Below are 72,089 nucleotides of genomic sequence, written 5' to 3'. Positions count from 1 at the left end.
ACCGTGATACAGTCCATGGGGGACACACCGTGATACAGTCCATGGGGGACACACCGTGATACAGTCCATGGGGGACACACTGTGATACAGTCCTTGGAGAACACACCGTGATACAGTCCATGGGGGACACACCGTGATACAGTCCATGGGGGACACACCGTGATAAAGTCCAGGGGGGACACACCGTGATACAGTCCTTGGGGAACACACTGTGATACAGTCCATGGGGGACACACCGTGATACAGTGCTTGGGGAACACACCGTGATACAGTGCTTGGGGAACACACCGTGATACAGTCCATGGGGAGCACACTGTGATACAGTCCATGGGGGACACACCGTGATACAGTCCATGGGGGACACACTGTGATGAAGTCCATGGGGGACACACCGTGATACAGTCCATGGGGGACACACCGTGATACAGTCCATGGGGGACACACTGTGATTAAGTCGATGGGGGACACACTGTGATACAGTCTATGGGGGACACACCGTGATACAGTCCATGGGGGACACACCGTGATGAAGTCAATGGGGGACACACCGTGATACAGTCCATGGGGGACACACCGTGATAAAGTCCATGGGGGACACACCGTGATACAGTCCATGGGGGACACACCGTGATACAGTCCATGGGGGACACACTGTGATTAAGTCGATGGGGGACACACCGTGATACAGTCCATGGGGGACACACTGTGATTAAGTCGATGGGGGACACACCGTGATACAGTCCATGGGGGACACACCGTGATACAGTCCATGGGGGACACACCGTGATACAGTCCATGGGGGACACACCGTGATAAAGTCTATGGGGGACACACCGTGTTACAGTCCATGGGGGACACACCGTGATACAGTCGATGGGGAACACACCGTGATACAGTCCATGGGGGACACACCGTGATAAAGTCCATGGGGGACACACCGTGATACAGTCCATGGGGGACACACCGTGATACAGTCCATGGGGGACACACCGTGATACAGTCCATGGGGGACACACCGTGATACAGTCCATGGGGGACACACTGTGATACAGTCCTTGGAGAACACACCGTGATACAGTCCATGGGGGACACACCGTGATACAGTCCATGGGGGACACACCGTGATAAAGTCCATGGGGGACACACCGTGATACAGTCCATGGGGGACACAGCGTGATAAAGTCCATGGGGGACACACCGTGATAAAGTCCAGGGGGAACACAATGTGATACAGTCCTTGGGGAACACACTGTGATACAGTCCATGGGGATCACACCGTGATGAAGTCAATGGGGGACACACCGTGATAAAGTCCAGGGGACACACCGTGATACAGTCCATGGGGGACACACCGTGATACAGTCCATGGGGGACACACCGTGATACAGTCCATGGGGGACACACCGTGATACAGTCCATGGGGGACACACCGTGACACAGTCCATGGGGGACACACCATGATACAGTCCATGGGGGACACACCATGATACAGTCCATGGGGGACACACCATGATACAGTCCATGGGGGCACACCATGATACAGTCCATGGGGGACACACCATGATACAGTCCATGGGGGACACACCATGATACAGTCCATGGGGGACACACCATGATACAGTCCATGGGGGACACACCATGATACAGTCCATGGGGGACACACCGTGATACAGTCCATGGCTGACACACCGTGATACAGTCCATGGGGGACACACCGTGATACAGTCCATGGGGGACACACCGTGATACAGTCCATGGGGGACACAGCGTGATAAAGTCTATGGGGGACACACCGTGATAAAGTCCAGGGGGGACACACCGTGATACAGTCCTTGGGGAACACAATGTGATACAGTCCTTGGGGAACACACTGTGATACAGTCCATGGGGGACACACCGTGATACAGTGCTTGGGGAACACACCGTGATACAGTGCTTGGGGAACACACCGTGATACAGTCCATGGGGAGCACACTGTGATACAGTCCATGGGGGACACACCGTGATACAGTCCATGGGGGACACACCGTGATACAGTCCATGGGGGACACACTGTGATTAAGTCGATGGGGGACACACTGTGATACAGTCTATGGGGGACACACCGTGATACAGTCCATGGGGGACACACCGTGATGAAGTCAATGGGGGACACACCGTGATACAGTCCATGGGGGACACACCGTGATACAGTCCATGGGGGACACACCGTGATACAGTCCATGGGGGACACACCGTGATACAGTCCATGGGGGACACACCGTGATACAGTCGATGGGGGACACACCGTGATACAGTCCATGGGGGACACACTGTGATTAAGTCGATGGGGGACACACCGTGATACAGTCCATGGGGGACACACCGTGATACAGTCCATGGGGGACACACCGTGATACAGTCCATGGGGGACACACCGTGATAAAGTCTATGGGGAACACACCGTGTTACAGTCCATGGGGGACACACCGTGATACAGTCTATGGGGAACACACCGTGATACAGTCCATGGGGGACACACCGTGATAAAGTCCATGGGGGACACACCGTGATACAGTCCATGGGGGACACACCGTGATACAGTCCATGGGGGACACACCGTGATACAGTCCATGGGGGACACACCGTGATACAGTCCATGGGGGACACACTGTGATACAGTCCTTGGAGAACACACCGTGATACAGTCCATGGGGGACACACCGTGATACAGTCCATGGGGGACACACCGTGATAAAGTCCATGGGGGACACACTGTGATACAGTCCTTGGAGAACACACCGTGATACAGTCCATGGGGGACACACCGTGATAAAGTCCATGGGGGACACACCGTGATAAAGTCCAGGGGGAACACAATGTGATACAGTCCTTGGGGAACACACTGTGATACAGTCCATGGGGATCACACCGTGATGAAGTCAATGGGGGACACACCGTGATAAAGTCCAGGGGACACACCGTGATACAGTCCATGGGGGACACACCGTGATACAGTCCATGGGGGACACACCGTGATACAGTCCATGGGGGACACACCGTGATACAGTCCATGGGGGACACACCGTGACACAGTCCATGGGGGACACACCATGATACAGTCCATGGGGGACACACCATGATACAGTCCATGGGGGACACACCATGATACAGTCCATGGGGGACACACCATGATACAGTCCACGGGGGACACACCATGATACAGTCCATGGGGGACACACCATGATACAGTCCATGGGGGACACACCATGATACAGTCCATGGGGGACACACCATGATACAGTCCATGGGGGACACACCATGATACAGTCCATGGCTGAAACACCGTGATACAGTCCATGGGGGACACACCGCGATACAGTCTGTGGGGAACACACTGTGATCCAGTCCTTGGGGAACACACCATGATACAGTCCTTGGGGAAGCAACTATGATGCAGTCCATGGGGGACACTCCGTGATACAGTCCATGGGGGACACACCGTGATACAGTCCATGGGGGACACACCGTGATAAAGTCTATGGGGGACACACCGTGATACAGTCCATGGGGGACACACTGTGATACAGTCCATGGGGGACACACCGTGATACAGTCCATGGGGGACACACCGTGATAAAGTCTATGGGGGACACACCGTGATACAGTCCATGGGGGACACACCGTGATACAGTCTATGGGGAACACACCGTGAAGCAGTCCATGGGGGACACACCGTGATGCAGTCCATGGGGGACACACCGTGATGCAGTCCATGGGGGACACACCGTGATGCAGTCCATGGGGGACACACCGTGATGCAGTCCATGGGGGACACACCGTGATGCAGTCCATGGGGGACACACCGTGATACAGTCCATGGGGGATACACCGTGATAAAGTCCAGGGGACACACCGTGATACAGTCCATGGGGGACACACCGTGATACAGTCCATGGGTGACACACCGTCATAAAGGCTATGGGGGACACACCGTCATAAAGTCCATGGGGGGCACACCATGATACAGTCCATGGGGGACACACCGTGATACAGTCCATGGGGGTCACACCGTGATACAGTCCATGGGGGACACACCGTGATACAGTCCATGGGGGACACACCATGATACAGTCCATGGGGGACACACCGTGATACAGTCCATGGGGGACACACCATGATACAGTCCATGGGGGTCACACCGTGATACAGGCTATGGGGGACACACCGTGACACAGTCCATGGGGGACACACCATGATACAGTCCATGGGGGACACACCATGATACAGTCCATGGGGGTCACACCGTGACACAGTCCATGGGGGACACACCGTGACACAGTCCATGGGGGACACACCGTGATACAGTCCATGGGGGACACACCGTGATACAGTCCATGGGGGACACACCGTGATAAAGTCTATGGGGGACACACCGTGATACAGTCCATGGGGGACACACCGTGATACAGTCCATGGGGGACACACCGTGACACAGTCCATGGGGGACACAGCGTGATAAAGTCTATGGGGGACACACCGTGATAAAGTCCAGGGGGGACACACCGTGATACAGTCCTTGGGGAACACAATGTGATACAGTCCTTGGGGAACACACTGTGATACAGTCCATGGGGGACACACCGTGATACAGTGCTTGGGGAACACACCGTGATACAGTGCTTGGGGAACACACCGTGATACAGTCCATGGGGAGCACACTGTGATACAGTCCATGGGGGACACACCGTGATACAGTCCATGGGGGACACACTGTGATACAGTCCATGGGGGACACACCGTGATACAGTCCATGGGGGACACACCGTGATACAGTCCATGGGGGACACACTGTGATTAAGTCGATGGGGGACACACTGTGATACAGTCTATGGGGGACACACCGTGATACAGTCCATGGGGGACACACCATGATACAGTCCATGGGGGACACACCGTGATAAAGTCCATGGGGGACACACTGTGATACAGTCCTTGGAGAACACACCGTGATACAGTCCATGGGGGACACACCGTGATACAGTCCATGGGGGACACACCGTGATAAAGTCCATGGGGGACACACCGTGATAAAGTCCAGGGGGAACACAATGTGATACAGTCCTTGGGGAACACACTGTGATACAGTCCATGGGGATCACACCGTGATGAAGTCAATGGGGGACACACCGTGATAAAGTCCAGGGGACACACCGTGACACAGTCCATGGGGGACACACCGTGATACAGTCCATGGGGGACACACCGTGATACAGTCCATGGGGGACACACCGTGATACAGTCCATGGGGGACACACCGTGATACAGTCCATGGGGGACACACCGTGATACAGTCCATGGGGAACACACCGTGACACAGTCCATGGGGGACACACCATGATACAGTCCATGCTGGACACACCATGATACAGTCCATGGGGGACACACCATGATACAGTCCATGGGGGCACACCATGATACAGTCCATGGGGGACACACCATGATACAGTCCATGGGGGACACACCATGATACAGTCCATGGGGGACACACCATGATACAGTCCATGGGGGACACACCATGATACAGTCCATGGGGGACACACCATGATACAGTCCATGGCTGACACACCGTGATACAGTCCATGGGGGACACACCGTGATACAGTCCATGCGGGACACACCGTGATAAAGTCTATGGGGGACACACCATGATACAGTCCAATGGGGACACACCGTGATACAGTCCATGGGGGACACACCGTGATACAGTCCATGGGGGACACACCGTGATACAGTCCATGGGGGACACAACGTGATACAGTCCATGGGGGACACACCGTGATACAGTCCGTGGGGGACACACCGTGATACAGTCCATGGGGGACACACCATGATACAGTCCGTGGGGGACACACCGTGATACAGTCCGTGGGGGACACACCGTGATACAGTCCGTGGGGGACACACCGTGATACAGTCCGTGGGGGACACACCGTGATACAGTCCGTGGGGGACACACCGTGATACAGTCCGTGGGGGACACACCGTGATCCAGTCAGTGGGGGACACACCGTGATCCAGTCCGTGGGGGACACACCGTGATACAGTCCAGGGGGACACACCGTGATACAGTCCAGGGGGACACACCGTGATACAGTCCAGGGGGGACACACCGTGATACAGTCCATGGGGGACACACCGTGATACAGACCATGGGGGACACACCGTGAAACAGTCCATGGGGGACACACCGTGATACAGTCCATGGGGGACACACCGTGATACAGTCCATGGGGGACACACCGTGATACAGTCCATGGGGGACACACCGTGATACAGTCCATGGGGAACACACCGTGACACAGTCCATGGGGGACACACCATGATACAGTCCATGGGGGACACACCATGATACAGTCCATGGGGGACACACCATGATACAGTCCATGGGGGCACACCATGATACAGTCCATGGGGGACACACCATGATACAGTCCATGGGGGACACACCGTGATACATTCCATGGGGAACACACCGTGATACAGTGTATGGGGAACACACTGTGATACAGTCCATGGGGGACACACCGTGATACAGTCCATGGGGAACACACCGTGATACAGTCCATGGGGAACACACCGTGACACAGTCCATGGGGGACACACCATGATACAGTCCATGGGGGACACACCATGATACAGTCCATGGGGGACACACCATGATACAGTCCATGGGGGACACACTGTGATACAGTCCATGGGGGACACACCGTGATACAGTCCATGGGGAACACACTGTGATACAGTCCATTGGGGACACACTGTGATACAGTCCATGGGGGACACACCGTGATACAGTCCATGGGGAACACACTGTGATACAGTCCATTGGGGACACACTGTGATACAGTCCATGGGGACACACCGTGATACAGTCCATGGGGGACACACCGTGACACAGTCCATGGGGGACACACCGTGATACAGTCCATGGGGGACACACCGTGATACAGTCCATGGGGGACACACCGTGATACAGTCCATGGGGGACACACCGTGATACAGTCCATGGGGGACACACCGTGATACAGTCCATGGGGAACACACCGTGACACAGTCCATGGGGGACACACCATGATACAGTCCATGGGGGACACACCGTGATACAGTCTATGGGGAACACACCGTGATGCAGTCCATGCGGGACACACCGTGATGCAGTCCATGGGGGACACACCGTGATGCAGTCCATGGGGGACACACCGTGATGCAGTCCATGGGGGACACACCGTGATACAGTCCATGGGGGACACACCGTGATAAAGTCCAGGGGACACACCGTGATACAGTCCATGGGGGACACACCGTGATACAGTCCATGGGGGACACACTGTGATTAAGTCGATGGGGGACACACCGTGATACAGTCCATGGGGGACACACCGTGATACAGTCCATGGGGGACACACCGTGATACAGTCCATGGGGGACACACCGTGATAAAGTCTATGGGGGACACACCGTGTTACAGTCCATGGGGGACACACCGTGATACAGTCTATGGGGAACACACCGTGATACAGTCCATGGGGGACACACCGTGATAAAGTCCATGGGGGACACACCGTGATACAGTCCATGGGGGACACACCGTGATACAGTCCATGGGGGACACACCGTGATACAGTCCATGGGGGACACACCGTGATACAGTCCATGGGGGACACACTGTGATACAGTCCTTGGAGAACACACCGTGATACAGTCCATGGGGGACACACCGTGATACAGTCCATGGGGGACACACCGTGATAAAGTCCATGGGGGACACACTGTGATACAGTCCTTGGAGAACACACCGTGATACAGTCCATGGGGGACACACCGTGATACAGTCCATGGGGGACACACCGTGATAAAGTCCATGGGGGACACAACGTGATAAAGTCCAGGGGGAACACAATGTGATACAGTCCTTGGGGAACACACTGTGATACAGTCCATGGGGATCACACCGTGATGAAGTCAATGGGGGACACACCGTGATAAAGTCCAGGGGACACACCGTGATACAGTCCATGGGGGACACACCGTGATACAGTCCATGGGGGACACACCGTGATACAGTCCATGGGGGACACACCGTGATACAGTCCATGGGGGACACACCGTGACACAGTCCATGGGGGACACACCATGATACAGTCCATGGGGGACACACCATGATACAGTCCATGGGGGACACACCATGATACAGTCCATGGGGGACACACCATGATACAGTCCATGGGGGACACACCATGATACAGTCCATGGGGGACACACCATGATACAGTCCATGGGGAACACACCATGATACAGTCCATGGGGGACACACCATGTTACAGTCCATGGGGGACACACAATGATACAGTCCATGGGGGACACACCATGATACAGTCCATGGGGGACACACCATGATACAGTCCATGGGGGACACACCATGATACAGTCCATGGGGGACACACCATGATACAGTCCATGGGGGACACACCATGATACAGTCCATGGGGGACACACCATGATACAGTCCATGGGGGACACACCATGATACAGTCCATGGCTGACACACCGTGATACAGTCCATGGGGGACACACCGTGATACAGTCCATGCGGGACACACCGTGATAAAGTCTATGGGGGCACACCATGATACAGTCCAATGGGGACACACCGTGATACAGTCCATGGGGGACACACCGTGATACAGTCCATGGGGGACACACCGTGATACAGTCCATGGGGGACACAACGTGATACAGTCCGTGGGGGACACACCGTGATACAGTCCGTGGGGGACACACCGTGATACAGTCCGTGGGGGACACACCGTGATACAGTCCGTGGGGGACACACCGTGATACAGTCCGTGGGGGACACACCGTGATACAGTCCGTGGGGGACACACCGTGATACAGTCCGTGGGGGACACACCGTGATACAGTCCGTGGGGGACACACCGTGATACAGTCCGTGGGGGACACACCGTGATCCAGTCCGTGGGGGACACACCGTGATCCAGTCCGTGGGGGACACACCTTGATACAGTCCAGGGGGACACACCGTGATACAGTCCAGGGGGACACACCGTGATACAGTCCAGGGGGGACACACCGTGATACAGTCCATGGGGGACACACCGCGATACAGACCATGGGGGACACACCGTGATAGAGTCCATGGGGGACACACCGTGATACAGTCCATGGGGGACAAACCGTGATACAGTCCATGGGGAACACACTGTGATACAGTCCATGGGGGACACACTGTGATACAGTCCATGGGGGACACACCGTGATACAGTCCATGGGGGACACACCGTGATACAGTCCATGGGGAACACACCGTGATACAGTCCATGGGGAACACACTGTGATACAGTCCATGGGGGACACACCGTGATACAGTCCATGGGGAACACACTGTGATACAGTCCATGGGGGACACACTGTGATACAGTCCATGGGGGACACACCGTGATACAGTCCATGGGGAACACACTGTGATACAGTCCATGGGGGACACACTGTGATACAGTCCATGGGGGACACACCGTGATACAGTCCATGGGGAACACACTGTGATACAGTCCATGGGGACACACCGTGATACAATCCATGGGGGACACACCGTGATACAGTCCATGGGGGACACACCGTGATACAGTCCATCGGGTCACACCGTGATACAGTCCATGGGGGACACACTGTGATACAGTCCATGGGGGACACACTGTGATACAGTCCATGGGGGACACACCGTGATACAGTCCATGGGGGACACACCGTGATAAAGTCGATGGGGGACACACCGTGATACAGTCCATGGGGGACACACTCTGATACAGTCCATGGGGGACACACCGTGATACAGTCCATGGGGGACACACCATGATACAGTCCATGGGGGACACACCATGTTACAGTCCATGGGGGACACACAATGATACAGTCCATGGGGGACACACCATGATACAGTCCATGGGGGACACACCATGATACAGTCCATGGGGGACACACCATGATACAGTCCATGGGGGACACACCATGATACAGTCCATGGGGGACACACCATGATACAGTCCATGGGGGACACACCATGATACAGTCCATGGCTGACACACCGTGATACAGTCCATGGGGGACACACCGTGATACAGTCCATGCGGGACACACCGTGATAAAGTCTATGGGGGACACACCATGATACAGTCCAATGGGGACACACCGTGATACAGTCCATGGGGGACACACCGTGATACAGTCCATGGGGGACACACCGTGATACAGTCCGTGGGGGACACAACGTGATACAGTCCGTGGGGGACACACCGTGATACAGTCCGTGGGGGACACACCGTGATACAGTCCGTGGGGGACACACCGTGATACAGTCCGTGGGGGACACACCGTGATACAGTCCGTGGGGGACACACCGTGATACAGTCCGTGGGGGACACACCGTGATACAGTCCGTGGGGGACACACCGTGATACAGTCCGTGGGGGACACACCGTGATACAGTCCGTGGGGGACACACCGTGATCCAGTCCGTGGGGGACACACCGTGATCCAGTCCGTGGGGGACACACCTTGATACAGTCCAGGGGGACACACCATGATACAGTCCAGGGGGACACACCGTGATACAGTCCAGGGGGGACACACCGTGATACAGTCCATGGGGGACACACCGCGATACAGACCATGGGGGACACACCGTGATAGAGTCCATGGGGGACACACCGTGATACAGTCCATGGGGGACAAACCGTGATACAGTCCATGGGGAACACACTGTGATACAGTCCATGGGGGACACACTGTGATACAGTCCATGGGGGACACACCGTGATACAGTCCATGGGGGACACACCGTGATACAGTCCATGGGGAACACACCGTGATACAGTCCATGGGGAACACACTGTGATACAGTCCATGGGGGACACACCGTGATACAGTCCATGGGGAACACACTGTGATACAGTCCATGGGGGACACACTGTGATACAGTCCATGGGGGACACACCGTGATACAGTCCATGGGGAACACACTGTGATACAGTCCATGGGGGACACACTGTGATACAGTCCATGGGGGACACACCGTGATACAGTCCATGGGGAACACACTGTGATACAGTCCATGGGGACACACCGTGATACAATCCATGGGGGACACACCGTGATACAGTCCATGGGGGACACACCGTGATACAGTCCATCGGGTCACACCGTGATACAGTCCATGGGGGACACACTGTGATACAGTCCATGGGGGACACACTGTGATACAGTCCATGGGGGACACACCGTGATACAGTCCATGGGGGACACACCGTGATAAAGTCGATGGGGGACACACCGTGATACAGTCCATGGGGGACACACTGTGATACAGTCCATGGGGGACACACCGTGATACAGTCCATGGGGGACACACCGTGATAAAGTCTATGGGGGACACACCGTGATACAGTCCATGGGGGACACACCGGGATACAGTCTATGGGGAACACACCGTGATGCAATCCATGGGGGACACACCGTGATGCAGTCCATGGGGGACACACCGTGATGCAGTCCATGGGGGACACACCGTGATACAGTCCATGGGGGACACACCGTGATAAAGTCCAGGGGACACTCCGTGATACAGTCCATGGGGGACACACCGTGATACAGTCCATGGGGGACACACCGTCATAAAGGCTATGGGGGACACACAGTCATAAAGTCCATGGGGGGCACACCATGATACAGTCCATGGGGGACACACCGTGATACAGTCCATGGGGGACACACCATGATACAGTCCATGGGGGACACACCATGATACAGTCCATGGGGGACACACCGTGATACAGTCCATGGGGGTCACACCGTGATACAGTCCATGGGGGACACACCGTGATACAGTCCATGGGGGACACACCGTGATACAGTCCATGGGGGACACACCGTGATACAGTCCATGGGGGACACACCGTGATACAGTCCATGGGGGTCACACCGTGATACAGTCTATGGGGGACACACCGTGACACAGTCCATGGGGGACACACCGTGATACAGTCCATGGGGGACACACCATGATACAGTCCATGGGGGTCACACCGTGACACAGTCCATGGGGGACACACCGTGACACAGTCCATGGGGGACACACCGTGATACAGTCCATGGGGGACACACCGTGATAAAGTCTATGGGGGACACACCGTGATACAGTCCATGGGGGACACACCGTGATACAGTCCATGGGGGACACATCGTGACACAGTCCATGGGGGACACACCGTGATAAAGTCTATGGGGGACACACCGTGATAAAGTCCAGGGGGGACACACCGTGATACAGTCCTTGGGGAACACAATGTGATACAGTCCTTGGGGAACACACTGTGATACAGTCCACGGGGGACACACCGTGATACAGTGCTTGGGGAACACACCGTGATACAGTGCTTGGGGAACACACCGTGATACAGTCCATGGGGAGCACACTGTGATATAGTCCATGGGGGACACACCGTGATACAGTGCTTGTGGAACACACCGTGATACAGTCCATGGGGGACACACCGTGATACAGTCCATGGGGGACACACCGTGATACAGTCCATGGGGGACACACCGTGATAAAGTCTATGGGGGACACACCTTGATACAGTCCATGGGGGACACACCGTGATACAGTCCATGGGGGACACACCGTGATTAAGTCGATGGGGGACACACCGTGATACAGTCCATGGGGGACACACTGTGATTAAGTCGATGGGGGACACACTGTGATACAGTCTATGGGGGACACACCGTGATACAGTCCATGGGGGACACACCGTGATGAAGTCAATGGGGGACACACCGTGATACAGTCCATGGGGGACACACCGTGATACAGTCCATGGGGGACACACCGTGTGACAGTCCATGGGGGACACACCGTGATACAGTCCATGGGGGACACACTGTGATTAAGTCGATGGGGGACACACCGTGATACAGTCCATGGGGGACACAATGTGATTAAGTCGATGGGGGACACACCGTGATACAGTCCATGGGGGACACACCGTGATACAGTCCATGGGGGACACACCGTGATACAGTCCATGGGGGACACACCGTGATAAAGTCCATGGGGGACACACCGTGTTACAGTCCATGGGGGACACACCGTGATACAGTCCTTGGAGAACACACCGTGATACAGTCCATGGGGGACACACCGTGATACAGTCCATGGGGGACACACCGTGATAAAGTCCATGGGGGACACACCGTGATAAAGTCCATGGGGGACACACCGTGATACAGTCCATGGGGGACACACCGTGATACAGTCCATGGGGGACACACCGTGATACAGTCCATGGGGGACACACCGTGATACAGTCCATGGGGGACACACCGTGATACAGTCCATGGGGGACACACCGTGATAAAGTCTATGGGGGACACACCGTGATACAGTCCATGGGGGACACACCGTGATACAGTCCATGGGGAACACACCGTGATACAGTCCATGGGGAGCACACTGTGATACAGTCCTTGGGGGACACACCGTGATAAAGTCTATTGGGGATACACCGTGATACAGTCCATGGGGGACAGACCGTGATACAGTCCATGGGGGACAGACCGTGATACAGTCCATTGGGGACACACCGTGATAGAGTCCATGGGGAACACAATGTGATACAGTCCTTGGGGAACACACTGTGATACAGTCCATGGGGAACACACCGTGATGAAGTCAATGGGGGACACACCGTGATAAAGTCCAGGGGACACACCGTGATACAGTCCATGGGGGACACACCGTGATACAGTCCATGGGGGACACACCGTGATACAGTCCATGGGGGACACACCGTGACACAGTCCATGAGGGACACACCATGATACAGTCCATGGGGGACACACCATGATACAGTCCATGGGGGACACACCATGATACAGTCCATGGGGGACACACCATGATACAGTCCATGGGGGACACACCATGTTACAGTCCATGGGGGACACACCATGATACAGTCCATGGGGGACACACCATGATACAGTCCATGGCTGACACACCGTGATACAGTCCATGGGGGACACACCGTGATACAGTCCATGCGGGACACACCGTGATAAAGTCTATGGGGGACACACCATGATACAGTCCAATGGGGACACACCGTGATACAGTCCATGGGGGACACACCGTGATACAGTCCATGGGGGACACACCGTGATACAGACCATGGGGGACACACCGTGATAGAGTCCATGGGGGACACACCGTGATACAGTCCATGGGGGACAAACCGTGATACAGTCCATGGGGAACACACTGTGATACAGTCCATGGGGGACACACTGTGATACAGTCCATGGGGGACACACCGTGATACAGTCCATGGGGGACACACCGTGATACAGTCCATGGGGAACACACCGTGATACAGTCCATGGGGAACACACTGTGATACAGTCCATGGGGGACACACCGTGATACAGTCCATGGGGAACACACTGTGATACAGTCCATGGGGGACACACTGTGATACAGTCCATGGGGGACACACCGTGATACAGTCCATGGGGAACACACTGTGATACAGTCCATGGGGGACACACTGTGATACAGTCCATGGGGGACACACCGTGATACAGTCCATGGGGAACACACTGTGATACAGTCCATGGGGACACACCGTGATACAATCCATGGGGGACACACCGTGATACAGTCCATGGGGGACACACCGTGATACAGTCCATCGGGTCACACCGTGATACAGTCCATGGGGGACACACTGTGATACAGTCCATGGGGGACACACTGTGATACAGTCCATGGGGGACACACCGTGATACAGTCCATGGGGGACACACCGTGATAAATCGATGGGGGACACACCGTGATACAGTCCATGGGGGACACACTGTGATACAGTCCATGGGGGACACACCGTGATACAGTCCATGGGGGACACACCGTGATAAAGTCTATGGGGGACACACCGTGATACAGTCCATGGGGGACACACCGGGATACAGTCTATGGGGAACACACCGTGATGCAGTCCATGGGGGACACACTGTGATACAGTCCATGGGGGACACACCGTGATACAGTCCATGGGGAACACACTGTGATACAGTCCATGGGGGACACACTGTGATACAGTCCATGGGGGACACACCGTGATACAGTCCATGGGGAACACACTGTGATACAGTCCATGGGGACACACCGTGATACAATCCATGGGGGACACACCGTGATACAGTCCATGGGGGACACACCGTGATACAGTCCATCGGGTCACACCGTGATACAGTCCATGGGGGACACACTGTGATACAGTCCATGGGGGACACACTGTGATACAGTCCATGGGGGACACACCGTGATACAGTCCATGGGGGACACACCGTGATAAAGTCGATGGGGGACACACCGTGATACAGTCCATGGGGGACACACTGTGATACAGTCCATGGGGGACACACCGTGATACAGTCCATGGGGGACACACCGTGATAAAGTCTATGGGGGACACACCGTGATACAGTCCATGGGGGACACACCGGGATACAGTCTATGGGGAACACACCGTGATGCAGTCCATGGGGGACACACCGTGATGCAGTCCATGGGGGACACACCGTGATACAGTCCATGGGGGACACACCGTGATAAAGTCCAGGGGACACTCCGTGATACAGTCCATGGGGGACACACCGTGATACAGTCCATGGGGGACACACCGTCATAAAGGCTATGGGGGACACACAGTCATAAAGTCCATGGGGGGCACACCATGATACAGTCCATGGGGGACACACCGTGATACAGTCCATGGGGGACACACCATGATACAGTCCCTGGGGGACACACCATGATACAGTCCATGGGGGACACACCGTGATACAGTCCATGGGGGTCACACCGTGATACAGTCCATGGGGGACACACCGTGATACAGTCCATGGGGGACACACCGTGATACAGTCCATGGGGGACACACCGTGATACAGTCCATGGGGGACACACCGTGATACAGTCCATGGGGGTCACACCGTGATACAGTCTATGGGGGACACACCGTGACACAGTCCATGGGGGACACACCGTGATACAGTCCATGGGGGACACACCATGATACAGTCCATGGGGGTCACACCGTGACATAGTCCATGGGGGACACACCGTGACACAGTCCATGGGGGACACACCGTGATACAGTCCATGGGGGACACACCGTGATAAAGTCTATGGGGGACACACCGTGATACAGTCCATGGGGGACACACCGTGATACAGTCCATGGGGGACACATCGTGACACAGTCCATGGGGGACACACCGTGATACAGTCCATGGGGGACACATCGTGACACAGTCCATGGGGGACACACCGTGATACAGTCCATGGGGGACACATCGTGACACAGTCCATGGGGGACACATCGTGACACAGTCCATGGGGGACACACCGTGATAAAGTCTATGGGGGACACACCGTGATAAAGTCCAGGGGGGACACACCGTGATACAGTCCTTGGGGAACACAATGTGATACAGTCCTTGGGGAACACACTGTGATACAGTCCACGGGGGACACACCGTGATACAGTGCTTGGGGAACACACCGTGATACAGTGCTTGGGGAACACACCGTGATACAGTCCATGGGGAGCACACTGTGATATAGTCCATGGGGGACACACCGTGATACAGTGCTTGTGGAACACACCGTGATACAGTCCATGGGGGACACACCGTGATACAGTGCATGGGGGACACACCGTGATACAGTCCATGGGGGACACACCGTGATAAAGTCTATGGGGGACACACCTTGATACAGTCCATGGGGGACACACCGTGATACAGTCCATGGGGGACACACTGTGATTAAGTCGATGGGGGACACACCGTGATACAGTCCATGGGGGACACACTGTGATTAAGTCGATGGGGGACACACTGTGATACAGTCTATGGGGGACACACCGTGATACAGTCCATGGGGGACACACCGTGATGAAGTCAATGGGGGACACACCGTGATACAGTCCATGGGGGACACACCGTGATACAGTCCATGGGGGACACACCGTGATACAGTCCATGGGGGACACACCGTGATACAGTCCATGGGGGGGACACCGTGATTAAGTCGATGGGGGACACACCGTGATACAGTCCATGGGGGACACAATGTGATTAAGTCGATGGGGGACACACCGTGATACAGTCCATGGGGGACACACCGTGATACAGTCCATGGGGGACACACCGTGATACAGTCCATGGGGGACACACCGTGATAAAGTCCATGGTGGACACACCGTGTTACAGTCCATGGGGGACACACCGTGATACAGTCCATGGGGGACACACCGTGATACAGTCCTTGGAGAACACACCGTGATACAGTCCATGGGGGACACACCGTGATACAGTCCATGGGGGACACACCGTGATAAAGTCCATGGGGGACACACCGTGATAAAGTCCATGGGGGACACACCGTGATACAGTCCATGGGGGACACACCGTGATACAGTCCATGGGGGACACACCGTGATACAGTCCATGGGGGACACACCGTGATACAGTCCATGGGGGACACACCGTGATACAGTCCATGGGGGACACACCGTGATAAAGTCTATGGGGGACACACCGTGATACAGTCCATGGGGGACACACCGTGATACAGTCCATGGGGAACACACCGTGATACAGTCCTTGGGGGACACACCGTGATAAAGTCTATTGGGGATACACCGTGATACAGTCCATGGGGGACAGACCGTGATACAGTCCATGGGGGACAGACCGTGATACAGTCCATTGGGGACACACCGTGATAGAGTCCATGGGGAACACAATGTGATACAGTCCTTGGGGAACACACTGTGATACAGTCCATGGGGAACACACCGTGATGAAGTCAATGGGGGACACACCGTGATAAAGTCCAGGGGACACACCGTGATACAGTCCATGGGGGACACACCGTGATACAGTCCATGGGGGACACACCGTGATACAGTCCATGGGGGACACACCGTGACACAGTCCATGAGGGACACACCATGATACAGTCCATGGGGGACACACCATGATACAGTCCATGGGGGACACACCATGATACAGTCCATGGGGGACACACCATGATACAGTCCATGGGGGACACACCATGTTACAGTCCATGGGGGACACACCATGATACAGTCCATGGGGGACACACCATGATACAGTCCATGGCTGACACACCGTGATACAGTCCATGGGGGACACACCGTGATACAGTCCATGCGGGACACACCGTGATAAAGTCTATGGGGGACACACCATGATACAGTCCAATGGGGACACACCGTGATACAGTCCATGGGGGACACACCGTGATACAGTCCATGGGGGACACACCGTGATTAAGTCTATGAAGGACACAACGTGATACAGTCCGTGGGGGACACACCGTGATACAGTCTGTGGGGGACACACCGTGATACAGTCCTTGGGGGACACACCGTGATACAGTCCGTGGGGGACACACCGTGATACAGTCCGTGGGGGACACACCGTGATACAGTCCGTGGGGGACACACCGTGATACAGTCCGTGGGGGACACACCGTGATACAGTCCGTGGGGGACACACCGTGATACAGTCCGTGGGGGACACACCGTGATACAGTCCGTGGGGGACACACCGTGATACAGTCCATGGGGAACACACTGTGATACAGTCCATGGGGGACACACCATGATACAGTCCATGGGGGACACACCATGTTACAGTCCATGGGGGACACACCATGATACAGTCCATGGGGGACACACCATGATACAGTCCATGGCTGACACACCGTGATACAGTCCATGGGGGACACACCGTGATACAGTCCATGCGGGACACACCGTGATAAAGTCTATGGGGGACACACCATGATACAGTCCAATGGGGACACACCGTGATACAGTCCATGGGGGACACACCGTGATACAGTCCATGGGGGACACACCGTGATACAGACCATGGGGGACACACCGTGATAGAGTCCATGGGGGACACACCGTGATACAGTCCATGGGGGACAAACCGTGATACAGTCCATGGGGAACACACTGTGATACAGTCCATGGGGGACACACTGTGATACAGTCCATGGGGGACACACCGTGATACAGTCCATGGGGGACACACCGTGATACAGTCCATGGGGAACACACCGTGATACAGTCCATGGGGAACACACTGTGATACAGTCCATGGGGGACACACCGTGATACAGTCCATGGGGAACACACTGTGATACAGTCCATGGGGGACACAATGTGATACAGTCCATGGGGGACACACCGTGTTACAGTCCATGGGGAACACACTGTGATACAGTCCATGGGGGACACACTGTGATACAGTCCATGGGGGACACACCGTGATACAGTCCATGGGGAACACACTGTGATACAGTCCATGGGGACACACCGTGATACAATCCATGGGGGACACACCGTGATACAGTCCATGGGGGACACACCGTGATACAGTCCATCGGGTCACACCGTGATACAGTCCATGGGGGACACACTGTGATACAGTCCATGGGGGACACACTGTGATACAGTCCATGGGGGACACACCGTGATACAGTCCATGGGGGACACACCGTGATAAAGTCGATGGGGGACACACCGTGATACAGTCCATGGGGGACACACTGTGATACAGTCCATGGGGGACACACCGTGATACAGTCCATGGGGGACACACCGTGATAAAGTCTATGGGGGACACACCGTGATACAGTCCATGGGGGACACACCGGGATACAGTCTATGGGGAACACACCGTGATGCAGTCCATGGGGGACACACCGTGATGCAGTCCATGGGGGACACACCGTGATGCAGTCCATGGGGGACACACCGTGATACAGTCCATGGGGGACACACCGTGATACAGTCCATGGGGGACACACCGTGATAAAGTCCAGGGGACACTCCGTGATACAGTCCATGGGGGACACACCGTGATACAGTCCATGGGGGACACACCGTCATAAAGGCTATGGGGGACACACAGTCATAAAGTCCATGGGGGGCACACCATGATACAGTCCATGGGGGACACACCGTGATACAGTCCATGGGGGACACACCATGATACAGTCCATGGGGGACACACCATGATACAGTCCATGGGGGACACACCGTGATACAGTCCATGGGGGTCACACCGTGATACAGTCCATGGGGGACACACCGTGATACAGTCCATGGGGGACACACCGTGATACAGTCCATGGGGGACACACCGTGATACAGTCCATGGGGGACACACCGTGATACAGTCCATGGGGGTCACACCGTGATACAGTCTATGGGGGACACACCGTGACACAGTCCATGGGGGACACACCGTGATACAGTCCTTGGGGGACACACCATGATACAGTCCATGGGGGTCACACCGTGACATAGTCCATGGGGGACACACCGTGACACAGTCCATGGGGGACACACCGTGATACAGTCCATGGGGGACACACCGTGATAAAGTCTATGGGGGACACACCGTGATACAGTCCATGGGGGACACACCATGATACAGTCCATGGGGGACACATCGTGACACAGTCCATGGGGGACACACCGTGATAAAGTCTATGGGGGACACACCGTGATAAAGTCCAGGGGGGACACACCGTGATACAGTCCTTGGGGAACACAATGTGATACAGTCCTTGGGGAACACACTGTGATACAGTCCACGGGGGACACACCGTGATACAGAGCTTGGGGAACACACCGTGATACAGTGCTTGGGGAACACACCGTGATACAGTCCATGGGGAGCACACTGTGATATAGTCCATGGGGGACACACCGTGATACAGTGCTTGTGGAACACACAGTGATACAGTCCATGGGGGACACACCGTGATACAGTCCATGGGGGACACACCGTGATACAGTCCATGGGGGACACACCGTGATAAAGTCTATGGGGGACACACCTTGATACAGTCCATGGGGGACACACCGTGATACAGTCCATGGGGGACACACTGTGATTAAGTCGATGGGGGACACACCGTGATACAGTCCATGGGGGACACACCGTGATTAAGTCGATGGGGGACACACTGTGATACAGTCTATGGGGGACACACCGTGATACAGTCCATGGGGGACACACCGTGATGAAGTCAATGGGGGACACACCGTGATACAGTCCATGGGGGACACACCGTGATACAGTCCATGGGGGACACACCGTGATACAGTCCATGGGGGACACACCGTGATACAGTCCATGGGGGACACACTGTGATTAAGTCGATGGGGGACACACCGTGATACAGTCCATGGGGGACACAATGTGATTAAGTCGATGGGGGACACACCGTGATACAGTCCATGGGGGACACACCGTGATACAGTCCATGGGGGACACACCGTGATACAGTCCATGGGGGACACACCGTGATAAAGTCCATGGGGGACACACCGTGTTACAGTCCATGGGGGACACACCGTGATACAGTCCTTGGAGAACACACCGTGATACAGTCCATGGGGGACACACCGTGATACAGTCCATGGGGGACACACCGTGATAAAGTCCATGGGGGACACACCGTGATAAAGTCCATGGGGGACACACCGTGATACAGTCCATGGGGGACACACCGTGATAAAGTCCATGGGGGACACACCGTGATACAGTCCATGGGGGACACACCGTGATACAGTCCATGGGGAACACACCGTGATACAGTCCATGGGGAGCACACTGTGATACAGTCCTTGGGGGACACACCGTGATAAAGTCTATTGGGGATACACCGTGATACAGTCCATGGGGGACAGACCGTGATACAGTCCATGGGGGACCGACCGTGATACAGTCCATTGGGGACACACCGTGATAGAGTCCATGGGGAACACAATGTGATACAGTCCTTGGGGAACACACTGTGATACAGTCCATGGGGAACACACCGTGATGAAGTCAATGGGGGACACACCGTGATAAAGTCCAGCGGACACACCGTGATACAGTCCATGGGGGACACACCGTGATACAGTCCATGGGGGACACACCGTGATACAGTCCATGGGGGACACACCGTGACACAGTCCATGAGGGACACACCATGATACAGTCCATGGGGGACACACCATGATACAGTCCATGGGGGACACACCATGATACAGTCCATGGGGGACACACTATGATACAGTCCATGGGGGACACACCATGTTACAGTCCATGGGGGACACACCATGATACAGTCCATGGGGGACACACCATGATACAGTCCATGGCTGACACACCGTGATACAGTCCATGGGGTACACACCGTGATACAGTCCATGCGGGACACACCGTGATAAAGTCTATGGGGGACACACCATGATACAGTCCAATGGGGACACACCGTGATACAGTCCATGGGGGACACACCGTGATACAGTCCATGGGGGACACACCGTGATTAAGTCTATGAAGGACACAACGTGATACAGTCCGTGGGGGACACACCGTGATACAGTCCGTGGGGGACACACCGTGATACAGTCCTTGGGGGACACACCGTGATACAGTCCGTGGGGGACACACCGTGATACAGTCCGTGGGGGACACACCGTGATACAGTCCGTGGGGGACACACCGTGATACAGTCCGTGGGGGACACACCGTGATACAGTCCGTGGGGGACACACCGTGATACAGTCCGTGGGGGACACACCGTGATACAGTCCGTGGGGGACACACCGTGATCCAGTCCGTGGGGGACACACCGTGATCCAGTCCGTGGGGGACACACCGTGATACAGTCCATGGGGGACACATCGTGATACAGTCCATGGGGGACACACCATGATACAGTCCATGGGGGACACACTGTGATACAGTCCATGGGGGACACACCGTGATACAGTCCAGGGGGACACACCGTGACACAGTCCATGGGGCAGACACCGTGACACAGTCCATGGGGCAGACACCGTGACACAGTCCATGGGGGACACACCGTGATACAGTCCAGGGGGACACACCGTGATACAGTCCAGGGGGACACTCCGTGACACAGTCCATGGGGGACACACCGTGATACAGTCCATGGGGGACACACCGTGACACAGTCCATGGGGGACACACCGTGATACAGTCCATGGGGGACACACCGTGATACAGTCCAGGGGGACACACCGTGATACAGTCCATGGGGGACACACCGTGATACAGTCCATGGGGGACACACCGTGACACAGTCCATGGGGGACACACCGTGATACAGTCCATGGGGTACACAGCGTGATACAGTCCATGGCCGACACACCGTGATACAGTCCATGGGGGACACACCGTGATACAGTCCATGGGGGACACACCGTTATCCAGTCCATGGGGGACACACCGTGATACAGTCCATGGGGGACACACCGTGATACAGTCCATGGGGGACACACTGTGATACAGTCCATGGGGGACACACTGTGATACAGTCCATGGGGGACACACTGTGATACAGTCCATGGGGGACACACCGTGATACAGTCCATGGGGGACACACCGTGATACAGTCCATGGGGGACACACCATGATACAGTCCATGGGGGACACACCTTGATAAATTCCATGGGGGACACACCGTGATAAAGTCTATGGGGGACACACCGTGATACAGTCTATGGGGGACACACCGTGATAAATTCCATGGGGGACACACCGTGATAAAGTCTATGGGGGACACACCGTGATACAGTCCTTGGGGAACACACCGTGACACAGTCCATGGGACAGACACCGTGACACAGTCCATGGGGGACACACCGTGATACAGTCCAGGGGGACACACCGTGACACAGTCCATGGGGCAGACACCGTGACACAGTCCATGGGGCAGACACCGTGACACAGTCCATGGGGGACACACCGTGATACAGTCCAGGGGGACACACCGTGATACAGTCCAGGGGGACACTCCGTGACACAGTCCATGGGGGACACACCGTGATACAGTCCATGGGGGACACACCGTGACACAGTCCATGGGGGACACACCGTGATACAGTCCATGGGGGACACACCGTGATACAGTCCAGGGGGACACACCGTGATACAGTCCATGGGGGACACACCGTGACACAGTCCATGGGGGACACACCGTGATACAGTCCATGGGGGACACAGCGTGATACAGTCCATGGGGGACACACCGTGATACAGTCCATGGGGGACACACCGTGATACAGTCCATGGGGGACACACCGTTATCCAGTCCATGGGGGACACACCGTGATACAGTCCATGGGGGACACACCGTGATACAGTCCATGGGGGACACACCGTGATACAGTCCATGGGGGACACACCGTGATAAAGTCCATGGGGGACACACCGTGATACAGTCCATGGGGGACACACCGTGATACAGTCCATGGGGGACACACCTTGATCAAGTCCATGGGGGACACACCGTGATACAGTCCATGGGGGACACACCATGATACAGTCCTTGGGGAACACACCGTGATACAGTCCATGGGGGACACACCGTGATACAGTCCATGGGGGACACAACGTGATACAGTCCATGGGGGACACACCGTGATACAGTCCATGGGGGACACACCGTGATACAGTCCAATGGGGACACACCGTGATACAGTCCATGGGGGACACACCGTGATACAATCCATGGGGAACACACCGTGATACAGTCCATGGGCAGCACACTGTGATACAGTCCTTGGGGGACACACCGTGATAAAGTCTATTGGGGATGCACCGTGATACAGTCCATGGGGGACAGACCGTGATACAGTCCATGGGGGACAGACCGTGATACAGTCCATTGGGGACACACCGTGATAGAGTCCATGGGGGACACACCGTGATAGAGTCCATGGGGGACACACCGTGATAGAGTCCATGGGGGACACACCGTGATGAAGTTAATGGGGGACACACCGTGATACAGTCCATGGGGGACACACCGTGATACAGTCCATGGGGGACACACTGTGATTAAGTCGATGGGGGACACACCGTGATACAGTCCAATGGGGACACACCGTGATTAAGTCTATGAAGGACACAACGTGATACAGTCCAAGGGGGACACACCGTGATACAGTCCATGGGGGACACACCATGATACAGTCCATGGGGGACACACCATGATACAGTCCATGGGGGACACACTGTGATACAGTCCATGGGGGACACACCGTGATACAGTCCATGGGGGTCACACCATGATACAGTCCATGGGGGTCACACCGTGATACAGTCCATGGGGGACACACCGTGATACAGTCCATGGGGGACACACCGTGATACAGTCCATGGGGGACACACCGTGATACAGTCCATGGGGGACACACCGTGATACAGTCCATGGGGGACACACCGTGATACAGTCCATGGGGGTCACACCATGATACAGTCCAATGGGGACACAACGTGATTAAGTCTATGAAGGACACAACGTGATACAGTCCATGCGGGACACAACGTGATAAAGTCTATGGGGGACACACCATGATACAGTCCAATGGGGACACACCGTGATACAGTCCATGGGGGACACACCGTGATACAGTCCATGGGGGTCACACCATGATACAGTCAATGGGGGACACACCCTGATACAGTCCATGGGGGACACACCGTGATACAGTCCATGGGGGACACACCGTGACACAGTCCATGGCGGACACACCATGATACAGTCCATGGGGGACACACCATGATACAGTCCATGGGGGACACACCATGATACAGTCCATGGGGGACACACCATGATACAGTCCATGGGGGACACACCATGATGAAGTTAATGGGGGACACACCGTGATACAGTCCATGGGGGACACACCGTGATACAGTCCATGGGGGACACACTGTGATTAAGTCGATGGGGGACACACCGTGATACAGTCCATGGGGGACACACCGTGATAAAGTCTATGAAGGACACAACGTGATACAGTCCAAGGGGGACACACCGTGATACAGTCCATGGGGGACACACCATGATACAGTCCATGGGGGACACACCGTGATACAGTCCATGGGGGACACACCGTGATACAGTCCATGGGGGTCACACCGTGATACATTCCATGGGGGACACACCGTGATACAGTCCATGGGGGACACACCGTGATACAGTCCATGGGGGACACACCGTGATACAGTCCATGGGGGACACACCGTGATACAGTCCATGGGGGACACACCGTGATACAGTCCATGGGGGACACACCGTGATACAGTCCATGGGGGACACACCGTGATACAGTCCATGGGGGTCACACCATGATACAGTCCAATGGGGACACAACGTGATTAAGTCTATGAAGGACACAACGTGATACAGTCCAAGGGGGACACACCGTGATACAGTCCATGGTGGACACACCGTCATACAGTCCATGGGGGACACACCGTGATACAGTCCATGGGGGACACACCGTGATACAGTCCATGGGGGACACACCGTGATACAGTCCATGGGGGACACACCGTGATACAGTCCATGGGGGACACACCGTGATACAGTCCATGGGGGACACACCGTGATACAGTCCATGGGGGACACACCGTGATACAGTCCATGGGGGACACACCGTGATACAGTCCATGGGGAACACACCGTGATACAGTCCATGGGGAACACACCGTGATACAGTCCATGGGGGACACACCGTGATACAGTCCATGGGGGACACACCGTGATAAAGTCCATGGGGGACACACCGTGATACAGTCCATGGGGGACACACCGTGATACAGTCCATGGGGGACACACCTTGATCAAGTCCATGGGGGACACACCGTGATACAGTCCATGGGGGACACACCATGATACAGTCCTTGGGGAACACACCGTGATACAGTCCATGGGGGACACACCGTGATACAGTCCATGGGGGACACAACGTGATACAGTCCATGGGGGACACACCGTGATACAGTCCATGGGGGACACACCGTGATACAGTCCAATGGGGACACACCGTGATACAGTCCATGGGGGACACACCGTGATACAATCCATGGGGAACACACCGTGATACAGTCCATGGGCAGCACACTGTGATACAGTCCTTGGGGGACACACCGTGATAAAGTCTATTGGGGATACACCGTGATACAGTCCATGGGGGACAGACCGTGATGCAGTCCATGGGGGACAGACCGTGATACAGTCCATTGGGGACACACCGTGATCGAGTCCATCGGGGACACACCGTGATAGAGTCCATGGGGGACACACCGTGATAGAGTCCATGGGGGACACACCGTGATGAAGTTAATGGGGGACACACCGTGATACAGTCCATGGGGGACACACCGTGATACAGTCCATGGGGGACACACTGTGATTAAGTCGATGGGGGACACACCGTGATACAGTCCAATGGGGACACACCGTGATTAAGTCTATGAAGGACACAACGTGATACAGTCCAAGGGGGACACACCGTGATACAGTCCATGGGGGACACACCATGATACAGTCCATGGGGGACACACCATGATACAGTCCATGGGGGACACACTGTGATACAGTCCATGGGGGACACACCGTGATACAGTCCATGGGGGTCACACCATGATACAGTCCATGGGGGTCACACCGTGATACAGTCCATGGGGGACACACCGTGATACAGTCCATGGGGGACACACCGTGATACAGTCCATGGGGGACACACCGTGATACAGTCCATGGGGGACACACCGTGATACAGTCCATGGGGGACACACCGTGATGCAGTCCATGGGGGTCACACCATGATACAGTCCAATGGGGACACAACGTGATTAAGTCTATGAAGGACACAACGTGATACAGTCCAAGGGGGCCACACCGCGATACAGTCCATGGGGGACACACCGTGATACAGTCCTTGGGGGACACACCGCGATACAGACCATGGGGGACACACCGTGATACAGTCCATGGGGGCCACACCGCGATACAGTCCATGGGGAACACACCGTGATACAGTCCATGGGGGACACACCGTGATACAGTCCATGGGGGACACACCGCGATACAGTCCATGGGGGACACACCGTCATAAAGTCTATGGGGGAAACACCGTCATAAAGTCCATTGGGGTCACACCGTGATACAGTCCTTGAGGGACACACCGTGATACAGTCCATGGGGGACACACCGTGACACAGTCCTTGAGGGACACACCGTGATACAGTCCATGGGGAACACATCGTGATACAGTCCATGGGGGACACACCGTGATACAGTCCATGGGGGACACACCGTGATACAGTCCATGTTGGACACACCGTGATACAGTCCATGGGGGACACACCGTGATACAGTCCAGGGGACACACACCATGATACAGTCCTTGGGGAACACACTGTGATACAGTCCATGGGGGACGCACCGTGATACAGTCCATGGGGAACACACTGTGATACAGTGCTTGGGGAACACACCGTGATAGAGTCCATGGGGAGCACACTGTGATACAGTCCATGGGGAGCACACTGTGATACAGTCCATGGGGAACACACCGTGATACAGTCCATGGGGAACACACTGTGATACAGTCCATGGGGGACGCACTGTGATACACTCCATGTGGGACGCACCGTGATACAGTCCATGGGGAACACACTGTGATACAGTGCTTGGGGAACACACCGTGATACAGTCCATGGGGAGCACACTGTGATACAGTCCATGGGGAACACACCGTGATACATTCCATGGGGGATGCACCGTGATACAGTCCATGGGGGACGCACTGTGATACAGTCCATGGGGGACGCACTGTGATACAGTCCACGGGGGACACACCGTGATACAGTCCATGGGGGACACACTGTGATACAGTCCATGGGGGACACACCGTGATGAAATCTATTGGGGATACACCATGATACAGTCCATGGGGGACAGACCGTGATACAGTCCATTGGGGACACACCGTGATACAGTCCATGGGGGACACACCGTGATAAAGTCTATGGGGGACACACCATGATACAGTCCATGGGGGACACACCATGATACAGTCCATGGGGGACACACCAGGATACAGTCCAGGGGGAACACACTGTGATACAGTCCATGGGGGACACACCGTGATACAGTCCATGGCTGACACACCGTGATACAGTGCATGGGGAACACACCGTGATACAGTCAATGGGGAACACACTGTGATACAGTCAATGGGGAACACACTGCGATACAGTCCATGGGGAACACACCGTGAGACAGTCCATGGCTGACACACCGTGATACAGTGCATGGGGAACACACCGTGATACAGTCAATGGGGAACACACTGTGATACAGTCCATGGGGGACACACCGTGATACACTCCATGGGGAACACACTGTGATACAGTCCATGGGGAACACAATGCGATACAGTCCATGGGGGACACACCGTGATACAGTCCATGGGGAACACACCGTGACACAGTCCATGGGGGACACACCGTGATACAGTCCATGGGGGACACACCGTGATACAGTCCATGGGGGACACACCGTGATACAGTCCATGGGGGACACACTGTGATACAGTCCATGGGGGACACACTGTGATACAGTCCATGGGGGACACACCGTGATACAGTCCATGGGGGACACACCGTGATACAGTCCATGGGGGACACACTGCGATACAGTCCATGGGGGACACACCGTGATACAGTCCATGGGGGACACACCGTGATACAGTCCATGGGGGGACACACTGTGATACAGTCCATGGGGAACACACTGCGATACAGTCCATGGGGGACACACCGTGATACAGTCCATGGGGGACACACCGTGATACAGTCCATGGGGGACACACCGTGATACACTCCATGGGGAACACACTGTGATACAGTCAATGGGGAACACACTGCGATACAGTCCATGGGGGACACACCGTGATACAGTCCATGGGGGACACACCGTGATACAGTCCATGGGGAACATACCGTGATAAAGTCTATGGGGGACACACCGTGATACAGTCCATGGGGGACACACCGTGATACAGTCCATGGGGAACACACCGTTATACAGTCCATGGGGGACACACCATGATACAGTCCATGGGGGACACACCGTGATAATGTCCATGGGGGACACACCGTGATAATGTCCATGGGGGACACACCGTGATAATGTCCATGGGGGACACACCGTGATAATGTCCATGGGGGACACACCGTGATACAGTCCTTGGGGGACACACCGTGATAAATTCCATGGTGGACACACCATGATACAGTCCATGGGGAACACACCGTGATACAGTCGATGGGGAACACACTGTAATACAGTCTATGGGGGACACACCGTGATACAGTCCATGGGGGACACACCGTGATACAGTCCATGGGGAACACACCGTGATACAGTCGATGGGGAACACACTGTAATACAGTCTATGGGGGACACACCGTGATACAGTCCATGGGGGACACACCGTGATACAGTCCATGGGGGACACACCGTGATACAGTCCTTGGGGGACACACCGTGATAAATTCCATGGTGGACACACCATGATACAGTCCATGGGGAACACACCGTGATACAGTCGATGGGGAACACACTGTAATACAGTCCATGGGGGACACACCGTGATACAGTCCAATGGGGACACACCGTGATACAGTCCATGGGGGACACACCGAGATACAGTCCCTGGGGGACACACCTTTATAAAGTCCATGGGGGACACACCATGATACAGTCCATGGGGGACACACCGTGATACAGTCCATGGGGGACACACCGTGATACAGTCCATGGGGGACAGACCGTGATACAGTCCATGGGGGACAGACCGTGATACAGTCCATGGGGAACACACCGTGATACAGTCCATGGGGGACACACCGTGATACAGTCCATGGGGGACACACCGTGATACAGTCCATGGGGGACACATCGTGATACAGTGCATGGGGAACACACCGTGATACAGTCCATGGGGAACACACCGTGATACAGTCCATGGGGGACACACCGTGATAAAGTCCATGGGGGACACACTGTGAGACAGTCCATGGGGGACACACCGTGATACAGTCCATGGGGGACACACCGTGATAAAGTCCATGGGGGACACACCATGACACAGTCAATGGGGAACACACCGTGATACAGTCCTTGGGGAACACAGTATGATACAGTCCTTGGGGGACACTGCGTGATAAAGTCCATGGGGGACACACCGTGATACAGTCCATGGGGAACACACTGTGATACAGTCCATGGGGAAACACCGTGATACAGTCCATGGGGAACACACTGTGATACAGTCCATGGGGATCACACTGTGATACAGTTTTTGGGGAACACACCATGATACAGTCCATGGGGGACACACCGTGATACAGTCCATGGGGGAGACACCGTGATGCAGTCCATGGGGATCACACTGTGATACAGTCCTTGGGGAACACACTGTGATACAGTCCTTGGGGGACACACCGTGATACAGTCCATGGGGATCACAATGTGATACAGTTTTTTGGGAACACACCGTGATACAGTCCATGGGGGACACACCGTGATACAGTCCTTGGGGGACACACCGTGATGCAGTCCTTGGGGGACACACCGTGATACAGTCCATGGGGGACACACCGTGATACAGTCCATCGGGGACACATCGTGATACAGTCCTTGGGGAACACACCGTGATTAAGTCCATGGGGAACACACCGTGATACAGTCCTTGGGGGACACATCGTGATACCGTCCTTGGGGAACACACCATGATACAGTCCATGGCGGACACACTGTGATACAGTCCATGGGGAACACACCGTGATACAGTCCTTGGGGAACACTCTGTGATACAGTCCATGGGGATCACACTGTGATATAGTTTTTGGGGAACACACCGTGATACAGTCCATGGGGGACACACCGTGATACAGTCCTTGGGGGACACACCGTGATGCAGTCCTTGGGGGACACACCGTGATGCAGTCCATGGGGGACACACCGTGATACAGTCCATCGGGGACACATCGTGATACAGTCCTTGGGGAACACACCGTGATACAGTCCATCGGGGACACATCGTGATACAGTCCATGGGGGACACACCGTGATACAGTCCATCGGGGACACATCGTGATACAGTCCATGGGGGACACACCGTGATACAGTCCATCGGGGACACATCGTGATACAGTCCTTGGGGAACACACCGTGATTAAGTCCATGGGGAACACACCGTGATACAGTCCTTGGGGGACACATCGTGATACCGTCCTTGGGGAACACACCGTGATACAGTCCTTGGGGGACACATCGTGATACCGTCCTTGGGGGACACATCGTGATACCGTCCTTGGGGAACACACCGTGATAACGTCCATGGGGGACACACCGTGATAAAGTTCATGGGGGACACACCGTGATACCGTCCTTGGGGAACACACCGTGATACAGTCCATGTGGAACACACCGTGATACAGTCCTTGGGGGACACATCGTGATACCGTCCTTGGGGAACACACCGTGATACAGTCCTTGGGGGACACATCGTCATACCGTCCTTGGGGGACACATCGTGATACCGTCCTTGGGGAACACACCATGATAACGTCCATGGGGAACACACGGTGATAAATTCCATGGTGGACACACCGTGATACAGTCGATGGGGAACACACTGTAATACAGTCTATGGGGGAGACACCGTGACACAGTCCATGGGGAAAACACCATGATACAGTCCATGGGGGACACACTGTGATACAGTCCATGGGGGACACACTGTGATACAGTCCATGGGGGACACACTGTGATACAGTCCATGGGGGACACACTGTGATACTGTCCATTGGGAGCACACTGTGATACAGTCCATGGGGGACACGCTGTGATACAGTCCGTGGGGAACACACCGTGATAAAGTCCATGGGGAACACACCATGATACAGTCCATGGGGAACACACCATGATACAGTCCATGGGGGACACACCATGATACAGTCCATGGGGGACACACTGTGATACAGTCCATGGGGGACACACTGTGATACAGTCCTTGGGGACACACTGTGATACAGTCCATGGGGGACACACTGTGATACAGTCCATGGGGGACACACTGTGATACAGTCCATGGGGGACACGATGTGATAAAGTCCATGGGGAACACACCGTGATACAGTCCATGGGGGACACATCGGCATACAGTCCATGGGGGACACACTGTGATACAGTCCATGGGGGACACACTGTGATACAGTCCATGGGGGACACACTGTGATACAGTCCATGGGGGACACGATGTGATACAGTCCTTGGGGAACACACTGTGATAAAGTCCATGGGGGACACACTGTGATACAGTCCATGGGGAACACACTGTGATACAGTCCATGGGGGACACACCGTGATACAGTCCGTGGGGGACACACTTTGATACAGTCTGTGGGGAACACACTGTGATCCAGTACTTGGGGAACACACCATGATACAGTCCATGGGGGACACACCATGATACAGTCCATGGGGGACACACCGTGATACAGTCCATCGGGGACACACCATGTGTAGTCCATGGGTGACACACCATGATACAGTCCATGGGGGACACACCGTGATACAGTCCATGGGGAACACACCGTGATACAGTCCATGGGGAAGACACCGTGATACAGTCCATGGGGAACACACCGTGATACAGTCATAGAATCATAGAATCATAGAATCATAGAAGTTACAACATGGAAACAGGCCCTTCGGCCCAACATGTCCATGTCGCCCAGTTTATACCACTAAGCTAGTCCCAATTGCCTGCACTTGGCCCATATCCCTCGATACCCATCTTCCCCATGTAACTGTCCAAATGCTTTTTAAAAGACAAAATTGTACCCGCCTCTACTACTGCCTCTGGCAGCTCGTTCCAGACACTCACCACCCTTTGAGTGAAAAAATTGCCCCTCTGGATCCTTTTGTATCTCTCCCCTCTCACCTTAAATCTGTGCCCCCTCGTTATAGACTCCCCTACCTTTGGGAAAAGATTTTGACTATCGACCTTATCGATGCCCCTCATTATTTTATAGACTTCTATAAGATCACCCCTTAACCTCCAGTCCTTGGGGAACACACCATGATACAGTCCTTGGGAAAGCAACTATGATGCAGTCCATGGGGAACACACCGTGATACAGTCCATGGGGGACACACTGTGATACAGTCCATGGGGGACACACTGTGATACAGTCCATGGGGGACACAACGTGATACAGTCCTTGGGGAACACACCGTGATACAGTCCTTGGGGAACACACCGTGATACAGTCCTTGGGGAACACACTGTGATACAGTCCATGCGGGACACACTGTGATACAGTCCATGGGGGACACACCGCGATACAGTCCATGGGGGACACACCGCGATACAGTCCGTGGGGGACACACCGCGATACAGTCCGTGGGGGACACACCGCGATACAGTCCGTGGGGGACACACCGCGATACAGTCTGTGGGGAACACACTGTGATCCAGTCCTTGGGGAACACACCATGATACAGTCCTTGGGAAAGCAACTATGATGCAGTCCATGGGGACACTCCGTGATACAGTCCATGGGGGACACACCATGATACAGTCCATGGGGGACACTCCGTGATACAGTCCATGGGGAACACACCGTGATAAAGTCCATGGGAGACACACTGTGATACAGTCCATGGGGGACACACCGTGATACAGTCCATGGGGGACACACTCTGATACAGTCCATGGGGGACACACCGTGATACAGTCCATGGGGGACACTCCGTGATACAGTCCATGGGGGACAGACCGTGATACAGTCCTTGGGGGACACACCGTGATACAGTCCTTGGGGGACACACCGTGATACAGTCCATGGGGGACACACCGTGATACAGTCCTTGGGGGACACACCGTGATACAGTCCATGGGGAACACACCGTGATACAGTCCTTGGGGAACACAGTATGATACAGTCCTTGGGGGACACTGCGTGATAAAGTCCATGGGGGACACACCGTGATACAGTCCATGGGGAACACACTGTGATACAGTCCATGGGGAAACACCGTGATACAGTCCATGGGGAACACACTGTGATACAGTCCATGGGGATCACACTGTGATACAGTTTTTGGGGAACACACCGTGATACAGTCCATGGGGGACACACCGTGATACAGTCCATGGGGGACACACCGTGATGCAGTCCATGGGGATCACACTGTGATACAGTCCTTGGGGAACACACTGTGATACAGTCCTTGGGGGACACACCGTGATACAGTCCATGGGGATCACAATGTGATACAGTTTTTTGGGAACACACCGTGATACAGTCCATGGGGGACACACCGTGATACAGTCCTTGGGGGACACACCGTGATGCAGTCCTTGGGGGACACACCGTGATACAGTCCATGGGGGACACACCGTGATACAGTCCATGGGGGACACACCGTGATACAGTCCTTGGGGGACACACCGTGATACAGTCCATGGGGAACACACCGTGATACAGTCCATGGGGAACACACCGTGATACAGTCCATGGGGAACACACCGTGATACAGTCCATGGGGAACACACCGTGATACAGTCCATGGGGAACACACCGTGATACAGTCCTTGGGGAACACACCGTGATACAGTCTTTTCGGAACACACTGTGAAACAGTCCTTGGGAAACATTCTGTGATACAGTACTTGGGGAACACACTGTGATACAGTCCTTGGGGAACACACTGTGATACAGTCCTTGGGGAACACACTGTGATACATTCCATGGGGGACACACCGTGATACAGTCCTTGGGGAAAACACCATGATACATTCCTTGGGGAACACACCGGGATATGGTCCTTGGGGAACACACCGGGATAAAGTCCATGGGGGACACACCATGATGCAGTCATTGGGGATCACACTGTGATTCAGTCCATGGGGAACACACCGTGATACAGTCATTGGGGATCACACTGTGATTCAGTCCATGGGGGACAAACTGTGATACAGTCTTTGGGAAACACACCGTGAAACAGTCCTTGGGGGACACACCGTGATACAGTCCATGGGGGACACACCGTGATACAGTCCATGGGGGACACACCGTGATACAGTCCTTGGTGGACACACCGTGATACAGTCCGTGGGGGACACACTTTTATACAGTCTGTGGGGAACACACTGTGATCCAGTACTTGGGGAACACACCATGATACAGTCCATGGGGGACACACCATGATACAGTCCATGGGTGACACACCATGATACAGTCCATGGGGGACACACCGTGATACAGTCCATGGGGAACACACCGTGATACAGTCCATGGGGAAGACACCGTGATACAGTCCATGGGGAACACACCGTGATACAGTCCATGGGGAACACACCGTGATACAGTCCATGGGGGACACACTGTGATACAGTCCATGGGGGACACACTGTGATACAGTCCATGGGGGACACACCGTGATACAGTCCTTGGGGAACACACCGTGATACAGTCCTTGGGGAACACACCGTGATACAGTCCTTGGGGAACACACTGTGATACAGTCCATGCGGGACACACTGTGATACAGTCCATGGGGGACACACCGCGATACAGTCCATGGGGGACACACCGCGATACAGTCCGTGGGGGACACACCGCGATACAGTCTGTGGGGAACACACTGTGATCCAGTCCTTGGGGAACACACCGTGATACAGTTCTTGGGGAAGCAACTATGATGCAGTCCATGGGGGACACTCCGTGATACAGTCCATGGGGGACACACCATGATACAGTCCATGGGGGACACTCCGTGATACAGTCCATGGGGGACACACCGTGATACAGTCCATGGGGAACACACCGTGATAAAGTCCATGGGAGACACACCGTGATACAGTCCATGGGGGACACACCGTGATACAGTCCATGGGGGACACACTGTGATACAGTCCATGGGGGACACTCCGTGATACAGTCCATGGGGGACACTCCGTGATACAGTCCTTGGGGGACACACCGTGATACAGTCCTTGGAGGACACACCGTGATACAGTCCATGGGGGACACACCGTGATACAGTCCTTGGGGGACACACCGTGATAGAGTCCATGGGGAACACACTGTGATACAGTCCTTGGGGAACACACCGGGATAAAGTCCTTGGGGGACACACCATGATGCAGTCATTGGGGATCACACTGTGATTCAGTCCATGGGGAACACACCGTGATACAGTCATTGGGGATCACACTGTGATTCAGTTCATGGGGGACAAACTGTGATACAGTCTTTGGGAAACACACCGTGAAACAGTCCTTGGGGGACACACCGTGATACAGTCCATGGTGGACACACCGTGATATAGTCCATGGGGGACACACTGTGATACAGTCTGTGGGGAACACACTGTGATACAGTCCATGGGGGACACACCGTGATCCAGTCCGTGGGGAACACACCGTGATACAGTCCTTGGGGAACACACCGTGATACAGTCCTTGGGGAACACACCGTGATACAGTCCTTGGGGAACACACCATGACCATGTCGATGGGGAACAAACCGTGATACAATCCATGGGGAACACACCGTGATACAGTCCTTGGGGGACACACCGTGATACAGTCCTTGGAGGACACACCGTGATACAGTCCATGGGGGACACACCGTGATACAGTCCTTGGGGGACACACCGTGATACAGTCCATGGGGAACACACTGTGATACAGTCCTTGGGGAACACACCGGGATAAAGTCCTTGGGGGACACACCATGATGCAGTCATTGGGGATCACACTGTGATTCAGTCCATGGGGAACACACCGTGATACAGTCATTGGGGATCACACTGTGATTCAGTCCATGGGGGACAAACTGTGATACAGTCTTTGGGGATCACACTGTGATACAGTCCTTGGGGACACACCGTGATACAGTCCTTGGTGAACACACCGTGATACAGTCCATGGGGAACACACCGTGATACAGTCCTTGGTGAACACACCGTGATACAGTTCATGGGGAACACACCGTGATACAGTTCATGGGGGACACACCGTGATACAGTCCATGGGGGACACACCGTGATACAGTCCATGGGGGACACACTGTGATACAGTCCATGGGGGACACACCGTGATACAGTTGATGGGGAACACACCGTGATACAGTCCATGGGGAACACACTGTGATACAGTCCATGGGGAACACACTGTGATATAGTCTTTGGGGATCACACTGTGATACAGTCCTTGGGGACACACCGTGATACAGTCCTTGGTGAACACACCGTGATACAGTCCATGGGGAACACACTGTGATACAGTCCTTGGTGAACACACCGTGATACAGTTCATGGGGAACACACCGTGATACAGTCCATGGGGAACACACCGTGATACAGTTCATGGGGAACACACTGTGATACAGTCTTTGGGGATCACACCGTGATACAGTCCTTGGTGAACACACCGTGATACAGTTCATGGGGAACACACCGTGATACAGTCCATGGGGAACACACTGTGATACAGTCCATGGGGAACACACTGTGATACAGTCTTTGGGGATCACACTGTGATACAGTCCTTGGGGACACACTGTGATACAGTCCATGGGGGACAAACTGTGATACAGTCATTGGGGATCACACTGTGATACAGTCCTTGGGGACACACCGTGATACAGTCCATGGGGGACAAACTGTGATACAGTCTTTGGGGGAAAGACCGTGATACAGTCCATGGGGGACACACCATGATACAGTCCATGGGGGACACACCGTGATACAGTCCATGGGGGACACACCGTGATACAGTCCATGGGGGACACACCGTGATACAGTCCATGGGGGACACATCGTGATACAGTCCATGGGGGACACACCGTGATAAAGTCCATCGGGAACACACTGTGAAACAGTGATACAATACTGGGGGAACACACCGTGATACAGTCCATGGGGGACACATCGGCATACAGTCCATGGGGGACACACCGTGATACAGTCCTTGGGGAACACACCGTGATACAGTCCATGGGGGACACACCGTGATACAGTCCTTGGGGAACACACCGTGATACAGTCCATGGGGGACACACCGTGATACAGCCCTTGGGGAACACACCGTGATACAGTCCTTGGGGAACACACCGTGATACAGTCCATGGGGGACACACCGTGATACAGTCCTTGGGGAACACACCGTGATACAGTCCTTGGGGAACACACCGTGATACAGTCCATGGGGGACACACCATGATACAGTCCATGGGGGACACACCGTGATACAGTCCATGGGGGACACACCGTGATACAGTCCATGGGGGACACACCGTGATACAGTCCATGGGGGACACACCGTGATACAGTCCTGGGGGAACACACCGTGATACAGTCCATGGGGGACAGACTGTGATACAGTCCATGGGGAACATACCGTGATACAGTCCTTGGGGAACACACAGTGATAAAGTCCATGGGGGACACACCATGACACAGTCCATGGGGACACACCGTGATACAGTCCTTGGGGATCACACTGTGATACAGTCCTTGGGGGACAGACCGTGATAAAGTCCATGGGGGACAGACCGTGATACAATCCATGGGGGACACACCGTGATACAGTCCTTCGGGAACACAGTGTGATACAGTCCTTGGGGGACACACCATGATACAGTCCATGGGGGACACACTGTGATACAGTCTGTGGGGAACACACTGTGATCCAGTCCTTGGGGAACACACCATGATACAGTCCTTGGGGAACACACCATGATACAGTCCTTGGGAACACACCATGATGCAGTCCATGGGGAACACACCGTGATAAAGTCTATGGGGGTCACACCGTGATACAGTCCGTGGGGGACACACTGTTATGCAGTCCATGGGGAACACACCGTGATACAGTCCTTGGGGAACACACCGTGATAAAGTCCATGGGGGACACACCATGATACAGTCTTTGGGGAACACACCATGATAAAGTCCATGGGGAACACACCGTGATACAGTCCTTGGGGAACACACCGTGATAAAGTCCATGGGGGACACACCATGATACAGTCCTTGGGGAACACACCGTGATACAGTCCTTGGGGAACACACCGTGATACAGTCCTTGGGGAACACACCATGATACAGTCCTTGGGGGACACATCATGATACAGTCCATGGGGGATACACCGAGATACAGTCCATGGGGGACACACCTTGATACAGTCCATGGGGAACACACTGTGATACAGTCCTTGGGTGACACACCATGATACAGTCCTTGGGGAACACACCGTGATACAGTCCATGGGGGACACACCACGATACAGTCTGTGGGGAACACACTGTGATACAGTCCTTGGGGAACACACCATGATACAGTCCTTGGGGAAGCAACTATGATACAGTCCTTGGGGGACACAATGTGATGCAGTCCATGGGGGACACAATGTGATGCAGTCCATGGGGGACACACCGTGATACAGTCCTTGGGGGACACACCGTGATACAGTGCATGGGGAAAACACTGTGATACAGTCCATGGGTGACACACCATGATACAATCCTTGGGGAACACACCGTGATACAGTCCTTGGGGAACAAACCGTGATGCAGTCCTTGGGGAACAAACCGTGATACAGTCCTTGGGGAACACACCATGACCATGTCTATGGGGAACACACCGTGATACAGTCCATGGGTGACACACCATGATACAATCCTTGGGGAACAAACCGTGATGCAGTCGTTGGGGGACACACCGTGATACAGTCCTTGGGGAACACACCATGACCATGTCTATGGGGAACACACCGTGATACAGTCCATGGGGAAAACACCATGATACAGTCCATGGGGGACACACCGTGATACAGTCCATGGGGGACACACCGTGATACAGTCCATGGGGGACACACCGTGATACAGTCCATGGGGGACACACCGTGATACAGTCCATGGGGGACACACCGTGATACAGTCCATGGGGGACACACCGTGATACAGTCCATGGGGGACACACCGTGATACAGTCCATGGGGAACACACCATGACCATGTCTATGGGGAACACACCGTGATACAGTCCATGGGGAAAACACCATGATACAGTCCATGGGGGACACACCGTGATACAGTCCATGGGGGACACACCGTGATACAGTCCATGGGGGACACACTGTGATACAGTCCATGGGGGACACACCGTGATACAGTCCATGGGGGACACACCGTGATACAGTCCATGGGGGACACACCGTGATACAGTTCATGGGGAACACACCATGATACAGTCCTTGGGGAACACACCGTGATACAGTCCATTGGGGACAGACCGTGATACAGTCCTTGGGGGACACACCGTGATACAGTCCTTGGGGGACACACCGTGATACAGTCCATGGGGAACACACCGTGATACAGTCCATGGGGGACAGACCGTGATACAGTCCTTGGGGGACACACCATGATACAGTCCATGGGGAACACACCGTGATACAGTCCATGGGGGACAGACCGTGATACAGTCCTTGGGGGACACACCGTGATACAGTCCTTGGGGAACACACCATGATAAAGTCCATGGGGGACAGACCGTGATACAGTCCTTGGGGGACACACCGTGATACACTCCTTGGGGGACACACCGTGATACAGTCTATGGGGGACTCAATGTGATGCAGTCCATGGGGGACACTCCGTGATACAGTCCATGGGGAACACACCGTGATAAAGTCCATGGGAGACACACTGTGATAAAGTCCATGGGAGACACACTGTGATAAAGTCCATGGGGAACACACTGTGATAAAGTCCATGGGGAACACACCGTGATACAGTCCTTGGGGAACACACCATGATAAAGTCCATTGGGGACAGACCGTGATACAGTCCTTGGGGGACACACCGTGATACAGTCCTTGGGGAACACACCATGATAAAGTCCATGGGGGACAGACCGTGATACAGTCCTTGGGGGACACACCGTGATACAGTCCATGGGGAACACACCGTGATACAGTCCTTGGGGAACACACCATGATAAAGTCCATTGGGGACAGACCGTGATACAGTCCTTGGGGGACACACCGTGATACAGTCCTTGGGGTACACACCATGATAAAGTCCATGGGGGACAGACCGTGATACATTCCTTGGGGGACACACCGTGATACAGTCCTTGGGGGACACACCGTGATACAGTCCATGGGGAGCACACCGTGATACAGTCCTTGTGGAACACACCGTGATACAGTCTTTGGGGAACACACTGTCAAACAGTCCTTTGGGAACACACCGTGATAAATTCCATGGGGGACACACCATGATACAGTCCAAGGGAGACGCACCGTGATAAAGTCTATGGGGGACACACTGTGATACAGTCCATGGGGGTCACACCATGATACAGTCTATGGGGGACACACCGTGATACAGTCCATGGGGAGCACACCGTGATACAGTCCTTGGGGGACACACCGTGATACAGTCCATGGGGAGCACACCGTGATACAGTCCTTGGGGGACACACCGTGATACAGTCCATGGGGAGCACACCGTGATACAGTCCTTGTGGAACACACCGTGATACAGTCTTTGGGGAACACACTGTCAAACAGTCCTTTGGGAACACACCGTGATAAATTCCATGGGGGACACACCGTGATAAAGTCCATGGGGGACGCACCGTGATAAAGTCCATGGGGGTCACACCGTGATACAGTGCATGGGGAACACACTGTGATACAGTCCATGGGTGACACACCGTGATACAATCCTTGGGGAACACACTGTGATACAGTCCATGGGTGACACACCGTGATACAGTGTAAAGGGGAACACACTGTGATACAGTCCATGGGGGACACACCGTGATACAGTCCATGGGGAACACACCGTGATACAGTCCATGGGGAACACACTGTGATACAGTCCATGGGGAACACACCATGATACAGTCCATGGGGGACACACCGTGATACAGTCTATGGGGAACACACCGTGATACAGTCCATGGGGAACACACCGTGATACAGTCCTTGGGGAACATTCTGTGATACAGTCCATGGGGAACACACCGTGATACAGTCCATGGGGAACACACCGTGATACAGTCCATGGGGAACACACCGTGATACAGTCCTTGGCGAACATTCGGTGATACAGACCTTGGGGAGCACACTGTGAAACAGTCCTTGGGAATCATTCTGTGATACAGTACTTGGGGAACACACTGTGATACAGTCCATGGGGGACACACTCTGATCCTGTCCATTGTGAGCACACTGTGATACAGTCCATGGGGGACACGCTGTGATACAGTCCTTGGGGAACACACTTTGATACAGTCCTTAGGAACACACCATGATACAGTCCATGGGGAAGACACCATGATAAAGTCCATGGGGGACAGACTGTGATACAGTCCTTGGGGGACAGACTGTGATACAGTCCTTGGGGGACACATCGTGATACAGTCCATGGGGGACACACCGAGATACAGTCCATGGGGGACACACCGAGATACAGTCCATGGGGGACACACCGTGATACAGTCCGTGGGGGACACACTGTGATACAATCTGTGGGGAACACACTGTGATCCAGTCCTTGGGGAACACACCGTGATACAGTCCGTGGGGGACACACCGTGATGCAGTCCATGGGGAACACACCTTGATAAATTCCATGGGGGACACACTGTGATACAATCCATGGGGGACACACCGTGATACAGTCCATGGGGGACACACCGTGATACAGTCTGTGGGGAACACACTGTGATGCAGTCTGTGGGGAACACACCATGATACAGTCCTTGGGAACACACCGTGATGCAGTCCATGGGGAACACACCGTGATACAGTCCTTGGGGAACACACCGTGATAAAGTCCATGGGGGACACACCATGATACAGTCCATGGGGAACACACCGTGATACAGTCCTTGGGGAACACACCGTGATAAAGTCCATCGGGGACACACTGTGATACAGTCCTTGGGGGACACACCGTGATAAAATCCATGTGGGACACACCATGATACAGTCCGTGGGGTACACACTGTTATGCAGTCCATGGGGAACACACCGTGATACAGTCCTTGGGGAACACACCGTGATACAGTCCATGGGGGACACACCATGATACAGTCCTTGGGGAACACACCGTGATAAAGTCCTTGGGGAACACACTGTGATACAGTCCATGGGGGACACACTGTGATACAGTCCATGGGGAAGACACCGTGATACAGTCCATGGGGAAGACACCGTGATAAAGTCCATGGGGAACACACCGTGATACAGTCCATGGGGAGCACACCGTGATACAGTCCATGTGGGACACGCCGTGATACAGTCCTTGGGGAACACACCGTGATACAGTCCTTGGTGAACACACCGTGATACAGTCCTTGGGGAACACACCGTGATACAGTCCATGGGGGACACACTGTGATCCAGTCCGTGGGGAACACACCATGGTGCAGTCCTTGGGGAACACACCATGATACAGTCCTTGGGGAACACACCATGATACAGTGCTTGGGGAGCACACCGTGATACAGTCCATGGGGGGCACACCGTGATACAGTCCATGGGGGACACACCGTAATACAGTCCATGGGGAGCACACCGTGATACAGTCCATGGGGGACACACCGTGATACAGTCCATGGGGAGCACACCGTGATGCAGTCCTTGGGGAACACACCGTGATACAGTCCATGGGGGACACACCGTGATCCAGTCCATGGGGGACACACCGTGATCCAGTCCATGGGGATCACACCGTGATACAGTCCTTGGGGAACACACTGTGATACAGTCAATGCGGGACACACCGTGATACAGTCCCTGGGGGACACACCGTGATACAGTCCCTGGGGGACACACTGTGATACAGTCTGTGGGGAACACACTGTGATCCAGTCCTTGGGGAAGACACTGTGATAAATTCCATGGGGGACACACTGTGATACAGTCCATGGGGATCACACCGTGATACAGTCCATGGGGGACACACTGTGATACAGTCCATGGGGGACACACCGTGATACAGTCCTTGGGGAACACACCGTGATAAATTCCATGGGGGCACACTGTGATCCAGTCCTTGGGGAACACACCGTGATAAATTCCATGGGGGACACAATGTGATACAGTCCTTGGGGAACACACTGTGATACAGTCCATGCGGGACACACTGTGATACAGTCCATGCGGGACACACTGTGATACAGTCCATGGGGGACACACCGTGATACAGTCCATGGGGGACACACCGTGATCCAGTCCATGGTGGACACACCGTGATCCAGTCCTTGGGGATCACACCGTGATACAGTCCTTGGGGAACACACTGTGATACAGTCAATGCGGGACACACCGTGATACAGTCCATGGGGAACACACCGTAATACAGTCCTTGGGGAACACACCGTGATAAAGTCCATGGGGGACACACAGTGATACAGTCCTTGGGGGACAAACCGTGATAAAGTCCATGGGGGACACACCATGATACAGTCATTGGGGAACACACCGTGATAAAGTCCATGAGGGACAGACTGTGATACAGTCCTTGGGGGACACATCGTGATAAAGTCCATGAGGGACAGACTGTGATACAGTCCATGGGGAAAACACTGTGATACAGTCCTTGGGGAACACACTGTGATACAGCCCTTGGGGAACACACTGTGATACAGTCCTTGGGGAACACACCATGATACAGTCCATGGGGGACACACCGTGATACAGTCCATGGGGAGCACACCGTGATACAGTCCTTGGGGATCACACCGTGATAAAGTCCATGGGGGACACACCGTGATACAGTCCATGGGGGACACACCGTGATACAGTCCTTGGGGAACACACTGTGATACAGTCCATGCGGGACACACTGTGATACAGTCATTGGGGAACGCACCATGATAAAGTCCATGGGGGACAGACTGTGATACAGTCCTTGGGTGACACATCGTGATACAGTCCATGGGGAACACACCATGATACAGTCCATGGGGAACACACCGTGATACAGTCCATGGGGAACACACCGTGATACAGTCCATGGGGAACACACCGTGATAGAGTCCATGGGGGACACACCGTGATACAGTCCATGGGGTCACACCGTGATATAGTCCATGGGGGACACACCGTGATACAGTCCATGGGGGACACACCGTGATACAGTCCTTGGGGAACACACCGTGATACAGTCCTTGGGGAACACACCGTGATACAGTCCTTAGGGAACACACCGTGATACAGTCCTTGGGGAACACACTGTGATACAGTCCATGCGGGACACACTGTGATATAGTCCATGGGGGACACACCGTGATAGAGTCCATGGGGGACACACCGTGATACAGTCCATGGGGTCACACCGTGATATAGTCCATGGGGGACACACCGTGATACAGTCCATGGGACACACACCGTGATACAGTCCTTGGGGAACACACCGTGATACAGTCCTTGGGGAACACACCGTGATACAGTCCTTGGGGAACACACCGTGATACAGTCCTTGGGGAACACACTGTGATACAGTCCATGCGGGACACACTGTGATATAGTCCATGGGGGACACACCGTGATACAGTCCGTGGGGAACACACTGTGATACAGTCTGTGGGGAACACACTGTGATCCAGTCCTTGGGGAACACACCATGATAAATTCCATGGGGGACACACTGTGATACAGTCCATGGGGATCAAACCGTGATACAATCCTTGCGGGACACACTGTGATACAGTCTGTGGGGAACACACTGTGATCCAGTTCTTGGGGAACACACCGTGATGAATTCCATGGGGGACACACTGTGATACAGTCCATGGGGGACACACCGTGATACAGTCCATGGGGGACACACCATGATAGAGTCCATGGGGGACACACTGTGATACAGTCCATGGGGAACACATCGTGATACAGTCCATGGGGGACACACCGAGATACAGTCCTTGGGGGACACACCGAGATACAGTCCTTGGGGGACACACCGTGATGCAGTCCTTGGGGAACACACCGTGATACAGTCCTTGGTGGACACACCGTGATACAGTCCATGGGGGACACACTTTGATACAGTCTGTGGGGAACACACTGTGATTCAGTACTTGGGGAACTCACCATGATACAGTCCTTGGGGAACACACAATGATACAGTCCTTGGGGAACACACCATGATACAGTCCATGGGGGACACACCGTGATACAGTCCTTGGGGAACACAGTGTGATAAAGTCCATGGGGGACACACCGTGATACAGTCCATGGGGTCACACCGTGATACAGTCCATGGGGGACACACCGTGATACAGTCCATGGGGTCACACCGTGATACAGTCCATGGGGGACACACCGTGATGCAGTCCATGGGGAAGACACCGTGATACAGTCCATGGGGAAGACACCGTGATACAGTCCATGGGGAAGACACCGTGATACAGTCCATGGGGGACACACTGTGATACAGTCCATGGGGTCACACCGTGATACAGTCCTTGGGGAACACACCGTGATACAGTCCTTGGGGAACACAAAGTGATACAGTCCTTGGCGAACACACTGTGATACAGTCCATGCGGGACACACTGTGATACAGTCTGTGGGGAACACACTGTGATCCAGTCCTTGGGGAACACACCGTGATAAATTCCATGGGGGACACACCGTGATACAGTCCATGGGGTCACACCGTGATACAGTCCATGGGGGACACACCGTGATACAGTCCATGGGGGACACACCGTGATACAGTCCATGGGGGACACACCGTGATACAGTCCTTGGGGAACACACCGTGATAGAGTCCATGGGGGACACACCGTGATACAGTCCATGGGGTCACACCGTGATACAGTCCATGGGGGACACACCGTGATACAGTCCATGGGGGACACACCGTGATACAGTCCTTGGGGAACACACCGTGATACAGTCCTTGGGGAACACACCGTGATACAGTCCTTGGGGAACACACTGTGATACAGTCCATGCGGGACACACTGTGATATAGTCCATGGGGGACACACCGTGATACAGTCCGTGGGGAACACACTGTGATACAGTCTGTGGGGAACACACTGTGATCCAGTCCTTGGGGAACACACCGTGATAAATTCCATGGGGGACACACTGTGATACAGTCCATGGGGATCAAACCGTGATACAGTCCTTGCGGGACACACTGTGATACAGTCTGTGGGGAACACACTGTGATCCAGTTCTTGGGGAACACACCGTGATGAATTCCATGGGGGACACACTGTGATACAGTCCATGGGGGACACACCGTGATAAAGTCCATGGGGGACACACCATGATAGAGTCCATGGGGGACACACTGTGATACAGTCCATGGGGAACACACCGTGATAAAGTCCATGGGGGACACACCGTGATAAAGTCCATGGGGGACACACCATGATAGAGTCCATGGGGAACACACTGTGATACAGTCCATGGGGAACACACCGTGATACAGTCCTTGGGGAACACACCGTGATAAAGTCCATGGGGGACAGACCGTGATACAATCCATGGGTGACACACCGTGATACAGTCCTTCGGGAACACAGTGTGATACAGTCCTTGGGGGACACACCGTGATACAGTCCATGGGGGACACACCGTGATACAGTCTGTGGGGAACACACTGTGATCCAGTCCTTGGGGAACACACTGTGATACAGTCCATGGGGAACACACCATGATACAGTCCATGGGGAACACATCGTGATGCAGTCCATGGGGAACACACTGTGATAAAGTCCATGGGGGACACACCATGATACAGTCCGTGGGGGACACACTGTTATGCAGTCCATGGGGAACACACTGTGATACAGTCCATGGGGGACACACCGTGATACAGTCCATGGGGGACACACTTTGATACAGTCTGTGGGGAACACACTGTGATCCATTACTTGGGGGACACACTGTGATACAGTCCATGGGGATCAAACCGTGATACAGTCCTTGCGGGACACACTGTGATACAGTCTGTGGGGAACACACTGTGATCCAGTTCTTGGGGAACACACCGTGATGAATTCCATGGGGGACACACTGTGATACAGTCCATGGGGGACACACCGTGATAAAGTCCATGGGGGACACACCATGATAGAGTCCATGGGGGACACACTGTGATACAGTCCATGGGGAACACACCGTGATAAAGTCCATGGGGGACACACCGTGATAAAGTCCATGGGGGACACACCATGATAGAGTCCATGGGGAACACACTGTGATACAGTCCATGGGGAACACACCGTGATACAGTCCTTGGGGAACACACCGTGATAAAGTCCATGGGGGACAGACCGTGATACAATCCATGGGTGACACACCGTGATACAGTCCTTCGGGAACACAGTGTGATACAGTCCTTGGGGGACACACCGTGATACAGTCCATGGGGGACACACCGTGATACAGTCTGTGGGGAACACACTGTGATCCAGTCCTTGGGGAACACACTGTGATACAGTCCATGGGGAACACACCATGATACAGTCCATGGGGAACACATCGTGATGCAGTCCATGGGGAACACACTGTGATAAAGTCCATGGGGGACACACCATGATACAGTCCGTGGGGGACACACTGTTATGCAGTCCATGGGGAACACACTGTGATACAGTCCATGGGGGACACACCGTGATACAGTCCATGGGGGACACACTTTGATACAGTCTGTGGGGAACACACTGTGATCCATTACTTGGGGAACACACCATGATACAGTCCTTGGGGAACATACAATGATACAGTCCTTGGGGAACACACCATGATACAGTCCATGGGGGACACACCGTGATACAGTCCTTGGGGAACACAGTGTGATAAAGTCCATGGGGGACACACCGTGATACTGTCCATGGGGGACACACCGTGATACAGTCCATGGGGAACACACCGTGATACAGTCCTTGGGGAACACACCGTGATACAGTCCATGGGGGACACACTGTGATACAGTCCATGGGGGACACACCGTGATACAGTCCATGGGGGACACACCGTGATAAATTCCATGGGGGACACACTGTGATCCAGTCCTTGGGGAACACACCGTGATAAATTCCATGGGGGACACACTGTGATACAGTCCTTGGGGAACACACTGTGATACAGTCCATGCGGGACACACTGTGATACAGTCCATGGGGGACACACCGTGATACAGTCCATGGGGGACACACTGTGATACAGTCTGTGGGGGACACACCGTGATACAGTCCTTGGGGAACACACCGTGATCAAGTCCATGGGGGACAGACCGTGATACAATCCATGGGGGACACACCGTGGTACAGTCCTTCGGGAACACAGTGTGATACAGTCCTTGGGGAACACACTGTGATACAGTCCATGGGGGACACACCGTGATCCAGTCCATGGTGGACACACCGTGATCCAGTCCTTGGGGATCACACCGTGATACAGTCCTTGGGGAACACACTGTGATACAGTCAATGCGGGACACACCGTGATACAGTCCATGGGGAACACACCGTTATACAGTCCTTGGGGAACACACCGTGATAAAGTCCATGGGGGACACACAGTGATACAGTCCTTGGGGGACACACCGTGATACAGTCATTGGGGAACACACCGTGATAAAGTCCATGAGGGACAGACTGTGATACAGTCCTTGGGGGACACATCGTGATAAAGTCCATGAGGGACAGACTGTGATACAGTCCATGGGGAAAACACTGTGATACAGTCCTTGGGGAACACACTGTGATACAGCCCTTGGGGAACACACTGTGATACAGTCCTTGGGGAACACACCGTGATACAGTCCATGGGGGACACACCGTGATACAGTCCATGGGGAGCACACCGTGATACAGTCCTTGGGGATCACACCATGATAAAGTCCATGGGGGACACACCGTGATACAGTCCATGGGGAACACACTGTGATACAGTCCATGGGGAACACACCATGATACAGTCCATGGGGAACACATCGTGATGCAGTCCATGGGGAACACACTGTGATAAAGTCCATGGGGGACACACCATGATACAGTCCGTGGGGGACACACTGTTATGCAGTCCATGGGGAACACACTGTGATACAGTCCATGGGGGACACACCGTGATACAGTCCATGGGGGACACACTTTGATACAGTCTGTGGGGAACACACTGTGATCCATTACTTGGGGAACACACCATGATACAGTCCTTGGGGAACATACAATGATACAGTCCTTGGGGAACACACCATGATACAGTCCATGGGGGACACACCGTGATACAGTCCTTGGGGAACACAGTGTGATAAAGTCCATGGGGGACACACCGTGATACAGTCCTTGGGGAACACACCGTGATACAGTCCATGGGGGACACACCGTGATACAGTCCATGGGGAGCACACCGTGATACAGTCCTTGGGGATCACACCATGATAAAGTCCATGGGAGACACACCGTGATACAGTCCATGGGGGACACACCGTGATACAGTCCTTGGGGAACACACTGTGATACAGTCCATGCGGGACACACTGTGATACAGTCATTGGGGAACGCACCACGATAAAGTCCATGGGGGACACACTGCGATACAGTCCATGGGGGACACACCGCGATACAGTCCATGGGGGACACACTGTGATACAGTCTGTGGGGAACACACTGTGATCCAGTCCGTGGGGAACACACCATGATACAGTCCTTGGGGAACACACCATGATACAGTCCATGGGGGACACACCGTGATAAAGTCCATGGGGGACACACTGTGATACAGTCCATGGGGAGCACACCGTGATACTGTCCATGGGGGACACACCGTGATCCAGTCCTTGGGGATCACACCGTGATACAGTCCATGGGGGACACACTGTGATATAGTCCATGGGGGACACACTGTGATATAGTCCATGGGGGACACACCGTGATACAGTCCATGGGGGACACACTGTGATACAGTCTGTGGGGAACACACTGTGATACAGTTCTTGGGGAACACACCGTGATGAATTCCATGGGGGACACACTGTGATACAGTCCATGGGGAACACACCGTGATAATGTCCATGGGGGACACACCGTGATACAGTCCATGGGGGACACACTGTGATACAGTCTGTGGGGAACACACTGTGATCCAGTCCTTGGGGAACACACCATGATACAGTCCTTGGGAAACACACCATGATACAGTCCTTGGGAACACACCATGATACAGTCCATAGGGAACACATCGTGATGCAGTCCATGGGCAACACACTGTGATACAGTCCATGGGGAACACACCGTGATAAAGTCCATGGGGGACACATAAGAACATAAGAACATAAGAAATTGGAGCAGGAGTAGGCCAATCGGCCCCTCGAGCCTGCTCCGCCATTCAATAAGATCATGGCTGATCTGATCCCAACCACAAATCTAAAGAACACAAGAAGTCGGAGCAGGACCCGGCCACATAGCCCCTGGGCCCTCTCCGCCACCCACAGGGCATTGACCGATCCGAACTCAGCTTCATGTCCAATTTCCTGCCCGCTCCCCATAACCCCTAATTCCCTTTACTTCTAGGAAACTGTCTATTTCTGTTTTAAATTTATCTAATGATGTAGCTTCCACAGCTTCCTGGGGCAGCAAATTCCATAGACCGACCACCCTCTGAGTGAAGAAGTTTCTCCTCATCTCAGTTTTGAAAGAGCAGCCCCTTATTCTAAGATTATGCCCCCTAGTTCCAGTTTCACCCATCTTTGGGAACATCCTTACTGCATCCACCCGATCAAGACCCTTCACAATCTTATATGTTTCAATAAGATCGCCTCTCATTCTTCTGAACTCCAATGAGTAGAGTCCCAATCTACTCAACCTCTCCTCATATGTCCGCCCCCTCATCCCCGGGATTAACCGAGTGAACCTTCTTTGTACTGCCTCGAGAGCAAGTATGTCTTTTCTTAAGTATGGAGACCAAAACTGTATGCAGTATTCCAGGTGCGGTCTCACCAATACCTTATATAACTGCAGCAATACCTCCTTGTTTTTATATTCTATCCCCCTAGCAATAAAAGCCAACATTCCGTTGGCTTTCTTGATCACCTGCTGCACCTGCATACCAACTTTTTGATTTTCTTGCACTAGGACCCCCAGATCCCTTTGTACTGCAGTACTTTCCAGTCTCTCGCCATTAAGAAAATAACTTGCTCTCTGATTTTTCCTGCCAAAGTGCATAACCTCACATTTTCCAATATTATATTGCATCTGCCAAATCTCCGCCCACTCACCCAGCCTGTCTATATCCCCTTGCAGGTTTTTTATGTCCTCCTCACTCTCTACTTTCCCTCCCATCTTTGTATCATCTGCAAATTTTGATATGTTGCACTCGGTCCCCTCCTCCAAATCGTTAATATAGATTGTAAAGAGTTGGGGACCCAGCACCGACCCCTGTGGAACACCACTGGTTACTGGTTGCCAGTCCGAAAATGAACCATTTATCCCAACTCTCTGCTTCCTGTTTGATAACCAATCCTCCACCCATGCCAGAATATTACCCCCAATCCCGTGATTTTTTATCTTAAGTAATAATCTTTTATGTGGCACCTTGTCGAATGCCTTCTGGAAGTCTAAATACACTATGTCCACTGGTTCCCCTTTATCCACCCTATACGTTATATCCTCGAAGAACTCGAGCAAATTTGTCAGACATGACTTCCCCTTCATAAAGCCATGCTGACTTTGTCCTATTAAATTATGCTTATCTAAATGTTCCGTTACTGTCTCCTTAATAATAGACTCCAAAATTTTACCCACCACAGATGTTAAGCTAACTGGCCTATAATTTCCAGCCTTCTGCCTACTACCCTTTTTAAATAACGGTGTTACATTAGCAGTTTTCCAATCTGCCGGGACCTCTCCTGAGTCCAGGGAATTTTGGAAAACTATCACCAAAGCATCCACAATCCCTACTGCCACTTCCCTCAAGACCCTAGGATGGAAGCCATCAGGTCCAGGGGATTTATCCGCCTTGAGTCCCATTATTTTACTGAGTACCATCTCCTGAGTGATTTTAATCGTATTTAGCTCCTCCCCCCCGAGAGTCCCCTGTTTGTCCAGTGTTGGGATATTCTTAGTGTCCTCTACTGTAAAGACTGAAACAAAATATTTGTTCAGCATTTTTGCCATCTCCATGTTTCCCACCATTAATTTCCCGGTCTCATCCTCCAAGGGACCTATGTTTGCCTTAGCCACCCTTTTTCTTTTTATATAACGATAGAAACTCTTGCTATCTGTTTTTATATTTTTTGCTAATTTCTTTTCATAATCTAACTTCCCTTTCTTAATCAATCCTTTAGTTACTTTTTGCTGTCTTTTGAAGAATTCCCAATCTTCTATCCTCCCACTAAGTTTGGCTACCTTATATGTCCTTGTTTTTAGTCGGATACTATCCTTGATTTCTTTACTTAGCCACGGATGGCTGTCATTTCTTTTACACCCTTTTTTCCTCAGTGGAATATATTTATTTTGAAAGTTGTAAAATAACTCCCTAAATGAACACCACTGCTCATGTACCGTCTTACCCTTTAATCTATTTTCCCAGTCCACTTTAATCAATTCCGCTCTCATACCATCATAGTCTCCTTTATTCAAGCTCAGTACGCTTGTTTGAGAATCAACCTTCTCACCCTCTAATTGGATATGGAATTCAACCATGTTGTGGTCGCTCGTTCCAAGGGGATCCTTAACTCGGACATTATTAATTAATCCTGACTCATTACACAGGACCAGGTCCAAGGTTGCCTGCCCCCTTGTAGGATCAGTTACATACTGCTCAAGAAATCCATCCCTGATGCACTCAATGAACTCGTCCTCAAGGCTGCTCTGCCCAATTTGATTTGTCCAGTTAATATGATAATTAAAATCCCCCATAATTATGGCTGTTCCCTTATTACATGCCCCGACTATCTCCTGATTAATACTTCTTCCAGCAGAGTTGCAACTATTAGGAGGCCTATATACTACGCCCACTAATGTTTTTTTTCCCTTATTATTCCTTATCTCCACCCAAACTGTTTCATTATCTTGATGCTTTGTCCCAATATCATTTCTCTGTATTACAGTGATTCCTTCCTTTATTAACATAGCCACCCCACCTCCCCTTCCTTCCTGCCTGTCCTTCCTGATTGTTAAATACCCTGGCATATTTAATTCCCAGTCGTTGTCACCCTGCAGCCATGTTTCTGTAATGGCCACAAGATCATACCCATACGTAGTTATTTATGCCGTTAACTCGTCCATTTTATTACGAATGCTACGTGCATTCAGATAAAGAACTTTCAAATCTGTTTTGTGACGCTTAGTTCCTGCTTTTTCCTTTTTTAACACTTTACCTATTACTCCATACCTTCTGTCCCTTCCTGTTACGCTTTCCTCTCTCTCCCTGCTCAGGTTCCCAACCCCCTGCCACTTTAGTTTAAACCCTCCCCAACAGCACTAGCAAACACTCCTCCGAGGACAGCAGTCCCGGCCCTGCCCAGGTGCAGACCGTCCGGTTTGTACTGGTCCCACCTCCCCCAGAACCGTTTCCAGTGTCCCAGGAATTTGAATCCCTCCCCCTTGCACCATTCCTCTCGCCACGTATTCATTTGAAATATCCTCCTATTTCTACTCCGACTAGCACGTGGCACTGGCAGCAATCCTGAGATTACTACCTTTGAGGTCCTATTTTTTAATTTACCTCCTAACTCCCTATATTCTGCTTTTAGGACCTCATCCCCTTTTTTACCTATATCGTTGGTGCCTATGTGCACCACGACAGCTGGCTGTTCGCCCTCCCCCTCCAAAATGTTCTGTAGCCGCTCCGAGACATCCTTGATCCTTGCACCAGGGAGGCAACACACGTACCGAACTCTCAGCACACTGTGTTGTCCTCACACCGTGCTGTCCGCACTGACAGGCCCCTGTATTTCTACAGTTGAGACTCAGATGAGTCAGGCCTGCCCCACCTTCAGGGACCAATTGAATCTAGCTAACCAATTAACTTGCTACAGCAGCTCTCTGCTGTAACAGTTGAAGCAATATGCACTAGATTTAAAAAGATTAACCCTTAAAGAGATTAACCCTTCAACTCTCACACGTACCGAACTCTCAGCACACTGTTGTCCTCACACCGTGCTGTGATACAGTCCTTGGGGGACACACCGTGATAAAATCCATGGGGGACACACCATGATACAGTCCGTGGGGTACACACTGTTATGCAGTCCATGGGGAACACACCGTGATACAGTCCATGGGGGACACACCGTGATACAGTCCTTGGGGAACACACCGTGATAAAGTCCATGGGGGACACACCATGATACAGTCATTGGGGAACACACCGTGATAAAGTCCATGAGGGACAGACTGTGATACAGTCCTTGGGGGACACATCGTGATAAAGTCCATGAGGGACAGACTGTGATACAGTCGTTGGGGACACACCGTGATACAGTCCATGGGGATCACACTGTGATACAGTCCTTGGGGAACACACTGTGATACAGTCCTTGGGGACACACCGTGATACAGTCCATGGGGGACACACCGTGATCCAGTCCTTGTGGATTAAACCGTGATACAGTCCTTGGGGACACACCGTGATACAGTCCATGCGGGACACACTGTGATATATTCCATGGGGGACACACCGTGATACAGTCCCTGGGGGACACACTGTGATCCAGTCCTTGGGGAACACACCGTGATAAATTCCATGGGGGACACACTGTGATACAGTCCATGGGGATCACACCGTGATACAGTCCATGCGGGACACACTGTGATACAGTCTGTGGGGAACACACTTTGATCCAGTCCTTGGGGAACACACTGTGATAAATTCCATGGGGGACACACTGTGATACAGTCCATGGGGAACACACCGTGATAAAGTCCATGGGGGACACACCATGATAAAGTCCATGGGGGACAGACCGTGATAAAGTCCATGGGGGACACACCATGATAGAGTCCATGGGGGACACACTGTGATACAGTCCTTGGGGGACACACCGTGATACAGTCCTTCGGGAACACAGTGTGATACAGTCATAGAGTTATAGAGTTATAGAGTTCTACAGCACGGATAGAGGCCCTTCGGCCCATCGTGTCCGCGCCGGCCATCAGCCCTGTCTACTCTAATCCCATATTCCAGCATTTGGTCCGTAGCCTTGTATGCGATGGCATTTCAAGTGCTCATCCAAATGCTTCTTGAATGTTGTGAGGGTTCCTGCCTCCACAACCCTTTCAGGCAGTGAGTTCCAGACTCCAACCACCCTCTGGGTGAAAAAGTTCTTTCTCAAATCCCCTCTAAACCTCCCGCCTTTTACCTTGAATCTATGTCCCCTTGTTATAGAACCCTCAACGAAGGGAAAAAGCTCCTTAGTATCCATCCTATCTGTGCCCCTCATAATTTTGTACACCTCAATCATGTCCCCCCTCAGCCTCCTCTGCTCCAAGGAAAACAAACCCAATCTTCCCAGTCTCTCTTCATAGCTGAAGCGCTCCAGCCCTGGTAACATCCTGGTGAATCTCCTCTGCACCCTCTCCAAAGCGATCACATCCTTCCTGTAGTGTGGCGACCAGAACTGCACACAGTACTCCAGCTGTGGCCTAACCAGTGTTTTATACAGCTCCATCATAACCTCCTTGCTCTTATATTCTATGCCTCGGCTAATAAAGGCAAGTATCCCATATGCCTTCTTTACCACCTTATCTACTTGTTCCGCCGCCTTCAGGGATCTGTGAACTTGCACACCAAGATCCCTCTGACCCTCTGTCTTTCCTAGGGTCCTCCCATTCATTGTGTATTCCCTTGCCTTGTTAGTCCCTCCAAAGTGCATCACCTCGCACTTTTCCGGGTTAAATTCCATTTGCCACTGTTCCGCCCATCTGACCAACCCATCTATATCGTCCTGCAGACTGAGGCTATCCTCCTCGCTATTTACCACCCTACCAATCTTTGTATCATCAGCGAACTTACTGATCATACCTTTTACATTCATATCCAAGTCGTTAATGTAGACCACAAACAGCAAGGGACCCAGCACCGATCCCTGTGGTACCCCACTGGCCACAGGCTTCCAGTCACAAAAACAACCTTCGACCATCACCCTCTGCCTTCTGCCACTAAGCCAGTTTTGTATCCAAAGTGCCAAGGCACCCTGGATTCCATGGGCTCGTACCTTCTTGACCAGTCTCCTGTGGGGGACTTTATCGAAGGCCTTACTGAAATCCATGTATACCACATGCACTGCGTTACCCTCATCCACACGCCGAGTCACCCCCTCAAAAAATTCAATCAAATTAGTCAGACATGATCTTCCCTTGACAAATCCATGTTGACTATCCCTGATTAATCCTTGCTTCTCCAAGTGGAGACTAATTTTGGGGACACACCGTGATACAGTCCATGGGGGACACACAGTGATACAGTCCATGGGGGACACACCGTGATACAGTCCATGGGGGACACACCGTGATAAAATCCATGGGGGACACACCATGATACAGTCCGTGGGGGACACACTGTTGTGCAGTCCATGGGGAACACACCGTGATACAGTCCTTGGGGAACACACCGTGATAAAGTCCATGGGGGACACACCATGATACAGTCATTGGGGAACACACCGTGATAAAGTCCATGAGGGACAGACTGTGATGCAGTCCTTGGGGGACACACCGTGATACAGTCCTTGGGGAACACACCGTGATAAAGTCCTTGGGGAACACACCGTGATAAAGTCCATGGGGGACACACCGTGATACAGTCATTGGGGAACACACCGTGATAAAGTCCATGAGGAACACACCGTGATACAGTCCTTGGGGAACACACCATGATACAGTCCATGGGGAACACACCGTGATACAGTCCTTGGGGAACACACCGTGATAAAGTCCATGGGGGACAGACTGTGATGCAGTCCTTGGGGGACACACCGTGATACAGTCCATGGGGATCAGACTGTGATACAGTCCTTGGGGAACACACCATGATACAGTCCATGGGGAACACACCGTGATACAGTCCTTGGGGAACACACCGTGATAAAGTCCATGGGGGACACACCATGATACAGTCATTGGGGAACACACCGTGATAAAGTCCATGAGGGACAGACTGTGATGCAGTCCTTGGGGGACACACCGTGATACAGTCCATGGGGATCAGACTGTGATACAGTCCTTGGGGAACACACCATGATACAGTCCATGGGGAACACACCGTGATACAGTCCTTGGGGAACACACCGTGATAAAGTCCATGGGGGACACACCATGATACAGTCATTGGGGAACACACCGTGATAAAGTCCATGAGGGACAGACTGTGATGCAGTCCTTGGGGGACACACCGTGATACAGTCCATGGGGATCAGACTGTGATACAGTCCTTGGGGAACACACCATGATACAGTCCATGGGGAACACACCGTGATGCAGTCCTTGGGGAACACACTGTGATACAGTCCATGGGGAACACACCGTGATAAAGTCCATGGGGGACACACTGTGATACAGTCCTTGGGGAACACACCATGATACAGTCCATGGGGAACACACTGTGATACAGTCCTTGGGGAACACACCGTGATACAGTCCATGGGGGACACACTGTGATACAGTCCTTGGGGAACACACCGTGAAAAAGTCCATGGGGGACACACTGTGATACAGTCCTTGGGGAACACACCGTGAAAAAGTCCATGGGGAACACACTGTGATACAGTCCATGTGGAACACACCGTGATACAGTCCTTGGGGAACACACTGTGATAAAGTCCATGGGGGACACACTGTGATACAGTCCATGGGGAGCACACCGTGATACAGTCCTTGGGGAACACACCGTGATAAAGTCCATGGGGGACACACTGTGATAAAGTCCATTGGGGACACACTGTGATACAGTCCATGGGGAGCACACCGTGATACAGTCCTTGGGGAACACACTGTGATAAAGTCCATGGGGGACACACTGTGATACAGTCCTTGGGGAACACACCGTGATAAAGTCCATGGGGGACACACTGTGATACAGTCCATGGGGAGCACACCGTGATACAGTCCATGGGGGACACACCGTGATCCAGTCCTTGGGGATCACACTGTGATACAGTCCATGCGGGAGACACTGTGATTATAGTCCATGGGGAACACACTGTGATACAGTCCTTGGGGAACACAGCGTGATACAGTCCTTGGGGAACACACCGTGATAAAGTCCTTGGGGGACACACCATGATACAGTCCGTGGGGGACACACTGTTATGCAGTCCATGGGGAACACACCATGATACAGTCCATGGGGAACACACCGTGATACAGTCATTGGGGAACACACCGTGATAATGTCCATGAGGGACAGACTGTGATGCAGTCCTTGGGGGACACACCGTGATACAGTCCATGGGGATCAGACTGTGATACAGTCCTTGGGGAACACACTGTGATCCAGTCCTTGGGGACACACCGTGATACAGTCCATGGGGATCACACTGTGATACAGTCTGTGGGGAACACACTGTGATCCAGTCCTTGGGGAACACACCATGATACAGTCCTTGGGGAACACGCCATGATACCATCCTTGGGAACACACCATGATAAAGTCCATGGGGAACACACCGTGATAAAGTCCATGGGGGACACACCGTGATACAGTCCTTGGGGATCACACCGTGATACAGTCCTTGGGGAACACACTGTGATACAGTCCATGCGGGAGACACTGTGATACAGTCCATGGGGAACACACTGTGATACAGTCCATGGGGAACACACTGTGATACAGTCCTTGGGGAACACAGCGTGATACAGTCCTTGGGGAACACACCGTGATAAAGTCCTTGGGGGACACACCATGATACAGTCCGTGGGGGACACACTGTTATGCAGTCCATGGGGAACACACCGTGATACAGTCCTTGGGGAACACACCGTGATAAAGTCCATGGGGGACACACCGTGATACAGTCCTTGGGGAACACAACGTGATAAAGTCCATGGGGGACACACCATGATACAGTCATTGGGGAACACACCGTGATAAAGTCCATGAGGGACAGACTGTGATACAGTCCTTGGGGACACACCGTGATACAGTCCATGGGGATCACACTGTGATACAGTCCTTGGGGAACACACTGTGATACAGTCCTTGGGGACACACAGTGATACAGTCCTTGGGGAACACACCGTGATAAAGTCCATGGGGAACACACCATGATACAGTCCATGGGGGACACACCGTGATCCAGTCCTTGGGGATCACACTGTGATTCAGTCCATGGGGGACACACCGTGATACTGTCCCTGGGGGACACACTGTGATGCAGTCTGTGGGGAACACACCATGATACAGTCCTTGGGGAACACACCATGATACAGTCCTTGGGGAACACACTGTGATACAGTCCATGGGGGACACACCGTGATACTGTCCCTGGGGGACACACTGTGATACAGTCTGTGGGGAACACACTGTGATCCAGTCCTTGGGGAACACACCGTGATAAATTCCATGTGGGACACACTGTGATACAGTCCATGTGGGACACACTGTGATACAGTCCATGGGGGACACACTGTGAAACAGTCTGTGGGGAAAACACTGTGATCCAGTCCTTGCGGAACACACCGTGATACAGTCCATGGGGGACACAATGTGATACAGTCTGTGGGGAACACACTGTGATCCAGTCCTTGGGGAACACACCATGATGCAGTCCTTGGGGAACAGACCATGATACAGTCCTTGGGAACACACCATGATACAGTCCATGGAGAACACACCGTGATACAGTCCTTGGGGAACACACCGTGATACAGTCCATGGGGGACACACCATGATCCAGTCCTTGGGGAACACACTGTGATACAGTCCTTGGGGAACACACCGTGATACAGTCCTTGGGGAACACACCGTGATACAGTCCATGGGGGACACACCGTGATACAGTCCTTGGGGAACACACTGTGATACAGTCCATGCGGGACACACCGTGATAAATTCCATGGGGGACACACTGTGATACAGTCCATGGGGATCAAACCGTGATACAGTCCTTGGGGAACTCACTGTGATACAGTCCATGCGGAACACACCATGATAAAGTCCATGGGGGACACACCGTGATACAGTCCATGGGGAACACACCGTGATGAAGTCCATGGGGGACACACCATGATAGAGTCCATGGGGGACACACTGTGATACAGTCCATGGGGGACACACCGTGATAAAGTCCATGGGGGACACACCATGATACAGTCCTTGGGGGATACACCGTGATACAGTCCTTGGGGAACACACTGTGATAAAGTCCATGGGGGACAGACCGTGATACAATCCATGGGGGACACACCGTGATACAGTCCTTCGGGAACACACCGTGATACAGTCCTTGGGGGACACACCGTGATACAGTCCATGGGGGACACACTGTGATACAGTCTGTGGGGAACACAATGTGATCCAGTCCTTGGGGAAAACACCATGATACAGTCCTTGGGGAACACACCATGATACAGTCCTTGGGAACACACCATGATAAAGTCCTTGGGGAACACACCATGATACAGTCCTTGGGGAACACACCATGATAAAGTCCTTGGGAACACACCATGATACAGTCCATAGGCGACACACAGTGATACAGTCCTTGGGGGACACACCGTGATACAGTCCTTGGGGAACACACCGTGATAAAGTCCATGGGGGACACACTGTGATACAGTCCTTGGGGACACACCGTGATACAGTCCTTGGGGAACACACCGTGATAAAGTCCATGGGGGACACACTGTGATACAGTCCATGGGGAGCACACCGTGATACAGTCCATGGGGGGGACACCGTGATCCAGTCCTTGGGGATCAAACCGTGATACAGTCCTTGGGGAACACACTGTGATACAGTCCATGCGGGACACACTGTGATATAGTCCATGGGGGACACACCGTGATAAATTCCATGGGGGACTCACTGTGATACAGTCCATGCGGGACACACTGTGATACAGTCCATGGGGGACACACCGTGATACAGTCCATGGGGGACACACTGTGATACAGTCCATGGGGGACACACCGTGATACAGTCCAAGGGGGACACACCGTGATACAGTCAATGGGGGACACACTGTGATACAGTCCATGCGGGACACACTGTGATACAGTCCATGGGGGACACACTGTGATACAGTCCATGGGGGACACACCGTGATACAGTCCATGGGGGACACACTGTGATAAAGTCTGTGGGGAACACACGGTGATCCAGTTCTTGGGGAACACACCGTGATGAATTCCATGGGGGACACACTGTGATACAGTCCATGGGGAACACACCGTGATAAAGTCCATGGGGGACACACCGTGATAAAGTCCATGGGGGACACACCATGATACAGTCCATGGGGAACACACTGTGATACAGTCCTTGGGGAACACACCGTGATACAGTCCATGGGGGACACACTGTGATACAGTCCTTGGGGAACACACCGTGAAAAAGTCCATGGGGGACACACTGTGATACAGTCCTTGGGGAACACACCATGATACAGTCCATGGGGAACACACTGTGATACAGTCCATGTGGAACACACCGTGATACAGTCCTTGGGGAACACACTGTGATAAAGTCCATGGGGGACACACTGTGATACAGTCCATGGGGAGCACACCGTGATACAGTCCTTGGGGAACACACCGTGATAAAGTCCATGGGGGACACACTGTGATAAAGTCCATTGGGGACACACTGTGATACAGTCCATGGGGAGCACACCGTGATACAGTCCTTGGGGAACACACTGTGATAAAGTCCATGGGGGACACACTGTGATACAGTCCTTGGGGAACACACCGTGATAAAGTCCATGGGGGACACACTGTGATACAGTCCATGGGGAGCACACCGTGATACAGTCCATGGGGGACACACCGTGATCCAGTCCTTGGGGATCACACTGTGATACAGTCCATGCGGGAGACACTGTGATTATAGTCCATGGGGAACACACTGTGATACAGTCCTTGGGGAACACAGCGTGATACAGTCCTTGGGGAACACACCGTGATAAAGTCCTTGGGGGACACACCATGATACAGTCCGTGGGGGACACACTGTTATGCAGTCCATGGGGAACACACCATGATACAGTCCATGGGGAACACACCGTGATACAGTCATTGGGGAACACACCGTGATAATGTCCATGAGGGACAGACTGTGATGCAGTCCTTGGGGGACACACCGTGATACAGTCCATGGGGATCAGACTGTGATACAGTCCTTGGGGAACACACTGTGATCCAGTCCTTGGGGACACACCGTGATACAGTCCATGGGGATCACACTGTGATACAGTCTGTGGGGAACACACTGTGATCCAGTCCTTGGGGAACACACCATGATACAGTCCTTGGGGAACACGCCATGATACCATCCTTGGGAACACACCATGATAAAGTCCATGGGGAACACACCGTGATAAAGTCCATGGGGGACACACCGTGATACAGTCCTTGGGGATCACACCGTGATACAGTCCTTGGGGAACACACTGTGATACAGTCCATGCGGGAGACACTGTGATACAGTCCATGGGGAACACACTGTGATACAGTCCATGGGGAACACACTGTGATACAGTCCTTGGGGAACACAGCGTGATACAGTCCTTGGGGAACACACCGTGATAAAGTCCTTGGGGGACACACCATGATACAGTCCGTGGGGGACACACTGTTATGCAGTCCATGGGGAACACACCGTGATACAGTCCTTGGGGAACACACCGTGATAAAGTCCATGGGGGACACACCGTGATACAGTCCTTGGGGAACACAACGTGATAAAGTCCATGGGGGACACACCATGATACAGTCATTGGGGAACACACCGTGATAAAGTCCATGAGGGACAGACTGTGATACAGTCCTTGGGGACACACCGTGATACAGTCCATGGGGATCACACTGTGATACAGTCCTTGGGGAACACACTGTGATACAGTCCTTGGGGAACACACTGTGATACAGTCCTTGGGGACACACAGTGATACAGTCCTTGGGGAACACACCGTGATAAAGTCCATGGGGAACACACCGTGATACAGTCCATGGGGGACACACCGTGATCCAGTCCTTGGGGATCACACTGTGATTCAGTCCATGGGGGACACACCGTGATACTGTCCCTGGGGGACACACTGTGATGCAGTCTGTGGGGAACACACCATGATACAGTCCTTGGGGAACACACCATGATACAGTCCTTGGGGAACACACTGTGATACAGTCCATGGGGGACACACCGTGATACTGTCCCTGGGGGACACACTGTGATACAGTCTGTGGGGAACACACTGTGATCCAGTCCTTGGGGAACACACCGTGATAAATTCCATGTGGGACACACTGTGATACAGTCCATGTGGGACACACTGTGATACAGTCCATGGGGGACACACTGTGAAACAGTCTGTGGGGAAAACACTGTGATCCAGTCCTTGCGGAACACACCGTGATACAGTCCATGGGGGACACAATGTGATACAGTCTGTGGGGAACACACTGTGATCCAGTCCTTGGGGAACACACCATGATGCAGTCCTTGGGGAACAGACCATGATACAGTCCTTGGGAACACACCATGATACAGTCCATGGAGAACACACCGTGATACAGTCCTTGGGGAACACACCGTGATACAGTCCATGGGGGACACACCATGATCCAGTCCTTGGGGAACACACTGTGATACAGTCCTTGGGGAACACACCGTGATACAGTCCTTGGGGAACACACCGTGATACAGTCCATGGGGGACACACCGTGATACAGTCCTTGGGGAACACACTGTGATACAGTCCATGCGGGACACACCGTGATAAATTCCATGGGGGACACACTGTGATACAGTCCATGGGGATCAAACCGTGATACAGTCCTTGGGGAACTCACTGTGATACAGTCCATGCGGAACACACCGTGATAAAGTCCATGGGGGACACACCGTGATACAGTCCATGGGGAACACACCGTGATGAAGTCCATGGGGGACACACCATGATAGAGTCCATGGGGGACACACTGTGATACAGTCCATGGGGGACACACCGTGATAAAGTCCATGGGGGACACACCATGATACAGTCCTTGGGGGATACACCGTGATACAGTCCTTGGGGAACACACTGTGATAAAGTCCATGGGGGACAGACCGTGATACAATCCATGGGGGACACACCGTGATACAGTCCTTCGGGAACACACAGTGATACAGTCCTTGGGGGACACACCGTGATACAGTCCATGGGGGACACACTGTGATACAGTCTGTGGGGAACACAATGTGATCCAGTCCTTGGGGAAAACACCATGATACAGTCCTTGGGGAACACACCATGATACAGTCCTTGGGAACACACCATGATACAGTCCTTGGGGAACACACCATGATACAGTCCTTGGGGAACACACCATGATAAAGTCCTTGGGAACACACCATGATACAGTCCATAGGCGACACACAGTGATACAGTCCTTGGGGGACACACCGTGATACAGTCCTTGGGGAACACACCGTGATAAAGTCCATGGGGGACACACTGTGATACAGTCCTTGGGGACACACCGTGATACAGTCCTTGGGGAACACACCGTGATAAAGTCCATGGGGGACACACTGTGATACAGTCCATGGGGAGCACACCGTGATACAGTCCATGGGGGGGACACCGTGATCCAGTCCTTGGGGATCAAACCGTGATACAGTCCTTGGGGAACACACTGTGATACAGTCCATGCGGGACACACTGTGATATCGTCCATGGGGGACACACCGTGATAAATTCCATGGGGGACTCACTGTGATACAGTCCATGCGGGACACACTGTGATACAGTCCATGGGGGACACACCGTGATACAGTCCATGGGGGACACACTGTGATACAGTCCATGGGGGACACACCGTGATACAGTCCAAGGGGGACACACCGTGATACAGTCAATGGGGGACACACTGTGATACAGTCCATGCGGGACACACTGTGATACAGTCCATGGGGGACACACTGTGATACAGTCCATGGGGGACACACCGTGATACAGTCCATGGGGGACACACTGTGATACAGTCTGTGGGGAACACACGGTGATACAGTTCTTGGGGAACACACCGTGATGAATTCCATGGGGGACACACTGTGATACAGTCCATGGGGAACACACCGTGATAAAGTCCATGGGGGACACACCGTGATAAAGTCCATGGGGGACACACCATGATACAGTCCTTGGGGAACACACCGTGATAAAGTCCATGGGGGACAGACCATGATACAATCCATGGGGGACACACCGAAATACAGTCCTTCGGGAACACAGTGTGATACAGTCCTTGGGGGACACACCGTGATACAGTCCATGGGGGACACACTGTGATACAGTCTGTGGGGAACACACTGTGATCCAGTCCGTGGGGAACACACCATGATACAGTCCTTGGGGAACACACCATGATACAGTCCTTGGGAACACACCATGATACAGTCCTTGGGGAACACACCATGATACAGTCCTTGGGGAACACACCATGATAAAGTCCTTGGGAACACACCAAGATACAGTCCATCGGGGACAGACCATGTGTAGTCCATGGGTGACACACCATGATACAGTCCATGGGGAACACACCGTGATACAGTCCTTGGGGAACACATGTGATAAAGTCCATGGGGGACACACCGTGATACAGTCCATGGGGGACACACCGTGATACAGTCCATGGGGAACACACCGTGATACAGTCCATGGGGAAGACACCATGATACAGTCCATGGGGAACACACCGTGATACAGTCCATGGGGAACACACCGTGATAAAGTCCATGGGGGACACACCGTGATACAGTCCATGTGGGACACACCGTGATACAGTCCTTGGGGAACACACCGTGATACAGTCCTTGGGGAACACACCGTGATACAGTCCTTGGGGAACACACCGTGATACAGTCCTTGGGGAACACACCGTGATACAGTTCTTGGGGAACACACCGTGATACAGTCCTTGGGGAACACACTGTGTTACAGTCCATGCGGGACACACTGTGATACAGTCCTTGGGGAACACACCGTGATAAAGTCCATGGGGGACACACTGTGATACAGTCCATGGGGGACACACTGTGATACAGTCTGTGGGGAACACACTGTGATCCAGTCCTTGGGGAACACACCATGATACAGTCCTTGGGGAACACACCATGATACAGTCCTTGGGGAACACACCGTGATAAGAACATAAGAACATAAGAAATTGGAGCAGGAGTAGGCCAATCGGCCCCTCGAGCCTGCTCCGCCATTCAATAAGATCATGGCTGATCTGATCCCAACCACAAATCTAAAGAACACAAGAAGTCGGAGCAGGACCCGGCCACATAGCCCCTGGGCCCTCTCCGCCACCCACAGGGCATTGACCGATCCGAACTCAGCTTCATGTCCAATTTCCTGCCCGCTCCCCATAACCCTTAATTCCCTTTACTTCTAGGAAACTGTCTATTTCTGTTTTAAATTTATCTAATGATGTAGCTTCCACAGCTTCCTGGGGCAGCAAATTCCACAGACCCACCACCCTCTGAGTGAAGAAGTTTCTCCTCATCTCAGTTTTGAAAGAGCAGCCCCTTATTCTAAGATTATGCCCCCTAGTTCTAGTTTCACCCATCTTTGGGAACATCCTTACTGCATCCACCCAATCAAGACCCTTCACAATCTTATATGTTTCAATAAGATCGCCTCTCATTCTTCTGAACTCCAATGAGTAGAGTCCCAATCTACTCAACCTCTCCTCATATGTCCGCCCCCTCATCCCCGGGATTAACCGAGTGAACCTTCTTTGTACTGCCTCGAGAGCAAGTATGTCTTTTCTTAAGTATGGAGACCAAAACTGTATGCAGTATTCCAGGTGCGGTCTCACCAATACCTTATATAACTGCAGCAATACCTCCTTGTTTTTATATTCTATCCCCCTAGCAATAAAAGCCAACATACCATTGGCTTTCTTGATCACCTGCTGCACCTGCATACCAACTTTTTGATTTTCTTGCACTAGGACCCCCAGATCCCTTTGTACTGCAGTACTTTCCAGTCTCTCGCCATTAAGAAAATAACTTGCTCTCTGATTTTTCCTGCCAAAGTGCATAACCTCACATTTTCCAATATTATATTGCATCTGCCAAATCTCCGCCCACTCACCCAGCCTGTCTATATCCCCTTGCAGGTTTTTTATGTCCTCCTCACTCTCTACTTTCCCTCCCATCTTTGTATCATCTGCAAATTTTGATATGTTGCACTCGGTCCCCTCCTCCAAATCGTTAATATAGATTGTAAAGAGTTGGGGACCCAGCACCGACCCCTGTGGAACACCACTGGTTACTGGTTGCCAGTCCGAAAATGAACCATTTATCCCAACTCTCTGCTTCCTGTTCGATAACCAATCCTCCACCCATGCCAGAATATCACACTGTGATACAGTCCTTGGGGAACACACTGTGATACAGTCCTTGGGGAACACACCGTGATAAAGTCCTTGGTGAACAGACCGTGATACAGTCCTTGGGGAACACACTGTGATACAGTCCTTGGGGAACACACTGTGATACTGTCCTTGGGGAACACACTGTGATACAGTCCATTGGGCCACACTGTGAAAAAGTCCACGGGGGACACACCGTGATACCGTCCTCGGGGAACATCCTGTAATACATTTCTTGCGGAATATACTCTGATACTGTCCATGGGGAGCACACTGTGATACAGTCTGTGGGGAACACACTGTGATACAGTCCGTGGGGGACACACTGTGATAAAGTCCTTGGTGAACACACCGTGATACAGTCCATGGGGAACACACCATGATACAGTCCTTGGGGAACACACCGTGATACAGTCCTTGGGGAACACACCGTGATACAGTCCTTGGGGAACACACCGTGATACAGTCCATGGGGAACACACCGTGATACAGTCCTTGGGGAAAACACCGTGATACAGTCCTTGGGGAGCACACTGTGATACAGTCCTTGGGGAACACACCGTGATACAGTCCTTGGGGAACACACCGTGATACAGTCCTTGGGGAACACACCGTGATACAGTCCTTGGGGAGCACACTGTGAAACAGTGCTTGGGAAACATTCTGTGATACAGTACTTGGGGAACACACTGTGATACAGTCCTTGGGGAACACACTGTGATACAGTCCTTGGGGAGCACACTGTGAAACAGTGCTTGGGAAACATTCTGTGATACAGTACTTGGCGAACACACTGTGATACAGTCCATGGGGGACACACTCTGATACTGTCCATTGGGAGCACACTGTGATGCAGTCCATGGGGGACAAACTGTGATATAGTCCAGGGGGCCACACTGTGATAAAGTCCACGGGGGACACACCGGGATACAGTCCTTGGGGAACATCCTGTAATACATTTCTTGCGGAATATACTCTGATACTGTCCATGGGGAGCACACTGTGATGCAGTCTGTGGGGAACACACTGTGATAAAGTCCTTGGGGACCACACTGTGATAAAGTCCTTGGGGAACACACTGTGATACAGTCTGTGGGGAACACACTGTGATAAAGTCCTTGGGGAACACACTGTGATACAGTCCTTGGGGAACACATTGTGATACAGTCTGTGGGGAACACACTGTGATACAGTCCTTGGGGGACACACCGTGATACAGTCCATGGGGGACACACCGTGATCCTGTCCATGGGTGAAACACCGTGATACAGTCCATGGGGGACACACCGTGATACAGTCCATGGGGGACACACCGTGATACTGTCCATGGGGGACACACCGTGATACAGTCCATGGGGGACACACCGTGATATCGTCCATGGGGGACACACTGTGATAAAGTCCACGGGGGACACACTGTGATACAGTCCATGGGGAACACACTGTGATACAGTCCTTGGGGAACACACTGTGATACAGTCCATGGGGAACACACTGTGATACAGTCCTTGGGGAACACATTGTGATGCAGTCCTTGGGGAACACACTGTGATAAAGTCCTTGGGGAACACACTGTGATACAGTCCTTGGGGAACACACTGTGATACAGTCCTTGGGGAACACACTGTGATACAGTCCATGGGGAACACACTGTGATACAGTCCATGGGGAACACACTGTGATACAGTCCTTGGGGAACACACTGTGATGCAGTCCTTGGGGAACACACTGTGATAAAGTCCTTGGGGAACACACTGTGATACAGTCCTTGGGGAACACACTGTGATACAGTCCATGGGGAACACACTGTGATACAGTCCATGGGGAACACACTGTGATACAGTCCTTGGGGAACACACTGTGATGCAGTCCTTGGGGAACACACTGTGATGCAGTCCTTGGGGAACACACTGTGATACAGTCCTTGGGGAACACACTGTGATGCAGTCCTTGGGGAACACACTGTGATAAAGTCCTTGGGGAACACACTGTGATACGGTCCTTTGGGAACACACTGTGATACAGTCCATGGGGAACACACTGTGATGCAGTCCTTGGGGAACACACTGTGATACAGTCCTTGGGGAACACACCGTGATACAGTCCTTGGGGAAAACACTTTGATACAACCCTTGGGAAACATTCTGTGCTACAGTCCATGGGGAATACACTGTGATACAGTCCATGGTGAACACACTGTGATACAGTCTATGGGGAACACACTGTGATACATTCCATGGGGAACACACCGTGATACAGTCAATGGGGAATACACTGTGATACAGTCCATGGTGAACACACTGTGATACAGTCTATGGGGAACACACTGTGATACATTCCATGGGGAACACACTGTAATACAGTTCTTGCA

Source organism: Heptranchias perlo (genome assembly GCF_035084215.1).
Source record: "Heptranchias perlo isolate sHepPer1 chromosome 15 unlocalized genomic scaffold, sHepPer1.hap1 SUPER_15_unloc_1, whole genome shotgun sequence".
In the NCBI taxonomy this organism is placed as follows: domain Eukaryota; kingdom Metazoa; phylum Chordata; class Chondrichthyes; order Hexanchiformes; family Hexanchidae; genus Heptranchias; species Heptranchias perlo.
This window is presented reverse-complemented; position numbering follows the sequence as displayed.